Source organism: Chanodichthys erythropterus, chromosome 12 (assembly GCF_024489055.1).
Source record: "Chanodichthys erythropterus isolate Z2021 chromosome 12, ASM2448905v1, whole genome shotgun sequence".
NCBI lineage: Eukaryota > Metazoa > Chordata > Actinopteri > Cypriniformes > Xenocyprididae > Chanodichthys > Chanodichthys erythropterus.
The window spans coordinates 23,731,293-23,795,176 of NC_090232.1; the positions used below are offsets into that span (position 1 = coordinate 23,731,293).

Genomic DNA, 63,884 nt, shown 5'->3' on the forward strand with positions numbered 1-63,884 from the left:
TTCTAAGCTCTTTGCTGTAATGCTGCATTCACACGGGGCGTCTGCTTAATGCTTCTCATTTACTTTGAATGGGCGATGCACTGGCGTAGGAACCGGGGGGGACGGGGGGGACGTGTCCCCCTCAATATTGGAAAATGCTGCATGTGTCCCACCCAAAAATTAGCCTATACACCGCAGGAACAAAAACTGTACATTTTGAACTTTTATTTTGAATACGCGACGAAGAAGATATTCGGTTTTGTCAGTCAAACCCAGAGTGATTTCATTCATGTTTGAATAATCACCATTCGCCAATCACCAGCTTCATATTCTTCACTTTTCACCTATAGTCGGACTCGGAGCATCTGATTGGTAGAGAGAAGTCAACATTACACTACGAACATTCAAATACGTTATTGGTGCGCACCAGCTTTGAACGACTCGACTTTGTATGAGGTAAATTAGTCTCAGTCAAGCGGTTTAAATTAACAAGCTTTTTAAAACTGAATTATGGATACGAGGCATGACATTATAAACTTTTTAATAGAAAAGTAAAATGTTATTGATATAGATAATAATGATAGTTCTAGTTCCAAGTGCCTATATCCAAAGCCGTATGTGACTGTTGTGTTTTTGTATTTTTTTGGGGTTACAAATCAAATATTTGCCTTGTAAAGTGCCCCTTTCCTTTCTGCCCGCAATTGCAGGGGGGCTTGTACACTTTTATGTTTCCCAATTTCAATATTTGTGTAATAATAAATAGATAAATTAAACAGATGAACAGATGATAAACAGATGATTTTGTTTATTTATTTTGCTGTTATTTCATATATGTCGTACCACGTGACGTCACCATACTGTATGTTACTATTATGGTGGCGAGATGGACGTTGATTCATAATGGCCAAAATGTCCCCCCCAATGTCAAAGTGGTTCCTACGCCCCTGGGGCGATGTCATGCTTTGCAGAACTGAATTGTGGGTTCCGTTGCGTCAGTTCACTTGAGGCAAAAGTTGAAGATTTTTTCGCGCCAACGCAGGCGTCAGCCAATCAGATCACCTTATGCAAACACTCTATAGCAGTCGCTAACTAATTGCGTTGTAGCGTCTGGATAGATCCGCCGTAGTCAAACGCTTTTAGCAGGCTTGACTGTGTTGTAAATATCACCGGCTCCGGACGTCCCAGAAGAGCAGACACTTTGACACGTTTGTTACTCTGTCAGAAATTGAACAGAGGGCTCCATTTCCTAGGTCTTGGGACATCAAAGGGCCCCTCATGTGGACTAAGTGCCAGATCACATTCCAACACACACCACACACACACAAACATGCTTAGAGATTGTATGTACAGCTATTCTTAAAATATGACTGTGCCAAAGTGTACCCGTCACGTATGTCAAGTGCATGTATGCTTCCTAGTGTTTAGACTTAGTTTAAATTACTGTATTTGTGCTAGTGTTCATTTTAATGATGGAATTTTGTCTGTAAACCATAACTTCTTCTACAAGCTTTTCTTATATGTCAAGTTAAGATTCTTTTTAAAGCTATTTCCACGTCTCATTCACCTATGTATATCACATGGCTGTCAAATGCATTGTTCTATTTGTTTAATGGCACTGTGAAGAAAGTACTACCCAAACTGATACTCATAAATTATGCAAATTCAGCCAGGGGACAAAACAAAGAAACTTTGCCCGCCAAATAGTGCTACGCATCTATTGGCCGTTCCAATTCAGGAGGTGTGTTAGCTTGGTTTTCCATAAAAGCAACAACACACAATTTTTCCTTTGTCTCCCGATTGTCTCTCCCGATAATTCATTGTAATTAATTCACAATATGTTTAATTCCCCCTTGGGTCTGTATGTGCATCATAATTAATCATAAAGCTTTATGATTTATTATATTCATATATCTAACCCATAAATTGATTAATAATTGTACAGATCGCTACAGCGTTCATGCAACACCGGAAAGTAATGTGATTGGCTGTTTTCAAAGACACACCCTCCATCAGACACGCCTTCCATAAGACACGCCCTCCATCAAACGTTAACGTTGACGCCCCATGTGAATGCAGCATAATGGCTGCGACAGCACCAGCGTCTGAACCAAACTAGTAGGACAACTGATGCTATGACTTGAATAAGGGGCCAATCTGGCGAAAAGTAAGTTTATTTAATTACAAATAATTTGTAATGGATTACGAAGCTGCACTGAAACTGTAATTTTGACCTTCAACCGTTTGGAGGCCATTGAAGTCCACTATAAGCAGAATAATAGTGGACTAATCCGTTAACGTCACTAGTAGAAAGGCAGCGCGATATAAACAAACCCAGACTAGAACTGAACACAGCGTGATGGCAGCTTCACATTCTCTATATCTACCTCCTCAATGGCAGTCAAGTCTTTCATTTCAGTAGAAAAATTGCTCCTCTTCATAACATAAGGTTCACGTCCAAAATATGTTGATTTTCTGTTTATACCTTTCTAAACCAGCACAGTACAGACTTTTCCCAATCTCTTCCATTCTAATTTTCACTGCTTGCCCTCCACAATAATTTTGCGCGTCACCAGAACCATGTGATTGCAAACAACCTATTCTTCATAGGAATGTGGGTGGAGACTGCATGAAGGAGGGGCTTTTTGAGTAAACACAGAACTCTAGACACCTGCACTCAGGTAAGATGGTTATCCCTCTTTCTTTCTGTCTCTCATTTAAAATAATAATAATTTCGATAAAAAAATGATTTTTGCAGTTTCTAATAAGTTACATTAATGATATGTTAAACATCTCTTTATTTTGTAGTACTATTTAGCCTGTTCATTAATGAAATTATATATACTGAATAATTTATTAATTCAAGGAGTTTTTATACTTTGGATTAAGAATATTTAAAGGAACATGATTTAAAGCCTTTTTCAAAATAACACAAAGCAAAACAGACAAGCAAAAGTACAGAATTTACAATAGTTAGCATCTTATTTGCAAATATAATCTATATTGTATTTTTTTTTTTCAAACTATTGATTAATTTAAAGCAACTAGTCCCTTATCAAAATGTGATTTATTTTCATTTATATTATCAAAACAAATGTTTATTTCACATTTCTGGTCACTAATGCTATGCAAGAGCTTTAGTAGGTTAGCAACCTGAGCTCTCATTCATCTTTAATGTGAATGAATACGATAGGACCCAAGTGACCACACACATGGAGGATTTGGATTTTTAGGTCTCTTTTGTCCCTGAATTGCACTGGTCAATAGTCAGGAAAATGTGTTCCTAAGTGTTTTGTGTCTTTTTGTAGTTGTTGATTGATGATGTGATCTGATTCAGAGTATGTCACTATGATTATTTCACTTGTTTATATAATATATTTATTCTACATGAATAAAACAAGATAAAACATAGAATTGTATTTAGTTCAGTGAATAAATTAGCTGATATTACCATTCATTTAATCACTGGGATCAAATGTTTCCAGGAGTGTTTTTTGCCAAAATGCCCCTGTAAACTGATACTGTTCACCTTTCATTGCAGAAAGAGTACTTTTTGCCAGACAGGGTAAATGCACCAGGTTGATGATGCGTGAGATTCCACAACCATTTAGATAAATATATGTATGTAAATATATGTAAATTACATCTGCATGTCATATATTGCACAGACACTAAAGAATCCATAAACACACAGAGTGTTACCATTTCTGTGGTATCAGTTGTCAAACTCAGGAGACTAAAGGCTTTTGTGAGACTGCCCTAGTTCTCAGTTACCCCCAGTGGCTATCAGTGGAATGTGTGTGACTCAACAGAAAGCTAGTGTTCTTCTAAAAAGAAACTACAGAGGACTGTATTACAAAGTGATGACCTCTCCAGCAGAGAACGGAGCAACCAAGGCATACAATATTGTTATTAGAGGATTACATAAATTAAAAAAGAAAAAAAAGGTATCTGGTATGTGTGTGGTATTTTGTCACAAGAGTTTAACATTGCACTTGCATTGTTTTTTGTTCCTTCTCCAACAGGTATTTTCAGTGAAGCTGAAGTGTACACAGCCTTCTGCTTTAGAATGATGCTGCTTGGTTCACACTTCCACAGGAGACCCTTTCCAGCAACTGTATCTAAACCAGTGCCCAGCAACCATGTGCAGCTTACCAGTTCAATCTTTGAAAAACATGAGGTCTCCTCCAAGTCTCTCAGCTCCTTTCCTAGCTGGATAACACAAGCACTATTTGACCTATTGCAGAGTGAGCAGGAACTCCAACAGCTAAGGGAATGGCAAACTGCAGAAGTGGACAAAGTTAACCAATGTTTGGATTCTGCTATGCTTGGAGCTCAGAGAGAAGAACGCTACTTGCTGGAGAGAGTGGAGCAAATACATAGGGATATCCAGCAACATATACAACAGATAAAAAGAGAGAATTCAGCTGCAGCTCGGGTAGGACAGTCCCTAGTAGACAGGCAGCTGAGAAAGGTGTTCCAACTAAGAGAACAGATCCACATGTGGGGTAGATGCCCCGATGGTCCCAACAAAAGTCAGTTACTGAGGGGTGTTCAGGAGCTGATACAACCATGGGAGATCTCCCTCTCTCTAAAAAACGTACATTTCCAGCTTTGCCCACAGCCGAGTATCATACCTTTTGGAGAGGTTGTTGTGCAAGAGAATAACCTGAGTTTTCCAGTTAGTGTGTGTGGACCACAGGGCCACAAGTGTGCTATCCATTCTGGAGAGTTGGCACATGAGAACCATGTGGCTGTGTCTGAACAACTGCATACTCCATGTAATGGAGCTGTGGGTGGAATAGACAAAGAGTCATCCAGGACAAATACTGGAAGCTCTCGCATTGTCAGGAAGATTCGTTTATCAACAAGTGAGGAGAATGCATTGGGGGAAAATGTAAAATTGCCAAGCCCAAAAGCACGAAAGCTTTTGCCTCACAAACTGGATAATTCTGAGTCATCTCAGGATGAGGACTTGGAATCGCCTGGTTCTGACATCCATGGAGATGACCTGTTTTTAGCTATCCATCCAGTGTCAAACCGAGGAGAGTCAGAGAACAAATGGCCAGTATCTGGACAAAATGGAGACAGAAAACAGCCTCTCTCCAAAGGAAATCAAAAGACTCTGCTCACAGTTTCTAGTAGTGAACTTTCTTGTCCCCCTGAAGAGAACAGACCCAAACATGAAGGAAGTCAAGGATTCCAAGGAGAAATATTGCATTATGCTAATGATAATATGCAACCTAAGTCTGATTTCAGAGGTGCTAAATTAAGCTATCACAGCAACTTTGATTTTAAGGAACAAGCACAGTTAGGTAAATGCCCAGGTGAACTAAGACAACTGCCCTCTCCAGCAGATAGCACTGATTCCAGTTACACATTCATTGTCAGGCCAGCAAGCAGCCATTGTGATTCAATGAATCGAGAAAAAAGACGATCTACCTCTACAGCTGACCTTTCTACCAGGGGTCTTCCTTTGATTAACAGAAAAGGGGAGAATCTAAAGAGGAAGATGAACCGTTGCCTGTCAGAAGGTCCTCCCTGTACTATTTCAGAACAAGGTCATAAAGTTTCTGAGACCTGGGAATCAAAAGACCATTCAACAGCAGGCTGCTCTGAGGTTTCTGGTGGAATTTCCAGATTTTTTTCTATGTCTGCTATAGAGGGAAAAGCTATGCAGCAAAACAGATGTGAAAGAAGCGGAGAGAGATCAAACATTGGGCTATTTATGGTTGAGGAGGAGCGGAGTACTTTAAAAGTTGGACATCTGGTCAAAAAAATTGGCAAGCAAGGATCAGGACGCACTGACTTCACCTTACCCAGTGGACTTCATGCTACTCCTCAAGGACAACTGTTTGTGGTGGACTGTGGAAATGTCCGTGTGCAGATAACTGATCTACAGAGAAATGTTGTGCAACAAATCTCTCCTCCAGCATGTGAGGGCACCTCCAGACATTGCCGAAACTTCTTTGATGTCGCTGGTAATAGTAAGGGTTTAATAGCCCTTACTTGTGCTGCTGAACGTGTACTCCTAGTGTTTAGCCGTCATGGCCGCCTTTTGCAGACCTTTGGAGGTTCAGGATCAGCAGGTTCTCAGCAAGATCTGGAAGCTCCAAGAGGGGTCACTGTGACACAGCAAGATGAGTTTTTGGTGGCAGATATCCGTCGTGGTACCTTAACAGCCTTAAAGTTGGATCCTAAGACAGGAGCTAAGATGGAGCGCACAGTTGTTTCAGGATTCCATAGACCTTACCTGGTGGCAACTTGCTTGGCATCTGGTTTGATGGCTGTCTCTGAGAGGGGCAATGAATCTGGACGGGCACCTTGTATAAAGGTGCTAGAACCTGGGTGGAACACCATTCGTATCTTGGGTATCTGCTCTGGCATGGGTCCTGTCCTTTCGTGTCCTTGGGGCATTTGTATTGATGCAGATGGAGATGTCCTGGTTGCAGACTGGGGAAAGCAGCATTGTATTGTACTTTATCCTGCAGTAGGTGTTGGTCAGTCTATTGTGAGTCAAGGTTTGAGCAGCCCTAGAGGCCTTACTGTGCTGCCTGATGGCCACCTTGTAGTATCAGACAGCATGAACCACTGCATTAAGATTTATCGCTACAAATGAGGTTTACATGTTGTCAGTAACCTTCAAACATCAGTTCCTTATAAAATGAAATACATTACGTTTGTTTGACACCTGCTTGATTATTATATTCTACTTAATACATTTAAAGACTTAAGTAGTAAGAATGTTAAATCCTATATAGAAAATCACTCAGAGATGTCAAGATATCCAAAAATAATTAATTGTATCTAGTATAGATCTGATGTAAGGATATATGATCATTTAAAATATTTTAAACCAATTTGTTTTAAATGACAATCTTATTGTTGTTTTATCTCTATAATAACTGTTATTAAGTTTTCATCTGGTTTGAAAAAGGTGTGGGTTTCTAGATTTAGATCTATTTGTTTGATTTTTGAATTGAGTGAAAAAAATATTTTTATAACAAAGGCTATACGTTTGATTATTTTAAAGATGTTGTACATAACTTTTATCTATATCTCCATTTAGTTACATTTAGGTTTTATTATTTTTTTGTCTTTGTCTTGATTTGCTTTAGCTTAGTAGTGAATTAATCTGTTAGGTTTAAATAAACAGTTCAAAACCATTGTGATCAATCTTCATTTGTTGTTAGGTCATGCTGACTTCACTTATATCAGTTTTACACTTTTACAAAAGTGTTCTGAACAACATATTAGTGTTGTATTAGTAAAAAAAAAAAAACTGTAAAAAGTCTGGCAGCAGAGTTTCTAGATGGATTCCGTTAATTTACAGCAAATAACCATTTCATAAAAAGTATATGCAAAAATGTAAAAATACAGAGCAGACTTTACAGTCAAAATTAATTAAATCACAGTATATTACTGTTAATAATCATTTATTAAACCGTGAACTGATACATTATTACTGTATTAGTCATTGTACATAACACATTGTATGTCAAGTTACTTGAATTATAGGAAATACAAGCTTAGTATATCATTTAGAACAAGCAAAAATATCTACATTAAAGGAAAATTGCTGTATACCTTTATAATGTAACATTACTGTTATTATTTTATACATATACAATTACCTTTTATCCAAAGTGACTAAATTAGGAGTTCAGTGGAAGCAAATACGAGATTGACTGGCTGGGGCATAACATACTCTTTTGTGTATTTACGCACAGTAGGGGTGTCAAAATTAATCAAAATTAATTAAATAATGTACTGACGCATTTCTGACGTCAGCACCGCGTGCTTAGTCGCAGTATACAATGGCAGAGGGAGGCGAAACGCCTGAGCGTGCAATAAAAAAATGCTCCAACCACTTTAAAAGCCGACATTTGGGCACATTTCGGCTTTTATCAACAACACGGTAAGCCCGACCTTGACAAGACACACGCTGTGTGCAAATCATGTCACGCAAAAATAAAATATGCAGGGGGTAATACCACCAACATGAGAAACCACGTCAGTCGTTTTCACCCCGAGCTGCAAACGCCTGTCAGTGCCATTGTGGATCCAGCTCAGCCAAAAAAAAAAGGAAAATTTACAAATTCCCACATGCTGAGCAGTTTGTGATGTTTCAGGAAGTTCCAGTGCCCAGTGCTGTTTTTTGTTTTCTTTTATTTTGTGTATCAAAAAACACTGCTGAAGTGCAGATTTAGTTTTTTGTATATTGATTATATTCAAGTAGGTTTGGCCTCTTGTTTATTTTGGTTTGTAATTTAATTTCATGTTTATACATTTGTCAATATTTAAATGTTTTACAAGAAAGTACACTGCACTATATAAGTATTTAAGTACACTCCCTGCATTATGCACTTTTAGTACTTACATTTGTGTGTTCTAATCTAATGCTGCTGTTGTGCCCAGACTTGAGTTTTATTTGATGTTTGATACATTCAAGAAGCGTGTTTCAGGTAAAATTAAAGGTTCAGTTCATATATCTGACTGCTTTTATTTATTGACAAAATTGTATACATGTGAAGCAAAATTGAATAATAAGGATGCAGTGCATCATCAATGCATCGTGATGCATCGAGATAATCGAATCGAACTGAAACGATGACTTGATAATCGTAATCGAACCGAACCGTGAGACCAGTGTAGGTTCACACCTCTAACGCATAGACCCAGGTTCTCCAAATGAAACAATAGAGTGCGTTTGTGGCCGTTGAGCACATCCTTTGAATGGGCTAAAACTAGCCAATCATCCAAATAATTGAGTATGCGTATTCCGTTCGCTCTCAGGGGGGAAAACGCTGCATCCACACATTTTGAAAACGTGCGAGGAGCCAGAGCTAATCTGAACGGTAGAACTGTGTACTGATATGCTGTGCCTTCGAACACAAATCTCAGAAAGCGCCTGTGACGAGGGGCGATCTGAATATGAAAATATGCGTCTTTCAGGTCTACTGAAATAAACCAATATTCGGGCCGAATTTGCGCGAGGATCTGTTTCAATGTCGTCATTTTGAAAGGGTGCTTGAATAAAGCCCGGTTGATGGGTCTCAGGTCCAATATCGGACGGAGGCCACCGCCTTTCTTTGGAACGACAAAATAGCGGCTGTAGAACCCACTCTCCCTCTCGCTTGGCGGGACCACTTCTATCGCGTGCTTTGCGAGGAGATTGAGAAATTCTTGCCTCAGCACTGACTCGTTGTGAGCCGGCACTGTCGACATAACCACGCCATTGAAACGGGGCGGTCTGCGCCGAAACTGCAAGGTGTAGCCATTCTCTATTACTCTCCGCACCCAATCCGAAATACCCGGAACAGCCCGCCAAGCGCTCGCAAATTGGCACAGAGGACGGGGCACCCCACCTTCTGTATTCAGGACAACGTCGCTGTATACTGGGGTAGCGTGCTGACAGCTCTCTTGACAAATGGGCGCGTTGAGAGGCGGCGTGTCGTGTATGTGAGAATTGACATGGATGTTCCGCTGTGGTGGAGGACCTACATTAGGAGCGCGAGCGTCGCCGATTACACGGGAGAGCTGCGAGCCCGATTTTATTTGCAGCAATTCGCCTGAGCATAGAGTGCGAGAAGCTGCTGCTGCTAGAGGAGGAGAAAAAAGCTCTTTTTGTGAAGTTGTAACATTCTTTATTACATTCACAACAGAAACATTATTGTAGTCGCCTGCAACCGCCAAGGGGACTTCTCGAGAACACCTCGGACGCTTTGCAGCGGGTCCTTCGCTCAGCGTCCTCCTCCTCTGCACTCTCCCGTCAGGAACGAGGCTTCTGTTCCGATGAACTAGGAGCAATCCCGGGGCAGCCGCCTTTCTTAAAGCCGTGACGCGACTTTGGCGGTCTCTGCCAGGGTGTTCTGGTACGTGCAGAAGGCTCCGGGTCTGGCGGCGAAGGGACGGGAGCAGAGGAAGCTCGCTTCGGCGGCCTGTTTGAAGCCGAAGAAGATCTACTGCGCGCTGGAGGCGGCGCGGGCGCCCGGCGCAGAAGGAAATGACTCATCGCCCTGGAACGCTTCTGTGCTTCAGGGAAGCGCTCTGCAATCGCTTCCATGGCGTCCCCAAAAAGGCCGGAGGGAGATAAAGGACCGTTGAGCAGCGCCTTCCTATCTGCATCTTATAACTCTGTAAGTTAGTTAACTCTGTAAGAGTCAGCCACAAATGACGGTAGTGCACAACCATAAAGCCCATGCTTCGTCCGATCGCCTGGGCCGTTTTCTTCGTTGCCTTCAGGGAAAAAAAAAGTCGCAGCACGCAGATCTTTAAACGCCTTGGGGTCCGCCTCCCCCTCGTCCAGGGATTTCAGGAGCTGAGCCTGGGAAAACCTGTGTGAAGTGCTGAAACTGCTTCACCTGAGGCGGCGTATGCCTTATCAGCGATATGCGCGGTCACATGGCATGGTCTTGACGGCAACATAGCATCTGCCTTCAGGGAAGCTGACAAGGGGCAGAGGTGCGCCGCGATAGATTCCTCGACTGGCGGAATGCGTGTATAACCAGGGCTTCAGCGCCATCAACTTTGTGAATATTTCCGAGCCGCTGGCGTGGGAGCGAGCCGAGTGGGGCGCGGCCTAGGTGCTAGCGACCTCCTCGTGCAGGTCTGGAAAGAAAGGGGCTCGCTTCCTTGGAGCGGCGGCTCGGCGGCCCAAGTGAAGGAACCATGACTACTTTGCGTCTTCTCCACAGCGGTCTCGTAGTAATGTCCAAGTTATTAATTGTTGAAGTGAAAAGGAAGATGCTGAGCTTATGCCGCCAGGACGGCGCATTATATAGTGGCGGGTACCGCCCCCCTTTCACCGTCTTGGCTGGCATTGACCAGTGAGAGTTGCAACTTCACTGGCATTGTGGATGCAATCTCCTGTGGATTTCGGGAGAAATAGAAGAAAAGGGAGTCCCCAAAGCGTCAGCTTCTGACGCCATGTCGGGAGACCGTTCTCGAAAGGGAACGCATCGCCGTTTCACTTGGTCTAACGTTACACTATCATATTAAACTGCATTTGAGTGTTAAAGTTGTAGACCGCTATCTATTAGTCTGTTGACCGTAAGCAAGATCAACAGTATGATATTCTAACATTCTATCGTGTTGAGCCATCTATGGTGTTGAGCTACATTACATTAATTCGTCTCGTGTACTTTTGCTCACCTGTCTATTAATGTGCTTGAGCGGCATCTGTTTAGTCGCAAAGTCGAGTTAGTCGCAAAGCTGTTGCATTTCGTAAACGCCATGCTGATGTTGATCCTCGCTCCTATTCTTATTCCAAGTGTGCTTGCCATGTTCCATGGTGTTGGCCGAAACAGCGTGCCACTAGACATCACGCAGCTGTCAATACTGAAAGTGTATTGCGCAATATGGCGGAATATGTCCCGCCTTCTAAATTAGAGCCAATCGCCGACTGCTAAAGTCATCACGTCACAGCAGTGGCCGGTTTCTATAGAAAAGGTCAAATGCGCGCCTCAGAAAGGAGGCACGAGACACGCATTTAGGTCTGTGGGCGGTCGACATACGGAAGCTGTAAGCTTTAAAGTTCTCGTTCTCACTTATGAGATTCCCGCTACAAGCTCGCAAATACGTGACGGCTTGTGAAAGTAAACTGTACGTTTTGCTTAATTTTAATAAAGTGATAACCTGAAGAAAGCCTGCAGTATTTTTATTGGAATATAAAAATAAATAAATAATCTTAACATTGACAAAGCATGTAACACTAAGGCTACTGATTTCCATATACACGCGGTGAAATAAAAAGATATAAAATTATATGAAAATAATATCTTTAATAATTTGAAAGAAATCTTAATAGGTTATGACATTTGTTTGTGATGTTATGTTGTATTTATTGTGCATTAGCCACTTATTATATGCTGGGGCGGTCAGTTGAGCTACAACTTTGCAGCATATCTCAATTCTTAAACAATGCGTTCTGTGTCCTTGTGTCCTTCCGAGTTCGTTCTATCAAGGTCCCTGGCAAGACCGGACTGCACGAGAACGCAAGTCTGCAACTCTGCGTTCTTGGAATTGAGAAACGGCCCGAGAGGCGTTTCAAAGATTGCCACCGAGTGAAATGACTGTCTTAAAGGGACTTTGTTACTTTGCAGTACAATAAGAATCCAGGGATAATGCAGAATTGAAGTTATTACGCCATTGACTGGCATTATTTTAAATTTGTGACTTTCTTTGAATTTACAAATCTTGGTAACATTTAGGATATGTATGCACACAATTTACATAAAGTGTTCTATATATATATATATATATATATAAAAATATCAGAGCAAGTGGTTTAATCTTGCATATCATCTCTAAAGCCCAAAAGTTATTTCTCTGTACTTTGTTGGTTGTTAACATGCACGACACAGACAGCAGCAAGCCTGCTGTAAGTTAAAATTGAATGTGTGGATCCCCTATAATGATACACATCAGTTTTCTTCTTCATGTTACGTAAGCCATATGCACTGTGTGTACAAGGACATTGACATAAATCTGCATGTACGTGTCAATCCAGGCAAAAACAGATGCATAGTGAAAGCAATTCGTCTTTAACGTGTGCGCACACAAAATAGCATGTAAACTGACAGGACCTAAAAATGTGCAACTCCATTTTTAAACTATGCTATCCTTGCGTCATGACTTGTGGATGCGCACATTGCGACATATTTTTTGCGCGACATATATTTTGCGTAACATATCATCATGTTGCTTTGCTCGGAATGGCCCCATGACTTTTGCATTACATAGAATATCACACTAATTGCCTATTATTGCTTTGACTTTTAGCATTATAGCTATATTGTTGTTATCAGGCTTACTGTTGACATCTCATAAAATCGCCCATCATTGCTTTATATTATATGGCCTCTCATTGCATTCACATTTGATGGCCATCATAACTTTTAGCTTTACATGGAATATTGTTGCCATAACATTAATGGTTTAATATAATGGCCATCGTGACAGGTCGTTGCCATCGGGCATATCGTTGCCATCGGGCATGTCTTAGCTCTTCATATAATTAAAACCTGTCATGGCCACCAGGTAAGTCTGTTTTATGTAACTCCAAGGTCTTCTCAAATGGCCTATATTGACTTTTCAAGGTACAGGACCTTTGTGGTCTTTCCGTGTAAATCAAATTAACGTAGCCTCACTCCATATCTTTATGAGTCAATGTTATTCATTATGTATGACATTTATTTGTCATAATTTAATACTAGTACGTTGCTAATGCAAACTACTGGTGGTGGTGTTTTTATACGATTTAATATCACTCGTCATTTATACGCTGGCCTATCAGCCTACTTGGCTTTCATGCTTGACCCAATGTTATGGCCTACGTGGCATTCTTGACATCCTTAAAGCTATGGTAGAATGAAAACTTATTATATAATGATTCTTTCTGTTAATGATTCAACATTCATTAACGTCTGTGCATTCATTATCTCTTTCTCTTTGGAAATATTTAGGAACGCATTCGAGAAAACTTCAACTGGTGCGTATTTTCTTCACATTCTCAGTTCTTTTGGGGTAGGCTCCGCCCCTGCCTTCATCTTCAGGCAGGATCAGCAAATGTCTGCTAACCTCCGGATTGTACTATGGACGGGGCCTACACCAAAGAACATTATTATTTATCTTTGATATTTACACTCATACTGTCGAATAAATTGTATTCAAACGTTTCTTTGCTTCCTGAGTCTTTCTGGTAGAAGTGGGAGCGTTTAGCGTAAGTTCTACCCAGAAGACTCTAATGCACGTCATTGCTCATTATCTAACCAATCATTACACGTCACCTGAGTATATAAGTTCTGTTCCCACCCACTATTGTGTTTGCAGATACCATCGGCAGCGTTCACCCCCATCCTGCCCACCACCACCAGGTCGGTCCCTGTCCATACAATGGGGGTAGGCTCCGCCCCGCCTTCATCTTCAGGCAAGATCTGTAAACGTCTGCTACCCTCCGGATTGTACTATGGACGGGGTCTACGCCAAAGAACATTGTCATTTAACTTCGACATTTACTGTTAAATAAATTGTATTCAAACGTTTCTTTGCTTCCTGAGTCTTTCTGGTAGAACTACAGTACATGCAAGAACTAGACATGCCAACAAACAGAGCAGTAATTTTAAAGCTTCCATTTAAACTCAGAGAAAAATGGAGAACAACTTTATGTGATATCATGGAAAGACAGAAATAAAAAGCCAAATTTAGTGATGTTAAAATCATTTCAGATCCAATGTTTGGGTCCATTCAAAATGTAGAGATGAGAACAATTGGTAAACCAAAAGATGTCTACAAATGGAAATCACAATCAGTCCCAGTCAAAGCCTAAGTTGAAAGGACATAGTTTTGCTACCAGTGTCACCAACATTGACAACATTGACGGTTCAAATGTATTTCCACAGCCTGTTTGTTCTGTTCACAAAGCCATTCTTTGGAGCAATGAAAAGAGTTTGAAAAGAAACACAGAGAAAAGGTCAACTTTATAAAGGAAAAAGCTGTCTGTTTTGGTTGCTTACATGTTGGACACAGGAGCAAAGAGTGTAAAAGGCGCTTGACTTGCAAAGTGTGCAACCAAAAACATCCCAGTGTTCTTCACATTCATTTCAAAGAACTCAAAGTTGATAAAGCTGTCAACACAAACAATGAGCAGTATGTAGGAACAACTATCAACAAAACACTTGTATCTGCCCAAACATGTGGTCATATAGGGGCCGGGGGTAGCAGTGGTATATTACCTATCCTTCCAGTCCAAGTAAAGTCTGCAATGGGCAACAAAATTGTTCAGACCTATGCATTTTTGGACACAGGCAGTACCTCTACTTTCTGTTCTGAAAGTTTGATGAGGAAGCTTCACCTGAATGGACGAAAGACAAAAATTTGTTTGCTTACAATGAGTCCCAAAACAACAAGCTATGTGGTAAACAACTTGGAGATTTCAAGTCTTTCTGGTAAAGATTTTTATGAGTTACCAGAAGTTTACACACAGAAACAAATGCCTGTAAATCAAGCTAACATGGTCAATCAGGGAGACCTAGCTAAATGGCCATATCTTGATGGTATTCACATTCCACGCATTCAAGCTGAAGTAGAGTTGTTGATGGGTACCAATGCCTCCAAATTACTTGAGCCATGAGAAGTAGTAAATAGTCAGGGAGATGGTCCCTAAGCCATACGTACCCTATTGGGGTGGGTCGTTAATGGTTCTCTAGGCAGTTATCAATTAACAACATACTGCTAGAGTAAATAGGATCTCTGTTGAAACCTTGGAGTTGCTTTTGGAAAAGCAATACCAGCATGATTTCGATGAGAAGATGTCAGAGGACAAAGAGGAAATGTCCAGAGAGGATGCAAAGTTCATGGAAATCATGGAGAAATCTGTGAGCTTTAATGATGGACATTATAGTGTGAAGCTGCCTTTCAAAAACAAAGATATTGTTTTGTCCAACAATCTTAACATTGCCAAACAGTGTCTTGTTGGGATAAAAAAGTTTGATGTAAAGTTTCAACAAGAATATAAAGACTTTCTCAATTATAAGATTATCCAAGGCTATACTGAGAAAGTGCCAGAACATCAATTGGATAGATGTGACGGTAAGGTTTGGTACATTCCACATCATGGTGTGTACCACCCTCGTAAAGGCAAGTTACGAGTGGTATTTGATTGTGGAGCAGAATACCAAGGCTCATCATTAAACAGTTGTAGTGAACAACAGATGTGATGGCAACAGAGCTTCACAACAGACATTCTTTTGTCCCACTTTGATTAATCAAAAGAATGTGATCGGACCCTCAACGTCAAGTAAACGACTATTGTAATCAGGACTGCCAAAGGTGGAAGACAGGAAAGATGACATCAACGGCCCATTGATGATAGGCTAATCTCATCACGAGTTGCCTTTGTTCACTTAGTTCAAGGTGCGAATGACCATGGACTCCTAGGGCTGCCAAACCGGTTCTGGCTAGAGCACAGCAAGAACAAAGAAATGCTCCGAAAGGAAGACATTTTCTAAACATATTGGCTTGAAATCACCAAAAATGGAAAGGAATACTGTAAGGAACATGTCCTATGTGTCCTTGTACTCATCCAGGAAACTGTGCACACACAGTAGAAACCACACCTGGAATAAAAGCCAATGCAACTACACCCACTGAGACAGAAATTGACAAGTTGAGAGACATTCAACGCAGTCACAACAGAGCTACTGTTAGGGACCTGGACTGGCCAAGCAAACCTGATGTTGCTGAGCGAAGATTTGAGGAAATAGGGAGAAGGTTGAAAGAATTGGATATAGAGGGAGATACCCGTTATGAGCTGCCCGAACCACAAAGTGTGCATTCCAGCCCTTTTGGTTCAATGGCCAGGGACCCCCTGTATGATAATCTAGCACGGGGACGGCGCTACCAGCAGAGTAGCGAACCCGTAATTACTGGCCGCCGAGCCACAGATGCTAGCCCTTATTTCCATGAAGCAGCGTTTGATTCTCCAGCCTGGGGAAGACCTGCTCACCTGTCTTATGAACCTCCAAGCTCAATGTTAGCTAGAGATAGCCAACTGCGTCAACTTAGGGAATTGGCACGAGACATTGAAGTGTTTAACCCTGATTCCCCTGGTAGCAACATAGAGTTATATCTTAAAGATGTTAACTATGCTCTGTCCTACATCCCAGAAGCCACTATGGCGGATAAGCTTCTCCTCCTGAGAAAGACAACCTCACGGTCTGTCCATGGCTTTATGGAACGTCAGAATCCTGCTGTTGCTGAAAACTATTATGAAATGTGTAGGGCTCTGAGAGCTGAATACACAATGTATCAGAATCCATCTGCCTCTCATCTTTCTGCTTTGCAGATCAGACAAAACCGCTATGAAACACCAAGAGAATATTATGAGCGTTTACGTAGAGTATACCACTCCCCTAGGGTGGAGGAAGATGTAATGTTTAAAAGCCTGTTTATAAGTAACCTGCATCCAGCCATCAAGAAACCCCTTTCACTTCTTGTTGATGTTGATCGCATGTCTGCAGCAGAGTTAAGACAGCTTGCCATGAGAGCCTGGGAGAATGAGAAGTTGAGCACAGACAAAAGGGACAGAGAACCAGGTACCCACGTGTTTGAACTTAGAAATGTCAGTGAAGCTCCTCTTGAGTTAGAAGGATCAGAGCTCCCTCAGCCAAGAAGTGAGTTTGCTGGTAGCCGTGGCTACTCTTCTCAGACAAAGCCTAATGACTTCAAACAGGGTGTCAAAGGCCTTAAGCCCTCACGTGACAGAGAATTCAAAAGCAGTAGACATGTACTGCATGGAGAAAGGCTCAGGAAACCTGGGGATAATACCAAATGGTTTAGCCAGCAAAGCAAGGCAAGTGAAAGTGAAAAAGCAGAAAGGGATCAGGTGAACTTAGCAGAAATGCATCGTATGCTAGTTGAGGTTCTGAAGGATCGAGAGTCCACAGAGAAATCCTCCAAGAAAGATAGGGACCCGCCAACAAAAGCATGACTAGACCAGGACTCCTCTCCACCTCCATTCAGCGTGTACCTCATTGGATGGGGGGAAGAGCCGGAAGGTAGGGGGGAAACCTTTCAGCAGGCTGTTAAACCTCAGTCAGCAGAAGCACCCCAAGAAAACTGGCCTCCCACACAGGTGCTGGTGAAAAGAGATGCATTCTTATGTACTCTGGAACCGTGCAATACAGATGTGTATTGTCCACAGGTGGTAGGTAACATCCAGGTTAAAGACATGGATGTCAAGGATACTGTTGTTGTTTTTCTGTCAGAGAAGTCAGCCATTAACAAACAGTTGTACCAACTACTGCTCAAGCCACCTGGCATGACTCCTCTGATAGAAAAGAAACAGAAATTGTGGCTTACCAGTGGCCTTCTGGCATTCCCATTTAAGAGTGTTGGAATCTGCTCTGTCTCTCTCAAACTAGGTCGTAAGCAATTCACCCATTGCATGCTTGAGGTACCTGACCCGGAGCCCTCAGTATGCATCGGCTCTGATGTATTAGTAAGGTTAGATGCCCAGTTAGACACTGTCCACCAGATGTTGTTGTCCCATGCAGACATTGGTTTAAATGTGCTGTCCGGTGATGCTAGTCAGATGATGTCTAATCAAACCATTCCCCAAGCTTGTCAGTTGGTGAACAAATTTGATGTAGTGGTACCCGCACAGACAGCCGGTGTCTCAGTCAAATTGGTCTTCATAAAGGGCCAAGATCTGCAAAATGCTAAACTCGCAATTTCCCAGCCCTCTGTCCAACTCCGTGATATAGGTCTCTCAGTTAGGGGCAACACCCAACTTGAGATTAATAACTGCGCATCATATCTGTTTGTACATAATCTCACAAGATATGATATTCCCATTCCCACTTACCCTCCTTTAGGGTACTTGATCAACAGATCTTTTCATGACTTTGAATTAACAGTTCCGGTCATAGGAGAGCTCCCAGATCTGCCAAGAAAAGGGGACATCTGTGAACAGGGGACATCTTACCAATTAAGATGATTGCCATCATACCACATCCATCTTGGGATGGGGGGGGGGCAGTGTGTAGACTTCAGGAGTGAGAGTGAAATGATGGTGTATGCTGTGGTGGCTCAAGAGCCACACACTGCACCAAATTGTGAACTATCTCATGTACAAATGGCCACTGCATTGATACTAGAATGTTTGCTTTCTAGAGAAGTCCTGCTTTGGACAGCTTGGTAGAGAACAGGATCCCTCCGTACTTAGTACCCGTGGAACTGGTGGAGAGAATCTTGAGACAGGCTACAATGGGAACCACCCAAATGCAACAAGCACACTTGGCCTATGATTTGGGTAGCGCCATGTCAATCCATGTAGACCCAGAAGCTGGTGAAACTGGTTTCCGGTTAAACCTTCTAATTTTTGATGTTAGGAACATACAACATGTAGGCCATTCCCCTAATTATTTCCATCACTACACACAACATAGACTAATCAGCAGCATGCCCTTGCTAACACTGCTATGCAGTCCTTTAGAATTCCCCACTGTGTAGATTAGCTCCTCTTTTGATTCTTTATTTTAGAGTAGTCTTTAGATTTCAGTTTCTTTTACCTGATATAATTATTGTCAGTCCTACCATAGGTGGATTAGAGCTACCTTTATAGTTATCAAGTCCTATAGTAGCAATTACAAAGTTTTACCGAAATGCCAATGGTCAAAGGATTAGGTGTGGTATGTTGTTTCGCTAATTGTTCCACTTTAGTACACCTGACGGATCAACGACTTTGGCCTCGACCCGCCAGGGTAGGGGGGAATGTAGTGAACAACAGACGTGATGGCACCAGAGCTTCACAACAGACATTCTTTTGTCCCACTTTGATTAATCAAAATAATGTGATCGGACCCTCAACGTCAAGTAAACGACTATTGTAATCAGGACTGCCAAAGGTGGAAGACAGGAAAGATGACATCAACGGCCCATTGATGATAGGCTAATCTCATCACGAGTTGCCTTTGTTCACTTAGTTCAAGGTGCGAATGACCATGGACTCCTAGGGCTGCCAAACCGGTTCTGGCTAGAGCACAGCAAGAACAAAGAAATGCTCCGAAAGGAAGACATTTTCTAAACATATTGGCTTGAAATCACCAAAAATGGAAAGGAATACTGTAAGGAACATGTCCTATGTGTCCTTGTACTCATCCAGGAAACTGTGCACACACAGTAGAAACCACACCTGGAATAAAAGCCAATGCAACTACACCCACTGAGACAGAAGTGTGATACCTCAACCAATTCACATCAAGTTTGGACTCTACGAGTTCAGAACACTGCCACAATGACTTTGAGAAAGGTTTGAAAAAGAAATAAAGCATTTCCAAGGTCCTAAAGACATTGTCTTATTTAACTGTGTATTTTGGAACAATACAACAAGTTTCACAGGATGTAAGGTGGGCGTGTTAAAGGATGCACACCTGGAATGCTGTGACCCAATCACATCACCACATCAGGAAAGGTGGGATTAGTAATCCCCTCCCCAATGAGAAGGAATAAAAGTTTTCCCAAGTGAACAGACCCTTGTTCTGAGTTTCTGACCTGACGAGGGAAGAACAACAGCACGACCAAGGTGAGACTCTTGCGAGTAAACCTTTCACCGCACGGATCAAGCAGCCAAAGTGCTTCTGCAGAGGACTTTGACTCCTGACCTGCATAACCCAAGTACCTCCAACCTACAGAAGATCCTACGGACTGACCACCATCTGACCTACAGTTCTCTGGATTACACAAAGACCTCCAGCACTCAGAGCAGCTCTGCAGCTGTTGGAAAGCAATCCAGTCTCCCACTGCACACGGAAGGATACCAGTGGACAACGTTTCCCATTCCCGGACTGATCACCCGACCAAATGAAACAAATATAAGCTAACCAAACCTTTTCCAAAAGCCTTGGCATTAGGTTGTTGCTAAATGAGATAGCTATTTGTGTAGAGACTGTTTGTCTAGGGTCAGCGTACACAGATAGATACATTAGACACGTTATCTGTATTCAGAGTAAATGCTTATTTACTTATTGTCAATACAAGCATCCAAAAAGACCAAATTGACTCCCTCATAGACTGCTAATTACCCATTCATTGCTTCGTCCAATCTGTTGCTCATCTACTTGGCATTCAGTTTTGTTAACATCCATTTGTGTTGTAGTTTGTAGTTTCTGTTTGATTATTGATTCAATTTTCTTAGTAGTTTACTAATTTTTCCTTAGTAGTTTAGTCATTTTCCTTCGTAGTATTTAGTGAGTGTGATATTTTACTCTTGTATATCTTTTTGTTAATAAATTAATTTTATTGCAAACTGTCATTCTTGTGTTGATAATCAGAGGCTCTACAAGCTCGCCCGAATCTCACTAAATCCTTCAGATTGGTCAGATGATAAACTTCCTCCATTTTATAAAATATTAATTCAGTTAACAATCTTTCATGATTGTTCTTTATTGTCAAGGTGAGATTCCTGACTGGTGCCCCGAAATATTGGAAGGAATCATCTGACTCAATATTGATATTAATACAAAATATTAATATTAATATTTAAGACCAAAAATCACTACATTTGTGGTGCCCTCCTGTGAGACTAATCCAAAATCACTACACAGTCAAATTCTACAAGGCCCAAACCTCACAAGCTCTTTAATTGGCGTTCTTCTGAGGTTCAGACAAGAGCATGTTGCTTTCATGACTGACATCAGAGCAATGTTTTGCCAGGTCAGAGTGGCAGAGGAAGACAAAGACTTTCTTTGTTTCCTATGGTGGCCAGGCGGAGATGTTACACAAGATGTTGTTGTCTTCAGAATGACTGTTCATTTATTTGGAGAAGTTTCATCCCCGAGTTGTGCATGTTTCACTCTGAGGAGAACTGCAAAAGACAATCAGCACTGCTTTAATGAAGAGGTAATTGACACTGTGCATACAAACTTCTATATGGATGATTGCCTAAAAAGCTTACCTACAGAGTATGAGGCTATTCAAATGGTCAAAGACCTGACCACTCTCTGTTACAAAGGAGGCTTCCATCTAACTCAGTGGGTCAGTAACAGCCGTGAGGTCTTGCAGTCCATTGCAGAACAAGACAGATCCAAGAACCTTAATGAACTCAACTTGGATCGAGACCAACTACCCATGGAAAGGGCCTTAGGACTTCAATGGTGCGTACAGACTGACACCTTCAATTTCAAAACTGTTTGCAAAGAAAGAATGCCAACTAGATGTGGCATATTGTCAGTGATTAGTTCAGTGTATGATCCTTTAGGATATCTTGCACCACTGAAACTTCCAGTCAAACTTATCCTCCAGGAGTTGTACAGAACAAACCATAACTGGGATGATGAGATTTCCAAAGTTCTTGAACAAAGGTGGGTTAAATGGATTGCTGACTTGGATCAGTTAAGCACTTTCAATGTTGACAGATGTCTAAAACCATGTGATTTTGGTAAAATGGTTAGTGCCCAACTACACCATTTTTCAGATGCCAGTGGAAGTGGATATGGATCTGTGACCTACTTGAGGTTACAGAATTGTAACAGTGTTGTTCACATTTCCTTTCTGCTTGGCAAAGCCAGAGTGGCACCTCTAAAACCAGTTACCATTCCTCGTTTAGAGTTGACTGCTGCAGTCCTAGCCATTCGCATTGACAAAATGCTCAGAGAACAACTTCAGCTTCAACTGGAAAATTCTTGTTTTTGGACTGATAGTACATCTGTCCTGTAGTACATATGGACTGAAAACGAGATTCCGTGCCTTCGTTGCAAATAGAATTTCTGCAATCAGAGAAGCTTCAGATGTGACAGTGGAGGTGTGATGCATCCAGGGTAATGACTGTACAGCAGCTCATAACCAACAAAAGATGGTTAAATGGACCAGAGTTCTGAAGTGGTCAAATGAAAACATTGAGTCAAACATTGTTGATGATGATCCAGAACTGAAGAAAGAGCTCTCAACAAATGTTCTAAGTGTTGAGGACACCAACAATGCAACCCATAAGCTGATCAATTACTTTTCTGATTGGAAAAGACTCAAGACAGTTGCATGGACCTTGAAAGTAAAGAAAGTTCTACTTGAATTAAGTCGCCAAAGAAAACAATTGATCACTTTAAATGATTCCAATGACCTAAAACAGAGGTTGCAACAAACCAAAACAAACAATAGTAAGACCAGTAACAAAGCTTTGCCTTTTATTGGAAATGTGAAAAAAGGTTCACATGCAAAAAGTGTGCTCTTATTTAAAAAAAAAATGGCTTGATGGCTCCTTGCATTATTAACAACTAGGGGCCGGTATGTTGGAGCCATTTCATTGTAATTTGTGTTTGTGACACTAGACCAGGGGTGGGAAAACTCGCTCCTGGAGGGCCACTGTCCTGCAGAGCTTAGCTGCAACCCTGACAAAATTCACCTGTGTGTAATCCTGAAGACCTTGATTAGCTGGTTCAGGTGTGTTTGATTAGGGTTGGAGCAAAACACTGCAGGAACAGTGGCCCTCCAGTACCAAGTTTTCCCAGCCCTGCACTAGACACTAGAGGGCATATGAGTATTTTGAGTACATTTAAGCCAACCGCTGATGAGTTACAGGTGCGCAATGGAAGGTCAAACAAACTTTTTGACTGTGCTTGTGCCTCTTAACAGTTTGTTTGAGTTTATAAGGCCCGCCCAATCTGTCTAACAGCGGTTTCCCACAGGACGGAAGGTTTCTTGCACGTTCCGTCTTTTCAGCGTGGCAAAGTAGTTTAATTCCAAATAATCTTTTATCTGACTCCATGTTATTATGACCTCGATTTTAGTTCAGAATGTCAAATGATTATTGATCATTTGTATAATAATTTGGCTTTACATTTGAATATTCTATTTAACTCTTTCTATTTGGTACTCAGTGTCGCATTGTCCTCGTACTGGCCATTCATTAATATGCGGGCCCACGATCACAAACTCGGCAGTCTTGGTAACTAGACAGAGGTAATTGACTATACTAATAGAGTGCCGCTCTCATGCTTGCTTTCTCTAAAAGTATTTGGTTTAGTCCACCATAGATCTGTATACACTTGAATTAAAGTAACATTAACTCTAGTCAGAGGTCACAACCACTACTACAGATAAGCCGGCCAATATTACTTCTCTTATAGCAGCTTTGGTTTGGTTATGCCATAGTTTCCGCATGTACACTTAGCTAGAGTAACATTACAATAAACAGAGGTAAGGCTCAACTTATTTAGGTTGGTCGATCAACATTTTGTTGTCCTAAACAGAAATTCCATTTTAGTCTTTACCGTCAAAGTACACTTGAACTAATGCCAAGCATTAGTCGGAGCTCTAAAATCACAGTTGGTGTGCCCTATGCTCCACTCAACTGGACTTTAGTCCGTTACTAACCTGACGCAGATTTGCGGTAACAATGGATACATTGTAATCTACTGAAGTCAATAATTTCAGAGTAAGTCAGAATACAATCAAATGTGACAATTTATTATTCAGGTAAATGTATCATGCCAATTACATAATCAATTCAAAGGTGATCAATACAAAACATCAAATGCTCAGAAATAGAGTAAGATGCATACCTAACATGAAAAAAAAAACATTGCTGAGTGTCCTGGACACTCAGCAATGAACTTACAATCAGAATTTGCATTGACTAGGGTCACAGACCTCAGGGGTTCTCACCTTGCTGTGGAACAGAAGGTAATTTGGATGAAAGACCCTGGGAAAGGGACACACCCATGGTTGCAACCAAAGTATCCCTAAACTCTTAAAACCTTTAATACCTTTTGTTTACTTTCATGTAGACGAGACCATTGTACCAGTTGCACTGAGACATTTCAAATGATACCAAACATGACTGTTAATTCATTTGCATTGACAAAACATTATAATTTGTATATAATAGTTTTAAGTGAACTGAGTGATGGGAAGAATGTGTAAAGGGAAGGAAGTGTGGGAGAAGGAGCAAATGCAAAGGAAGGACAAGATGGAAAGAAGCTTTCCCGCAACTTCACGCTGTGGGGTGTGGAGACAAATGGCTGTATGCATTTGTGCTGTCCATATCTCCGGAGATCAAAGTATCTGAGGATCTGTTGATCTTACAGTGTAGAATATTTGTTTAAACATAACTTTGATTCTTCATTAATAAAGTTTTTATTTTTTCCTTTACTTTAATTTTGTTATTTGCAATGCCAAATGGACAGTAAATGGATTGGCATAACCACATTTTTCCAATGGTATGGACAATGATTTGATTTATTCAAGATAAAGCACGCGTCAGAAACAGACTTTTAAATTCCATATGCATCCCTACAGCTGATATGTGACAAGGTGTGCCGCAAACAAGCTAAAAAACCCAGAACCAAGTTTTTATAATCTACCGAACCGTAAAAGCCAGCCTTTAAGGAGAAAAAGTGGATACAGGCAGGGTGCGATTTGTAGGGGGGATGGTGGGGATTTCCCCCCTTCTGGTCTATGTATCCCTGCCTCTACTGAATTATTTTTATCCCCGGTTGCATTCCTCCAAACCAGAGTAAGGCACCGGTTTGGCCATGGGACTGGCGTACAGAAGCAGTGAAGGAGTGATGGCGGTGTTTGCGGAAGTGATGGCTGGTGAAGTCGGCGTGGGTGCTGGGTGCACGGTGAGTGTTCGGTGAGTGTTAACACAAGCAGATGTATCGTTGAACACGGGTAAGTGAAATAGACATTGATGAGGTGACTGTGAGATGAATGAGTAATGATACTGTCCTTTGTGAATTGCAGGTGGTTATCCGTGGAAGATCGCTGGAGCAGTGGAGGGCTGGAAGACTGGAGACAACTCACACACGATGGATACACACAAGGTAACTAGGAAGCACTGGAGACAGGTAAATAACAACAGGAGTCCTTGAGGTAAGCATTCAGAAAGAGTCCTTAGTTGTGAACGAGACCGAACAGTGAGTGAGTGTGTGTGAGTGTCTTTTATGTGCGGGCTGATGTTGAGGTGATTGCGTGCAGGTGTGACTAATCAGTACTCAGGAGAGGGAGTGCGCTGTGATTGGCTGATGTTGGAGCCTGGTGTTTCTGTGACAATTACTTTATTATAGCTTAAATAAAGCACAATAAAAAACTACGAGCAATGACTGTCATTGTTCTGTTGTAAGTTAAGTCATGAAATTACTACACATGCGATTAAAGGTGCCCTAGAATAAAAAATTGAATTTATCTTGGCATAGTTAAATAACAAGAGTTCAGTACATGGAAATGACATACAGTGAATCTCAAACTCCATGGTTTCCTCCTTCTTATATAAATCTCATTTGTTTAAAAGACCTCCGAATAACAGGCGAATCTCAACATAACACAGACTGTTACGTAACAGTCGGGGTGTACGCCCCCAATATTTGCATATGCCAGCCCATGATCAAGGCATTACACAAGGGCAGCTAGTATTACACAAGGGCAACCTGGATCACAGCTGAATCATCAGACTAGGTAAGCAAGCAAGGAAAACAGTGAAAAATGGCAGATGGAGCAATAATAACTGACATGATCTATGATAACATGATATTTTTAGTGATATTTGTAAATCGTCTTTCTAAATGTTTCGTTAGCATGTTGCTAATGTACTGTTAAATGTGGTTAAAGTTACCATTGTTTCTTACTGTATTCACGGAGGCAAGAGCCGTCGTTATTTTCATTATTAAACACTTGCAGTCTGTATAATTCACAACTTCATTCTTTATAAATCTCTCCAACAGTGTAGCATTAGCCGTTAGCCACGGATCACAGCCTCAAATTCATTCAGAATCAAATGTAAACATCCAAATAAATACAATACTCACATAATCCGATGTATGCATGCAGTATGCATGACGAACATTTTGTAAAGATCCATTTTGAGGGTTATATTAGCTGTGTAAACTTTGTTTGTATTTGCGCATGTATTTGTTGACATGGTTTTAAAGCTATTGTTATCCAATTTGTTGGCCTTGAAATGTCTTCAAAATGCACATATGTACCAGGGAAATCTAAATTTTCTCAGGGGAGCATGCCCCCAAACCCCCCTAAAAAACTAAATTTTCTGACCTTGGTAATTAGGAAACCCTGAGTACGGCCCGGCTTATATTCTATCTAATGAAATCTGTAAACCTGCATTTGTCCAAATGTGCACACTTTTGGACTAAAAGTTTGTATGTATATGCACTGTGACCAAAAATAAATGAGACCAAATGCGATTGAATTTAAAGGTTTGTGTCTCGTTATTCTATTAATAACTACCAATTGATTTTGCATTTCTATCAGAAATTAAGAATTATTAGTGTCAGCTTAGATATTTGCACCACTATCTACAATATCTAATACTTCAAATCTCAAGGTTAAATCAGAAGATTTTTTGTAAAAATATTTCTGAAACAGCTGCCAAAAAAGTATATATCTCCACTGTGGTTTTTAAAAAAAAAAAAAAAAAAAAAAAAAAAACTTTTCAAAGTAAACATTATGTTCACACAGTAAACATTTAGTCACTGATATGTCAAATATCCAAATGTCAGTTTTATATATTATATTTCTTGTCACTGATTACGTTCCCCTCCAGTGGACGTAGTTCTCAGTGTAATATAACATGTCACGCTCTGTCTCAATTGCCTGTATCCACTTTTGTGTCCTTAAACACTTGTTTTTTGGGTCGACAGCTTATAAAAACTTTGAGTTTTTGGTTCTGGGTTTTTTAGCATGTTTGCTGTACACCTTGTCACATATCAGCTTTTAGACATTGTTCTGTTTTTTGTTATAAGTCAGAAATGACAAGGAGGCAGACTCACGCAATACAAAGTCAATGGAGACGGTGTGGATATTGTTGAAAAGTCGTTATTTTTATTTATTTATTGTTTTATTTTATTACCAAGTTATAATGTGACAATATTTACATTACAAACACATATACTAAAAGCTAACAATAAATAGGTACAAATCTAGAACAATAACTCATGTGCGTGTGCGTGTGTGTACGTGTATCTGGGTGTTAAGGTGAGGACATGTGAATCAAATATTAATCAGAGAGTAAAATATATAACAGACATATAACAGATATTGTAACGCTTCGGGACTCATGGTAAGATCCATATGCAAGCTTTATTAAATGTGAGCGTGGTCGTACAGGCAGGGGTCAGATTACAGCAAACAGGTACAGCAAGGAACAGGCGGAATTGTAGTCAGGGTACAGGCAGTAGGTCGAGGCAGGCAGATATCACTCACAGAACAGCAGACAAGGCAAAGGTCAAGACAGGCGGCACAGGATCGTAGACGGGAAACAGACAGGCAGACAAGATAAACGCTTGGAATTGTACACAGAGACAACAAGACTTCGCGGTGAGGTGGTGTGTGTAGGAGTCTTTTATAGTCCAGGTAATGTGTGGCAGCTGGGTGTGGTGATTAGTGTGGAGTGATTGTGAAGTGAGTGCAGGTGATAAGCAATGGAGGATCATGGGAAATGTCGTCCGGGATGTGACAGGAACAGACGTGATCGTGACAGATATAACCAGTGTCACAATAAAACAGTAGGGACATCAAATACTATTGACAACAATAATGATAATAGTAATTAAGAAATATTTTGTTTCGTTTTTTGGCGCACAAAAAGTATTCTCGCCGCTTTATAATAAGGTAGAACCACTGTACTCACATGAAATGTTTTAAATATGTTTTTAGTACCCTTCTAAGGGTGAGTAATAAATTACATAATTTTCATTTTTGCGTGAACTAACCTTTTAATCTCATGATCCACATGCGTAGTCTGAAATAAATTAAAATCTCTCATTCGCCCTTCCATGACTGTTCCCCATAGGACTAACGGAAAAATAGTTTGCAGCAAATTTGAATCCGCGTCGTGCATGCACATGCACACGCACACGAGTGCTGTGCACTCGATTTGGAGAAATAAATTGTCCATGAATAATAGATGTGGTTAGAAAATTTAGGGGAGAATATGTCAATGCCAAATAATGATAAAAAATTAGAAAATGATTTTCTTTTTTAATAAATCTGCAAAAATGTCAACAAGTCTGTGTTTTTCTGTCAATATGAGGTGCTGTGTGTACATTAATAAGGGGAAAAAAATGAACTTAAACGATTTTAGCAAATGGCTGCAATATAACAAAGAGTGAAAAATTTAAGTGGGTCTGAATACTTTCCGTACCCACTGTATTTGCAAGTTAAGGTTAAAAGATTAGTAAAATAAACAATGCATAATTTATAGTAGGTCTATGCATGTAGGCCTACTGTATGTACAAATATTATTATTTAACGTTAAAAAAAATGCACTTTAAGACACTATCTTAAATGATAAGAAAAACATGTTGAATGACTGCTGATAGTTATACATTGGTTTCCTTTTTTCTATTTTTACAGAAAAAAAAAATCTGTAAAATATTAATCAACATTTTATGTAAAATTACACATTATTCTGTAAGATTACAGAATTTTCCACTTAAAACCCCCCCACAAATTTAGTGTAGGGGAGAGCGGGGTAAGTTGTCACACTTTTCACACTGTCTAACATTTACTGAGCACCATACATCACAATGGTATAAATGTCATACTGTTACAGTAGTACACTATCAAAGACGAGGAAGGCAGGATAAGTAACAATAACGTAGTTTAATCTCATAGAGGAGTCAAGATACATAGAAATACATGTAACATCAAACAATACCGGACGCTGGACTAAACACAGGGAGGAACTTAAATACACAAACTAATGACAAACAGCTGAGGATGTAATCTGTGTCCATGGTGAATGATGAGTGGCGGGAACAAAACAAAGGATCACGTGACAGTCAAAGACAACCTAGACGAGACCGTAGATGTAACACATACCACATGAAAGAAAGAAGTCTTGGGCACATATGTTGTATTCATTACATACATTTTCAGTTGTAGACTGTTGAATAGAGAATGTGCACTTGTGACAGTTTGCCCCATTGGTGGGTAAGTTGTCATACTAGATTGTCTAAAAATAAGAACACAACTACTTAATTGTTATTATTGATTTTAATTTTTAAATTCAAACCAGAACAATCATGCCTAGAGAATTTGGAAAAACAATTATTTCAATCCAAACAATACATATTTCAATCAAAACACATTAAGTGGCAAGACCACTTTACTTTGAACTTTAAACTCAAACTTTCTCTGATAACTGACTTAACATCTCATAACTGACTTAACATGATGAACCTCTTTTTTGAGCATGTTCTATGTGTTTATTTGTACTGGGGCAAGTTGTCACATGTGACGACTTGCCTCAAACTGACATGTGTGCTAATGTTGGCTAAATCTCATGGTTCGCTCAACATAGCACTTCAGCTAAAGTATCAAAAGACACGTTATTGTCTCCTCTATGTTGTGCAAAATAATACATTTTAACATTCATACCTAACAAAGTTGTATTGCATAAAATTTAAAGTGCATTTTTTTTACTTTTTAAGCTAAAAAAGAAGAAAATTGTGATAACCTCAGATTAGAGCGTGACCCCATGTGACCAGGAAGTTGACTATGGAAGAAGAAGTCACACAAAGTGGCTATTTGATTTTTGAGATAGAGCCTCTAGTTTTGGAGTTATGAAGAGTGTAACAACTTATACAAGCAATTCCCTGTAAATTTAATAGTGGAGATTTAAATTACAGCAAATATAGCAAATTGTAAAACAACAGGTAGCCTGTTTCATTGTATAATGACAAAATGGGGAAAAAAACTTGTTTTGGCTAAACTTGTGAGGACCAAATGTCCTTACTTATATTGTGAAATACTTTCACAACCTACCAGTGTGGACATTGACTGGTCCTCACTAGTTTAAAATCAACCAAAATATGTTTTTATTCAAATCTAGTGGTTTCTGTGATGTTTCTGTGATGGGTAGGTTTAGGAGTGGGTTGGGTTAGGTAATAGAAAATATAATTGACCTGATATAAAATCATTGTAAGTCTATGCAATGTCCTCACTAAGAAAGCAAAACAAACCTGTGTGTGTGTGTGTGTGTGTGTGTGTACTTGTTTTTGTGAAATATCAGGACACAAATGTGTATAATGACATGGGTATGACATAGGTATTACAAAAAGAGGTGAAATATGAGGACATTCAGCATGTCCCCACTTTTCAAAAGGCTTATAAATCATACAGAATGAGTTTTTGTGACAAAGTAAAAGTGTGCACAGTTTCCTGTGAGGGTTAGGTTTAGGGATAGGGGTAGTGTAGGGGGATAGAAAATACGGTTTGTACAGTATAAAAACCATTACGCCTATGGAATGTCCCCACATTTCACAAAAACAAGTATGTGTGTGTGTGTGTGTGTGTGTTGAAGTCTAAAGAATTGAAAAACAAAAAACAAAGATATAAAAGGGGGGAAAAAAATGTTTATATGGGACAGAGGTTTCCAAAGAACTGTCTATTGTCAGACAAGGGTCAAGTTTCTTATTCAAAAGCCCGATTTTCAGATTATATTGGATAATAATTTGGGCTGCTGCAAAGACTGCATTTACTGTAAGCTGCTTTGTCTTGGGGGACACATGCCATGTTTGTATTTATTTTATTACTTAATAGGGTTAATGATTGATTATCTAAAATGGGGATTTTGTAATAATGGAATCTTCTCCCCTGTTTTGGCCAGCTCTGTCAGTAAATTTCGTCATGTTTACCAAAAAATTACAGCTCACACTCCAACATTCATTGCATCCACCCACTGAAAGCACCACTATAAAGGCCTACTGCAGTCCCTGCTTCAGTGCCTTTGACTTCAGTGCCTTTTCAGCTAGCCTGGATAAAGTGAACAGCTCATTATGGCAGTGGTGTTTCTTTCTCTGTATGTATGCTTGGCTCTAGCTTTGAGCAACGCAGCTCCAGTGTGAGTATCTGATACAATATCACATTCTATCTAGAAAAGACTGCAAATAGTTTTCTAAAGATTCTCAAATGCATTGGTACAAACATAACAAGTATTACCTTAATCACAGCACTCTTGTACTGTATCCTTAGGGTTTTAAATCTTTTTCAAAACTTGTTTATGCGTTATTTATAGCCTTTAGAAAACATTTTATCCATGCTCTTACATACAGTACAACGCTTAGCTTTCTGTGGTATAAATCTGATTATGAAAAACTATTTTAGTTCATATTTGACCAGTATATTTTCATAAACCTCTGTTTGCTTGTAAGTTTAAAATTTGGCCTATCATTGTTTGTGATGCATAAATCTGATTATGAAAAACTATTTTAGTTCATATGTGACCAGTCTATTTCCATGAACCTCTGTTTGCTTATAAGTTTAAATTTGGTCTAGAACACTACAAAGAACAATCAATAACACAGATACTGACTGATTAAAGTTCACATCAGCATTTTTATTTATGTTGCTGCCTTCACTTCAGAGCCCAGTGCACAAATACCTTAAAGGGTTAGTTCACCCAAAAATGAAAATTCTGTCATTTATTATTTACCCTCATGTCATTTCACACCCGTAAGACCTTCGTTAATCTTTGGAACACAAATTAATATATTTTTGTTTAAATCCGATAGCTCCGTAAGGCCTCCATAGGGAGCAATGTCACTTCCTCTCTCAAGATCAATAAAGGTACTAAAAACATATTTAAATCAGTTCATGTGAGTACAGTGGCTCAATATTAATATTATAAAGCGACGAGAATACTTTTGGTGCAGCAAAAAAACAAAATAACAACTTATTTAGTGATGGCCGATTTCAAAACACTGCTTCATGAAGATTCGGAGCATAAATGAATCAGTGTAACGAATCATGAATCGGATCGCGGGTCAAACCGCCAAACTGCTGAAATCACGTGACTTTGGCGCTCCGAACTGCAGATTCGACACACAGATTCACAATGCTCCAATGCTTTCTGAAGCATTGTTTTGAAATCAGCCATCACTAAATAAGTTGTTATTTTGTTTTTTTGCTGCACCAAAAGTATTCTCGTCGCTTTATAATATTAATATTGGGCCACTGTACTCACATGAACTGATTTAAAGATGTTTTTAGTACCTTTATGGATCTTGAGAGAGGAAGTGACATTGCTCCCTATGGAGGCCTCGCGGAGCCATCGGATTTAAACAAAAATATATTAATTTGTTTTCTGAAGATTAACGAAGGTCTTACGGGTGTGAAACGACATGAGGGTTAATAATAAATGACAGAATTTTCATTTTTGGGTGAACTAACCCTTTAAAGGATTGAAGCAAAATATACTCCACACAGCTCTGGGGGGTTAAAGGCCTTCTGAAGCGAAGCAATGCATTTGTGTATTATAAAGTAAAATATCTAGCTTCTGACAGACAACCTTCCATATTCAAAAGTGTAATGCCTCTCACAGTTCAACACACTTACGCTACGTCCTACGCCTTCCATATTCAACTTACGAAGAAAGCTTAACTGACACAACGTCAGTTATGCTTTCTTCCTAAGTTGAATACGGAAGGCGGTCTGGCAGAAGCTAGATATTTTACTTTATAACTTGTTAAATATGGATATTTTTCTTACACAAATGAATCGCTTCACTTCATAAGGCCTTTATTAAACCCCTGGAGCTGTGTGGAATACGTTTTGCTTTGAGTATAAAGCTCAAGAAAGTGCATCCATCCATTGTTCACTTCCATTATAAACCTTAGATCAGCATTTCTCAAAGTCCGGACTCCGGTCCGGATCCGGACCCGGAGGGAATTCAATCCGGACCCACCTCCATTTCATATTTCAACAGCAGTAATTGTGTGTAAGGGATTAAAAATCTGGATTTCCTACTTTGATAAACACATGTCAAAATCTTTTGTTTAGTGTTTTATGTCTTTTTGGAGATGGTCCGAAATTAAAGTGAAGGCGAGATATTTAAAGTTTTCCTCCATGATTCAGTTGCCATGACATCCAGTGAGCATATACTTTTGATGTAACTGGACGCAGCGTTTGAATGGGTGTGAAGCAGTGGTTCTCAACCTGCGGCCCGTCACAAATGTAAATGCGGCCCGCGATATGCCAACCACAATAATAATAATAATAATAATAATAATAATAATAATAATAAAAAATAGCATACAATTTATTTTTGTTTTAAAATTTAAATTAAAGTGAATTAAATAAATATAAATTAGCTATAATGCTTTATTTGTCATATAAAATAATTTTGGTGAGCATTCATTATTTTCAGACATCAGGCAATGTAGGCTAATGATGCAATCACTCAGTTAACAAAACAAACACAAGTGCGCGCTTAGGAAGAATTCAAACAGTAGCCATTAATTTTGTAAATTTAAGCCTCAAAATGGTCAAATTTGTTATTAAAGGAGAAAAGCTAAATGTGGAAGATAAAATGAAGGAACACATGCGAACAAGAAGAGTCGCAGCAACAGCAGCAAAGGTAAGAAGAATGGAAGAATCAGTTTGCTGTTAGGCCAAATGAGCAAGATGGGCAGCCTTCCTGTTTGCTCTGTAGTAAAGTACTTGACAAGCAAAACCTACAATTTCAAAAGACTGAACTGTGAATTCGATGTGTTTGTTTGATGTATTTTAAATCTGTAAAAATAACCGCATCATCGCACCCGCGGCTGGAATGAGCCCAACTCTGCGCGTGCTCGCGGATCCGATGCTGCGCGAGGGATTGCGACATGACAGAATACTTGATATCGTCAGAGATTGTAATTAGCCTACAGTGCGCTCAGTGTTGTTTGTAAAAAGAGCTGAGTAACATTTGCTTATTAAGGCGTTTATGTGATTGTTTGGTGACTATTGCGATGCTGTTGAAGAGAATACAGTCATACAGAATTAAATAGCAACTTAAAGTGATGTATATACAGTTTGTGTGTTCATTGAGCATTACTGATTATTATTGTAAAGCTAATGTCAGTAAGTTAGTTTTTAATTGTTATCTATTGTGTGCAACATCTTGGTATAATAATAGTATTATCTGCTAATACCATAACATTAAATCTGATTAGTTTGCATTGGTGACGTCATATGTAAATTATATGCGGACCGTGAGACTTGCACTTGGACCATTGTGCGGCCCACTGGGGAAAAAAGTTTGAGAACCACTGCCTTAGATGCATCAGGATATTTATTAATAGGCTATAACTCTGAAAGAAGAAAGTCAGATACACCTAGAATGGCTTGAGGGTGAGAAAAGCTTGAGGTAATTTTCATTTGAAAGTGAACTAATCCTTTAATATTTGATCAGTAGACAGCAATTTGCAAAAGCATGCAATTTAGCTTGTCCTTGCTTAATCCATGTTTGTTTTATGGGTAATGTCATATAACCTATAGTTTTAGCTTAAAAGTTTAAAGCATTTTAATTGTTTTCTTTATTTCAGCCACCATGATGCCATGATAAAAGGTAAGCCTGAAAATCTACCACTGCATTTTTTCAGATTTTCTGACATTGGTGATATTTTGAAAAATTGCTAAATTCTTCTCACCACACTGGAGTTTTTACTATTATATTATTATGCTGATGGTATGTTAAGGGTTAAATGTGTTGTCCATCAATTTATAGACAAACATAACAGCAGTATAATTACTCTTGATCTACTGCATGCTTTAGATGTCATGAATGAAAAAATCACGTAATCATGTAATCATATCATCTTAGATGCCCCTGAGAGACATTCAGATCCTAAAGGAGAGGACCACCATGATGCCAAACTTGACCGGTGTAAAGGCATTGAGTTTGATGCCATCACTCCCGATGAAAAAGGAAACACTTTCTTTTTCAAAGGTCTACTTTGATAATACATATTTTATTATTCCTAACCATATTTTAGAAATGTCCTTACATGACCATTCCAGGTCAAGTTTTTCTTTTCTGCATTCTTGATTCTGATTTTTCAAATTCAGGTGACCATTTATGGAAAGGTTTCTCGGGATCAGCTGAGATCTCAAGCAGTATTTTCAAAGAACTGGATGACTATCATCACCTGGGTCATGTTGATGCAGCCTTCCGCATGCACCATCAAGATGATGCCAATGTCCATGACCACATCTACTTTTTTCTGGTGCTTTTCATGAGTTACATATAGTACCTCAATAGCTGTCTCATGACTGTTTCTGTAAAGAAAGTACCTTTATCAAAACAATTTGAAATCAACTTTAATTTTTTCTTTGCACAGCTAAGAACTTTTCAAATATTTGCTTACACAGTGCAAACCCAAGCCTACAGTTTATAATATAATAACCACAGGCACACAGTTCAATGCTGATGAGTGTTTTTAATTTTCTATTAAGGATGACAAAGTCTTTAGCTTTTACAACTACACCCTTGAGAATGGCTACCCTTTAGAGATACAGCAGGAGTTTCCTGGTATCCCCAGCCACTTAGATGCTGCTGTAGAGTGTCCCAAAGGAGAGTGCATTACTGATTCAGTGCTGTTCTTCAAAGGTTATTGAATCATATATGCTCTACATTCACATCAACAATGACAATTGAATTCTTTAAAGATTGGGTGGCTTTAACAATCTATTAAATAATTAGTATATAATTATGTGTATACCTTAGCATTGTGTGCTCAGAATTTGTTACTTTGCTTATATGTGATTTGCCCATTAATATATAACACAAACATCTTCAGGAAATGAAACTTACAGCTTTGATATCAAGACAAAGACAGTTAAGAAGAAGATGTGGACACACTTGCCAAACTGCACATCTGCCTTTCGCTGGCTAGAGCACTATTACTGTTTCCATGGTTACAACTTCACTAGATTCCATCCTGTTTCTGGGGAGATGACAGGAACATATCCTAAGGATGTTCGAAACTACTTCATGAGGTGTAAAGGATTTGGTGAGCCACTTAGCTCTGTTTTCATGTACATTCTGAGCTTTCCTCTTACTCACAAAGTATATCTCTATTATATGTTCTGCTTTTAAAGATTACATTTTATCTTGAATTTTTGACTCAATGTGTAGTCGAAATTGTTCCTTAGGTCATGGAGGTGGTGCAAGAAGACTACTCTGCAGTGAGGTCAAGCTGAATGCTCTCACCACAGATGATAAAGGGAGATCATATGCATTCCGTGGTAATTCAGCTTTTGTTAAATACAGTATCATTTATCAATTTTTTTTTTCTTATTAATATGCAAAACTTTAAACACTTTAGAACTTCAACTATACTATACTTACAGATGCAATGTACTTGCGTTTGGACACACACAGAGATGGCAGTCACCATTTCCCTATTTCAAGGTTATGGAAGGAAATTTCTGGTGGAGTGGATGCTGTTTTTACTTATGGTGATAATATGTACATCATACAGGTAAAATCAATACGCAAAAGAATCTAATGATTAAATAGTTTTTTTTCACAATTTCAAAGAGGCAGTGTTCAGCATGTGGTGACAGATTTTTTTTGTTTTTGTTTTATGTGAATAGGGTGATCAAGTCTATATCTACAAGTCAGCAGCCCATTATACTCTCATAGAGGGCTACCCTAAACCTTTGAAGGAAGAACTAGGCATCAGTGGTCCTGTGGATGCAGCATTTTTGTGTCCAAAACAGCACACTGTACAATTTGTACAAGGTAGGAACAATATGTGATTTTCCTCAGATCATTTATCAGCATTTATATATACAGTACATAGATGTTGTGAAGACAAAATGAGCGAAGAATGTAATACTAATAAGCATTTAAAGGTAATGTCCCCTTCACTTCCTACAGTGATTTCTATCTACAGCTTTACTGTGTCATGCAATAATTCTGTAACATTCTCAGAGATGAGAGAGAGGATCCAAATGCAGGAATGTACTTTAATAATCAAATAACAAAACTACAGTAATCAGGAAACAAGGAAACCACGTAAACAGAACAGAGTACCTCTAAACAATTATGAATGGACAAGACCAGACAATGAACACAGGACACAATGGTTTATATCCACCTTATTTTTCAACATGGAAGTAAGGTGTTTTCTGTGAATGTGCAAGATTTCCAATTTATTAGCCGCTATAGGGAAATAACGAGCAGAATATTAAAGTGCAGTAAACTGTAAAACTTTGTGGTACAAACCAGCGTATTTATAATTAAGACAATACATTAAAATAATATGGTAAGTGTGGCAAGCAGGATGAGGTGATTGATAATGAGCTTCACCTGCACTCCACACTGGTCTCGTATCTCACGGAGGATAAAAGAAGATGTGACGACAGTGAAGGATGAGAGGGGATCATGCCTGGGATTTACTTTTATGTTTGTGCGACAGTCGTCTGTGAGGGGCTGCCGCTTTACATTCGTTTTGTGTTTGTTTATTTTGATATTAAAGTGTTTGAACGTTCGACGGTTCCCGCTTCCTTCTTCCTTATCAACATACCTTCTTACATTGGTGCCAAACCCTGGGAGGAAGGATAAATGCGCTGTCAAAAAGCCCTCGCTGCTGTGGGGAATCCGTGGTGCCATCGAGCTTGACTGAGCAGAGTCTGCCGCCATGGACGCTTGAGGCGGTGGGCTGGAGTGAGTTGCCAGGGGGACGGACAAACTCAATGCCGGCCGCCTGGGTTGTGGAGGGGCGGCTGCCATCCATGAGGGAGCGGAGGAGGATGTAGAGAGCAGTCTTGTGGGGTGTAGAGCGCAGTCTTGTGTACCCCCCGGCCTGCAAGGGGTGATAGGGTATGTGACAAGCAGGACGAGGCAGAGGGCTGTGAGAACGGTGCGAGGCCGGTGGCGTGATTGATAATGACGGTCTTGTATCTCACAGAGGAGCTTCTGAAGTATAAAGAACACAATCCACGTTGCATTGGCCGAAGTTCCTCCATGTGATACGAGACCGATGTGGCGTGCAGGTGAAGCTCATTATCAATCATGACACCAGCCTCGCTCCATTCTCACGGCCCTCAGCCTCATCCTGCTTGCAACAGTAAGAAATACCAGTTTGCAGTATCAAGCAGCATAAAGAGCTGTTTTGTAAAACTAAAAAAGTAACCGGAAACCAGACATGTTCATTTTACAAATGGCGGTGTGTGTTCTTACCTGAATAAAAAAGGTGGATACACAAAGGGTAATAGACTAACAAGACACACCTGTAAACAATCAAGAATTAACAAGAGGGGAAACAAGAACAAGAAACAAACTAAAATTCTTAAAACAACAGCAAAGACAGGCAGAACATGACATGTGGATGTGGCGAAGCAAGGGACCACAGAGTCATAGGGGAACAGGGAAACATGGGGGTGCTGGCAGGGCTGAAGTCTATGCATCAGGTCCCCCAAAGCACAACCATAATACATGCCAGAGTGGCTCTGACAGGCCTTGTGTGGTGGTGAATAGGAGATGACAGCAAATATAATTCTTGTGTTGCCATTTGCTCCAATAGCAAAAGATAAAATCCATGACAGCATTTCCATGACTTTCCAAAAGAAGGAAAAATATAGAGAGATTGATTACAGCAGTCAGAAGAGAGGATGTGAAACTTGTCACCACTTCCTCAGCCGTTGTATTAGAAACTCTCATGCGGCAGTTTTAATTTATTCTTTATAATCTACTGACAAGGTAATATAACACAAAATATAGCCTTATAAATGTATATTCATTTAAAAAATGAAAATATGAAAAACTTCACTAGATTTGCAATGTTGATAACTGTGGAAACACTTCATCACAGTCTATGAAAGAGTCTAGCTGATTCCAGCTGTCCCAGCATGCTTTTTCAAAAGAGTTACCGCTCATCTGCCCTGGCTGTCAGAGCCCTGAATGCCACCTCACTGCTCACAGCATATCAAATTAAACATATTAACCTAAACTCATGGAGGATTAACGGAGGATTAATGGAGGAAAAACTCATTTCCATACATTACTGGCAACACATGTCCCAGGAATAATGAATGTGGGGGTGGATCTCATTTCCAGAGGGAATCCTCTTTACGGAGAATAGACTCTCCTTCTTTAGGGTGGTGAGTGAGTTGTGGGAGAGGTTCAGCCTAGCTGCATTTGAACAGGGTTTCAAAGCCACTGATTCTGCCGTAGGGTCTGTCTCTGGTCCTAAATGCACTATCTCAGTCCCCTTTTGAGCCTATAGATAGTATTGCTTTAAAGCTCCTTTCGCTAAAGGCTGCTTTATTACTGGCTCTTTCGACCGCAAAGCGGGTTATTGAACTTCATGCTTTGTTGGTTCATAACTCCTGTATGCAGTTTGCTATGGATTACTCGAGAGTAACTCTCAAAACTAATCCAGCGTTTGTGCCTAAAGTAAGCAAATCAGCTCTCCCCTGGAAACGGACGGATTTATTGGCCTTCCATCCGCCGAGTGAGCAGCTTCATGGCCCTGTCTGTGCATTGCGTCACTATGTGGACAGAACAAAATCACTAAGGAAGAGTAATCAGTTATTTGTTTCAACAATTATCTGTTTCATGGGCTTATTCTCATAAGGGTAAATCTAGTTCACGTCAGCGTTGGTCCCAGTGGTTAGTGGAAGCTATTATATTAGGTTATAATGCATGGGACTCGGTCCTCCGGAGGGGCTGAGGGCTCATTCTACCAGGAATATGGCTACCTCATGAACACTATTTAGGGGTGTGTCAGTTCAGGACATATGTGCGGCACCAAGTTGGGATTCGCCTCACACTTCTTCAATTTTATAGACTTATTGTCACAGAGTCATCACTGTCTCATTCCATCCAAAGTGTGTAAAAAAAAAAAAAAAAACACTTGTTTCTGAGGTGTTTTTTGTTTTTGTTCACATAGGTTCCCCTTCTATTTAGAGAATAGTTACGGACTTCGTGTTTGTTACATACATCACTGAGTTGGTTGACATGTCTGCTTCAGACAGCATGTCTGCAATACAGGAGTTTATTATATCCCATAGTGAGATACCGAACAAATGTTTGAAAGAGAACTTTAGGTTACTTACATAACCCCATTTCTCTGATAACAGAAGTGAGGCATCTCACCACATTTCCCTCCTTGCAGCGGCACAGAGAAGAGATATGATAAGAATGAACTGGTGACCGCTAGCAGCTATATATATTAGGGAGGGGGGACTCCCACATCACTGTCATGATTGGTCTGTCAGCTGACAGAAGTGGTGTAATCCGTGCTTTCAGGATTGGTCACACCTGAGGCGTTTCCCATAGTGTGATACTTCACTTCTGTTATCAGAGAACTGGGGTTACATAAGTAACCTAAGATCCTGCTCTCTTGTGTCTCTGAGTTTCCAACATGATAATTGCATGATTTTTTTCTCCTCAGGTCATAATATGTATGAAGTTGATCTTGTGGCCACACCCCGAGTCGTTAAAAAGGAGAGACCTATTCCCTTCCCTAAAATTGATGCTGGCTTCTGTGATACTGATGGTGTGAAGGTGTTTATTGGTCCAGAATACTATTCATATGAAACCCCAATGATTCTAGCTCTAAGCAAAATCAGACCTGAACCTCATAAGATCTCTCCAGAAAAATTTGGCTGTGAAGCCTGAGGCTAGGCAAGGCAACAGCTTCTGATGACAAGTCATTTTTATAAGCTAATGATTTTGCTGCATCTATTATTGTACTAATAAAAATGATACTTGTCTTGCATATCTCTTTGAATCTTCATTGTCCACTCAGGGTGTTAGCATGGCCAAAAACAACACAAAATGAAAATTAACCCTCTCATGCATGAATTATGACAACCTCAGTCAGGATTTGCTCTTAGTGCATGTAAAACAACATAGGAAATTTTTATTTTTTTTACACATATTTTTCAAAGAGATTGTCCACTTAAGTGGACAGTATGTGTTTTTGCTTTTAACTGAAGAGATACTGTATTAAACATAATACAGTAATAACAATCACAATAACAATCAATATTGTGTGTATTTAACAAACCAGTGAATAAAATTATATAAAATCATGTAAAATGAATATGTGAAAAAAAACTATCTTGTGAAAACTATAAAATATATACAAAAAATATGAACGCAAAATATTGCAAATGCAATTGAGTTTGTTCCCGTTCAACCGGTAGACAAAGAACTTCATACAAGTTTAACTTCATGGCCCTCATTCATCAAAAGATCGTACGCCAGAAAACTGTGCGAACGCTCATTTCCACGCAAAATTTGGCATTTATCAACATGAGCGTGAGTGGTGGCAAATCTCACGTCAGGTCTCAGCTCGTGTACGAAAGCATTTTAGTCAGCGGGAACTTGCGTGTGCAGCATAGTAAATCTGGTGGAGAACTGTTATGAGAACATCTAGATTATTTTCCTGACCGACAATCACTCACTAACCGATAATTAACCATTAAACAACACTATTAAAATGTCAAATTAAAATTAAATTAGAATAGATGCGTGTCTTAAAATACCACAAATGTTTTTTGTTTGTTTGTTTGTTTTTTTCCCAGGGATTTCGCTTTGTATGCGCAAATGGCTGCATCAACAAAACATTAGGATTCACACATCATGCACCTGCAACACAGGAAAAAAACAGAATAATTTAGGAATTAAAAAAAAAAAAATAGGACTACACGAAATATATTTCACTGAAATAAGAAATAAAGCAAACAATTCAGTCAAGCGTACAAAATCAGCACTTTAGTAGGATACAAAAGTTAAAAAGCCATATATAAAGTTACGAAACGTCACGTTGCCCTCAGCCAAAACGGAGTCAGCAGCAAACATCAGAAGGATTAGCCGAGGTAAAGCTGCTCTCGGCTGGGTTCATGAGCGCTGAGCGTCCGGTGATCGCCTGGATTTCACAACTCCGACAATGTCAGATTAAATTTTTTAAAAAGGCGCTATCTTTATTAATAAACCACAAATTTGAGCTTTAAACCAGCACACAACTCTTAAAACTACATATCATGACATAATAACAGTAATATGTTTAAATTATGTGGGTTTTCTCCTTTACTATTGATGCTTGCTGGTTAGTGCGAGACGCATTCTGGGATACCTGGCTGTCTCAAGTCTGCACAAGTCACTTCTCAGTGCATCCTCGATAAAAGGGGTGGATCAAGAACACATCCGGGGATTTGAACTTTACTTGGCTAGATGCGAACTTTGAATAGAGTGCCCCAGGGATGACGCGTTTTTGTAGGCAAAACCCGGAAGCGAGTTAGCATTTTAGGACTTCCGGTTCCAACGCCGTAAAGTCTATGGGTTTTTTGAATGGGTTTTTGCTAAATCACCTGAAATAAGGTCTGTGGTTAACAAAGCCTCTAAATACTTTCACGTTTTGATCTATGACATAAAACACACCTGTTATAACCCACTTGTGATTTTTTTTTAACTTTTACTGTGTCTTAAAATCGGCGGTTGCTAACAAATTGCTAAAAGGGACTACTTCCTTTGGCGGGGACTTTAGACGTCATCATGACAAACAGGACATTTGGACAGTATTTATACACAGCGCAGATCATAATCAGCGAGCATGTTTTTAAATAGAGTTGTTTTCTAAATAAAGTTTGAGGACGCTTGGTGGTGACGACGTTGATCCGCGACCATGGTGTGCTGTAGTCCGTTTATAGCCTACTGTTAGCCTTTTATATCTGACGACTTTATTTAGGCTTTAAAATCTATAAATGTTGTGTTAACTTGTAAAGATTATCTTTATAGACAAAACGTGTAAGTGTCATAACCCTTTGTTAAACACAGAGCTTATTTTCTGTGATTTTCCAAAAGTCTATGGGGAAAATGAATAGGCTTTCGATCGAGGGAACCCGTGCGCCGCTAACTTCCGGGTTGGCCTACAAAAACGCGTCATCCCTGGGGCACTTTATTGGAACAGTACTTGGGCAGCGACTGATGACGTCATGGATCATGTATTGAAAGCTGCATTCACGTCACCTCGTATTTAACCGGAATCTTGAAATGACAACACGTGACGTTACATTCGGAGCTCTTCATGTCCTTTTGGTCCTTGGACTGGGAATTATGCATTTCCATGGCACCACTATCAATGTCTAATAAATCAATCTACAGCGGTCAGGTGGTACAGCGGCCACGTGGTACATCTGGGAGCTTTCAGAAAACTCACATCTTACAAGCTGTAATTACGAGCTCTACGAGGACGTGAACGCTTTTTACAAGCTAGAATCTTGTAACTACAGGAATTACGAGGCCACGCCTCGTATACATTACGCAATTGCTTCATACTTCACAGATTTGTACAAAATAATCAGTTCACACAGAGACCAGGGTCTTCTTTGGTATTCACTAGGTTTATCACAAGAGCATGTTTTCTACTATTTTCAAGTAGCTATATATATTTAGAATAAATGACTACACCGAGGAGAGGGACATTTTCATTAATAATTTGTTTATTTTTCACAAACCAGTAAATCGTTTTAATTCTTTTGGTGTTATTGGAATACTTCTTTCATGCAGTGGACAATTTCAAGATTTTGGTCTATTTTTTCTTCCATGTCTTTTACTCTAATAGAAGAAAAAATACACATTTAGATGGTGTTTGTTTTAAGCCTACCCTCCGTCTGTTTGCATTTGTAGATTTCTTCTAAATTAACCAAAACAAGCTAAACTGTATATTTAAATGCATCGCGTTTTTTCCCCTGAAATGTTAGAAGACATAATATTGTATAACAAATGCCTGCAGAGGGCGCCAAAAGCCTTGTGATTGTTGTTGTTACACAGCATGATCAAATCCTTGTTTTTGGCCAACCAGCAAAATTAAAAATATAATATAATAATAATAATAATAATCAGCCACTTCTTTATGATAGAAATGCTACAGCCACTGCAATTTCTTCAACATGAATATGTGGACATCTAAGCATGCACACTCAGAGCGAGGGTTTAAACTTTTATTTATGTATTCTCCTGTGTAAGTGTAGATTTAAGAATGACTGCAATGCTGTATTATTATTTTTAAATGGTTTTAATGAATCGTGCATCCTTTGAAAACTGTCTAATAATGGATTCATGGATCCGCGTTCGTGGAATGCGCCTCTTCCTGTATCCCTACAGATATCGTTACCATGGTTAAAAAAAACGCAATAGCACATTAAAATAATTGAAATTATAATATGACATAAATTGCATTAGTATCAAATCAGGCAGATGCGTTGCTGGTGGTCAAAATATTAACGCTGCGTTAAACGTATGTCAAACTTAAATAGCCAAAAATTTCATGTTTGTGAACATACCTGAAAGAGACGCACGGGATTCATCTAGGGCTTTTTTCTTTTTCGCTTCTCATCGCCAGACAGCTGTTGTCTTTTCCCGGGAATAGTTGTCACAAAAGCTGTGTCCCAATTCAGGGGCCGCGCACTTCGAAGTGCATGAAAGGGGTGGGGTTTTGGAGAGGAGGGTTGCCAGGTCTGCACAACAAAGCCATCCCAAAAGTAGTGTATCAGAGCACAAGTGTAAGTATCCCAATCCCAGACGTGGAAACAATGAGCCGAACATCCTTACATGGCTAGCGGCTGTGTGACAGCAGCTGACAGTTGATGTTTGTGTGTGCATTTTAAAGTTTTATGACTTTCTATTGGGTTTTGACATGCTTCACGACGGGACACTGGACCAAAATATGTATGGTTAAACTTTATATCGTCTGCAACTAGTTAACCTTGTTTGTTTGTTTGTTTGTTTTTTTATGTTAAATGAAACGTTAACTGTGAAAATACATTAATATTTATACATTTACTCTGTATTTAAGCTGTATTTAAGTATACATTTAAAAGTATAGCTCTTTAGGATTTTATTCAACTGCACTCCATCTCAGAGACAAATATTGTAGGCCTATTTATGAAAAACTGAGGTTTTGGACATCACGGATATTACAGTTTGATTTAGATACTGGTGAACACGGGGCATATCTTACATTTTTGTGAATTCACACCTGAACTCCTGTAGTCACCGGCGCGCAATGAATTGTGGGTTAGTGTAGACCGCGAAGTGTCTTGAGATGGGAGCTTCATTCCACTGGGAAACGGAGAGGGTGCACTTGAAGTCGCTCTCCAATTACGTCAGCCCTCCTCGCGCCGGGGTGAATCGCACTTCAAAGTCCGCTTTCCCCCCACTTTTCTTAAGAACAGAATAGTGCGTAAAATGGGTAAAAAAAATGTGTCGATATGAATATTATTTAAATGTCACTTTGCCAATGAAACAGCCTAATTTACAGCTTATTTTTGTGATGTAAGTTAAAAATTAAATGCATACGTTGTACATTATATTTGTAATGTAATTTATTTGTAAATGAGCAGGAGTAATTTCTGTTCTACCATTTTTTACGCATGTTCACGTGTGTAAATAAAATATTTTTTCTGTTCATTTTATTTCTTTTATGCAACTTATAATTTTACATGAAACATTAAACATATACAATATATACAATCATTTTTTCATCATGTAAATTAAATGTTTTTACATTAAAATACATTGTTCTATAGCTACATAAAGTACCTTTTACAACTATTTACAACAGAAAAAAGGTTTAACATCAGAAAAACAACATAACATTTTCAATTAACAGTACATAAAACAGAACAAAGCATATTTATGTACACGTTCATTCAGCTGAGCAGGGAGACGCTGGTGGAGCTGCTGGACCTGGATGGGCTTCAGAGACTTGCAGGACAGCAGGTTTGCAGGGCTGATTCAATCAACGGCTGCCATAATATTTGAACATACAAACAGATCTATGTACCATTCAGATTTTGTCTTGATTGTCATAGCTTTAAAATTCTTGCCTTTTACAAATAGTCATGCATAGCAGGTAAATTTTAAGATATGTCAGTGTAAGTTTCTTTTAGTTAAAACAACTGAAACATGAATTTTACTCTGGGACTAAACATTTTTAATGTTTCTTTCATAAAGTGTTATATAGTGTATTTTCACCAATATGCAATATGTAAATAAAACTAACATTACATAATTTAACCACCAACATATTTTGGTCCAGTGTCCAAAATAGCGTGTCAAAACCCAATAGAAAGTCATAAAACTTTAAAATGCACACACAAACGTCAACTGTCAGCTGTCTGTCACACAGCCGCTAGCCATGTAAAGACGCTCGGCTCATTGTTGCCAAGTCTGGGATTGGGATACTTTTACACTTGTGCTGTGATTACACTACTTTTGGGATGGTTTTGTTGCACAGACTTCCCTCCTCTCTAAAACCCCACCCCTGCACTTCGAAGTGCACGGCCCCTGAATTGGGACACAGCTAAGGCCCTGTCCCAAATGGCACACTCTGGACTTGTGGACTTCCTCAGAGTCCACACTTTGGTGACATCATGTAGTGCAGACGTATAGGGCCCTTGGCGCGAGTCCACGAGGGCACATAAGAGCTATTTTTGGGACAGACTCGATCGTCACGCCGGAAATAACGGTCTGGTTGTTTTTAGACAGGAGCTGCAGGTTCGGGGAATATGCTGCCTATTGTTGTTGTTGTTTTTAACATTTTACCTCTCCATACAGAGCCGAATAAACTGAAAGATCATCTCATCAGTCCCTTTATTAGATAAATATCACAAATAACTTATACAAATATTATAATATTTAGCATTGTGAACAGGTTTCTTTTGTTTTGCAACATATCTCCATGTCAACTACACAGCCTGCTTTTGCTTAATATATACGAGACTGTCCTCCTCAAAAAAACGACACCATAGGTCGTTTGTGCAAGCAGCATATAGACCTTTTTCACACTTCCGGGTTTTTGGCTTCCGGAATGGCCCTCGCCGTGCAAAGGTTTTTCCGGTTGCAGTGATAGATAGCCTTGTTCAGAACCAGCTCGGGAATCAAAGTCGTTTTACGAATTAAATGCCATGAAAATGTTTGAACGTTCTTGGTGAATTATTGGTGAGACTACAGAGCTCTCATTAAGATCTACATTTAATAAATAATTCAAAGTGATGGCGGTTAAACTGGTTAAATTATTCGTGTCTGTTTGGCGCGGCTGTGCATTATCGCGCTCCATGTGCTGTAAAGACAGTGCCTGCTTCTCAACGTGCATATCCATCCTAAATAGTAGTCTATGTGACATTAGTAATATTCAGTACTGTTTAGGTTGGATATGCACATTGGGATGTGCGCTATATAGATTGTTTTTAGTGACGTGCTGGGGAAATGATCAGCTGGCAGCTCCCTTATCACACAAGCCTGATCCTCTGATTCATGAAACAGGACCGCTCGCACCCTGATATTTCTGGATATAAACACTTCAGTCTCTCACTCGTATTTTCCTGTCGTCATCATCATAAAGTGTGTATTATGCACAGTGTTGTGCTGTTGCAACATTAATGCAAAGACTGATAGTTGTAAAGTGTGGTGTTGGAAATTAATTATGTCTTAGTTTAATCATTTTAATCGATCATGATTAATTATAACATAATGCTTGAATGTGGGATGTGATGCCATATGAGATTACATGCTATATATTTTTAAAACATATTAAACGACAATATTATGTATCTCGACTTTATATCCCCTAGCCTATTGTGATTTTTTTATTATTATTATTAATTAATTATATAAATAATGTTCGTCGTAAGTGATACGATCGGGGAAATTGCTGAATGAGTAGCTGTGTAGCCTTTACTGTATGACAGCTGGTGATAAATCCACCTGCCGGTAAATACGAGCAACGGTCTGAGTGGCCGTATAAGCTACAAACCAGTAGAAAATAATTTATTTGTAGATTATACAACAGCAGGTTGGAAAACAGAAAAGGTAAGAAGCGATATTTGAGAAAAAGCATATCAATCTAATAGCCGTAGACGCACAGCGGAACTAACTTTACCCGTCGTCACGTGATTTCCGATTCTTGTGAAAAAGGTCTATTACGACCTACATTTACGTTTTAAAATTAAGCGCCCTCTACGAGAAGGAGGTCTCTGCGGAACAGAAAGGGGCGGTTCCCAACTTTGGGGTGTTGTCACACGGGAATAGGTGTTTTTCAACCTCTTTACCTGATTTGCTCAAATCGAGTGGGATATTTCCGGAAAAACAATAAGAGATATGTATTGTATATGAATGTAAGTGTATTATTTAAGTTGTTTAACGTTTCTTTTGTGTGAATATGCTTGCTAGCTCGTTGTAAAAAGCTCCAAGCAATCTTCCACTCACTTCTAGCGATAACTATTATTAGCTAACATTCGCTATTCTATTTGATGTATCTGTTAGTCACTTGATTTGTTTTAGTTTTGCGAGGTTGTGGCTACAGTGTCTGTGGTCAATAAAATGATTATAAAGTTTAAAGTCTTCAGAGTCATCATTTCAGGTTAACACATTTTTTTTTTTTTTAAGTTTACACAAGGTCAGTAAGTAGTCTTATGAATGCATATAAAGCTTATACTCATACAATATACGCTGAGACAGTCATGTGTTTCTGTGTGGTTGATAGCCTATAAGAAACAATTAGGCTACACTTAAAATTAAAGTTAATTCTATATCACAACCCAGCAAACACAATAACGTTGTAAAAACGTTTTTTTCACGTTGTGAAAAGGTCGTGATAACGTTTTAATCGGACGTATTTAATACGACAGATGTCGGGTTTTTTTTACGTTATAAATACGTTTTTTCACAACATTGCAGAAAAGTCTTTATAACGTTTTTATCACGTCTGAATGTCTCCTTGCAACGTTTTAAAAACGTACTTGACACGTCCAAACTAGTACTTCATATGCTGCCATCAAAATGTTTTTTTTAGTGTTATCTTTCCAGATAAAATGACTAAAACCATATAAAACAAATATATAAAACATAAATGTATGGTAAGATAAATACATTAAGTGGTGTATTTTATATTTCTTTATAATTCATCATAAGCTATTATGTCAGTTTACAACATTTCTGTAAATCTGAATATTCAACAGAACTTTTTTTACATTGCACTACCTTACCTGTAGAGCAGACCTCTGGTTGTTGTCCATTGTATAAGCCTACATTAACATATATGTAGGCCTAATAATTTATACTACACACAAATTTTGTCACTCATATTTATTCACAAAATGTAAAAAAGTAACATGATATGGAAAAAAAGGTAAATATGTAAATAAATAAAACACATGAAAATTATGCCATTACTGGCGAATTTAAATATGGGGTCATTAACAAATTCCAAGAAATTTCAGAGGACAGATGTTTTTACAGAAGAAAAAAACATTTAATTTGTAAATTGTAAAGTATTTCATTTTAAATAGATACAAATTATTTTATTGCGATTATAATAATTATATTTTAATCACTTGTTTGCAGTAAAACTAATGCTTATATTTTAAGGATTTTTTTCAACACAAATTACAAATATATAGGCATCGGAACTTAAATAATATATATTAAATAAGAAGTTTATTGTTCAATAAATACCTGATTTTGAGAAACTATGTTAGCGATTTCTCGATTTTTCAGCGCTTTCATTGCAGGTTACATTGTTATGCCAGTAGGTGGCAGCTAGGAGCTGTCTTAATGACATAGTAAACCCAAAAATGAAAATTATGTCAATATTATTACTCACCCTTGTGCTGTTCTACAATATTAAGACCCAATACTAATATTAGTAGGCCCGCTGTACTGTTTTAAACGTTTTAGTAACTCTCTGGGCACTGAAAGTGTAAATTAAAGGATTAGTTCACTTTCTGAATGACAATGTCCTGATAATTTAGTCACCCCATGTCATCCAAGATGTTCATGTCTTTCTTTCTTCAGTCGAAAAGAAATGAAGGTTTTTGATGAAAACATTCCAGGATTATTCTCCTTATAGTGGTCTTCAATGGATCCCAGATGGTTGAAAGTCAAAATTACAGTTTCAGTGCAGCTTAAAAGGGCTTTAAATGATACCAGACAAGGAATAAGAATCTTATCTAGTGAAACGATCAGTCATTTTCGAAAAAAAAAAAAAAAAAAAACTGTATATGATTTATAAACACAAATGATCGCCTTGCGAGTGCTCCTGTGTTGTGTATGCTTCAAAAAGCTTACTCTGTATGTCCTACGCCTTCCCTATTCAACTTACGGAACGAACCCGGCACCAGTTCAGTTTTTTTCCGTACGTAGAATAGGGAAGGCATTGGATATACAGCATTAGAAGAATACGGAACATGAAAGCACTCGCAATGAAAGCACTTAAAAAAACGGCTGATCGTTTTGCTTGATAAGACCCTTATTCCTTGTCTGGTATCACTGAAAGCCTTTTAAGTTGCACTGAAACTGTAATTTTGACCTTCAATCGTCTGGAGTCCACTGAAGTCCATAGGAGAATAATCCTGGAATGTTTTCATCAAAAACCTTAATTTCTTTTTGACCAAAGAAAGAAAGACATGAACATCTTGGATGACATGGGGTGAGTAAATTATCAGGACATTGTCATTCAAAAAGTGAACTAATCCTTTAACTTGCTGGCAATGGAGGCCTCACTGAGCCATCAGATTTCAGCAAAAATATCTTAATTTGTGTTCCGAAGATCAACGAAGGTCTAACGGGTGTAGACTGACACAAGGGTTAGTAATTAATGATATTATTTTCATTTTTGGTTGAACTAACCCTTTAATTGCTGATCCAAACAGTTATAATGCCGAATTCTGTAACCCACTAAATTATGTGACCCTAGTAGGTTATAAGGTGTAGGTTATGGAAATTTATCATGGTTTTACCATGATTAAAAGCAAAAAATATAGTCATTGTAGTAATTCCATGGTTACCACAAATGAACCATGGTTCTGCTAGAAAAACAGTTTTAACTATGGTATTTGTGTGATTATACAAATGGTAATCAATACGTCAAAAAAACAACAACAACAAAAAAAAAAAACAACAACAAGATTTTACTATAGTAAAACCATGGTTAATTATCAAAAGGGTAGGATTAGGGTTAGGTTTAGTCAGATTAGGTCAATGCAGTGCCTATAGTCATATGATTTGGTAGGTCACAGAATTCGACACAACACCAGAAAGAAAGAATGTTATAAACATTTGTCTGCATGCACCCAATTCTGAAGCGAATAATAATATGCTAGTATACAGCAATCCATATGAGAAGTCTGGTGTTGAAGGTGGATCTGGAACTGACTTCTGTCCAGGTTGTCACAGCATCTCGTCTTCACAAACTGCCCTGAAATGCAATTCACACACCAACAATGATTGTTATTAATATAATGTGAGGCTCTTACATTCACAATGCTCAGTACTTTTTTTATTATCATCTGTCTCATTTTGAATTATGTTGGACCTTACTGTAGGTTGCTAACTCTATACCAAGTGTCCTCAATGCAGAGTTAAACAAGATGGCCATAGAGGACTCAAAAAATATTTGATGAATTTTTTGAATACTTGATAAACTTTTGATCAAACTTTAACATGGAAGAATCTAGGAACATAAACAAGTTGTCACAGGGCCAACAAAATGTAGTATTCAATGTCAGGTTTATTAAAAAAAAAAAAAATAGAATAGAGGTGAAATGCAGAAATGAGAAAGAATAATATACAGAACATATATATGTGTGTATATATATGTGTATATATATATATACATATATGTGTATATATATATATATATACATATATATTTATATATAGGCTATGTGTGTTTGTCTGTGTGTGTGTGTGTGTGTGTGTGTGTGTGTGTGTGTGTGTGTGTGTGTGTGTGTGTGTGTGTGTGTGTGTGTGTGTGTGTGTGTGTGTAAAAAAAAGTCTTAAGATGCCAGCATTTACATTTGTAGCTTTACTTATTTAGTATTCCTCATACAATGTCACTTAATTATGTTTGGACGCAATAAATATAAATTATTCATATATCTGACGCTCCTGAAATCACAGTGCAATTTTAATCAATATTTATTTACCATGAAATATCAAAACATGTTTGAAATAACGTTAGTTTCACCCCATTTTCACGCTCCATATAAGTGACGTCACCGATTAACAGTACACCGCATACTTTTAAGTTATATTTTCTAATCATCCATTGACAAATTGCCAGAAAATCATTTACAAAACTATCAAAACCTCTAATCTACACATAAAATGTGATTAAAAGCCCAAACTTTCATAAATAAGAGTTTATGTCAAGTTAGTCTACCTCTTAAAGTTAGCCTAACGGTTGAGATTCTAACGATCTTTTTCCAAAGACAACAAACCTTTTCTATGAAGAAAATATTCAACAGAAGCTTGTCAATTACATGTATGAACGTGTCAAGAACAGTTGTATGTATTATTTGTGTAATTTTAGGCACTAAACTTACCTGAAAGCAGTGAAAATAACAGTGACAGACGGTCGTGCTCTTGCTTGACACTTGTCAGTTGGTTGAGTTGCCGCCTGGTTGCCGCCCCGTTTCCATGGTGACTCCAATCCGATTGCTCACGGGACTCGAAATGTTAAATGCGCACGCCAATTAAACATGTCAAAAGTTAAGCAGCTATCGTTTACATTACAGCGTTAAAACAATAGACTACTGATGGAGTCAAGGGCGTAGATTTGGTTTCAACATTGGGGGGGTTGAGCGTTGGTATGCTGCCTGTTTTTTTGTGTTTTTTTTAATTAAAAAAAAAAAATCTGTTTTATGTGTAGCGTTATTGGATAATTTATTTCTTCTCTATCTATCATCTATCTATCTATCTATCTATCTATCTATCTATCTATCTATCTATCTATCTATCTATCATAACTTTATGGAATATAACTATTCATCAAATTCTAACATAACGGAGTGATTCTAAAAATAAATAATGTTATATATTGAAACCGCCAGTAGGTGGCAGCGATTCGACGTTTTAATGAGTGAGCTACTTAAATCGTTCATTCAGCCAATTCATTCAAAAATCAGATTAATTAAGGAAGAAAACAAACACCGATTTGAATACTTTTGTCACTGATAAGACGCTATTGAAAAATGAAGTAACAAAATAGATGGCTGTTTTAGTAATTGGTTACAGTTACACTGATAGTTATGGCTAAATTGCAATGGATTAGCTAGCTAAAATATATGTGGAGTGTACTTAACTATTACAATGTTTTCATACCTCCTTCTCAGTACATGCTTTATTCTTTTTAACGTCCCTCTTTGAACAGAAGTTTAATATAGTCGACTGGGCAGCGGTTCTCTTCTTTTTTTGGTGCTACCCGCTCTCATTCATTCAAACAGTAGAGCGCCACTGGCGTTTTTTGGTGAAAATGCGATGCGCATTGGCTGGGCGTTACCACTCGGGACAATGGAGGGGGGGCTATTTTTTTTACTAATTTATTATGACAAACACATATTCGATTATAAACAAAATTATTGTTACAAAATAAATGAATTATACATATTTTAGTATAGATCTACTGTGATTTTCATGTTGAAATATTGGGGGGGTTGTAACTGATGGATTTGAATATGGGGGGGGGGGGTTAATATAATATAATATAATATAATATAGCTTTAGAATACTTAAGTTTTCTTTTCTTTTCTTTTTTTCTTTTGACTAAAGAAAACATATGTTTTATATACCAGAAATGATCAACGTGGTGTACAAATAAAAGTAGGCTATAGGCTATTGCACAACAAATAATAATAAAAAAACAGAATGTATGTGTTTTGGCCCTAGCATAGTCTTTGTTTTGACATGGTTGTATTTTGGTACTGTCATGACGTTTTTTAAACGTCGTATTCCAACGTGCAGATTACGTTATTTTAACACCTGAATAAAACGTCTCCCAAAAGTTGCAATTTGGTATAGTTTCGTTTTCGTAGTAGACAAACGTGATATTAACGTTTTTTTGACTACTTAAAGAAAACATACCAGCTTGGTATTTTCACAACGTTTTTAAAACGTTTTATTTTGGTTACATTATTTTTTTATTTTAAAAAACGTTTTTAAAACGTTTTTAAAACGTTGTACTACAACATTACCTAATTGCAACCAAAATACAACGTTGTGAAAAGTTGTAAAAACGTTTTGTGTTTGCTGGGAAGCACTGTCTAGCCTATGTATTCTCTCTGCTTGTCTGTTAGTGCAGTGGTTATATCATTATAATATTATATATATAATATTATATATTAAATATATAGCTTTTATGACGAAGGTTTACACTATGCACGTGAAATTTGGCATGCGAGAGATTAAATAAAATAGGCTGTTGATCGCGTGCAACCGGTTGTGTTCTTCTGCGTTATATTCATATTGAAGAGCATCAATCATTAAACAAGACTAGTAGCACAAGAAGGCGATCTAGCCTTAAGAAACTATTTGAGGTGAAAAAATACCGTAGTAATTTATAGTAAATACTATAGTGTTTTGAACCATACTTGAATTAATTTGTTGTGGTAATTATAGGCTATAGGCTATTGCTGTGGTAATATAACAATATAGTAATATAAACAAATTACGTTACCCAATACTGTGCTAAGTTTTCTTTAAACTATATATTACAATACACGCAGTTTACTGTAGTAAAAACTAAAGTACTACAGCCTATGCTGCTGTAGCATTCATTAACAATAAAGTGTTGTAAATACTATAATATACAGTAGGCTATACTACAATTTACTGTTTCAAAAACACTATATACTATCAATTACTATAGTATTTTTACACCCCATGCATGTCCAACCAAATGACGCCGATCAGATAAGTTCAGACAAATGACTACTTGTAAAATATATAGCCATTGTGACAAAATTACATCCCGTGTCATTATAATTCGTAAGCTAGTTTATGCAAAATAATAATAATAAAATAAATAAATAACTAGCACTAAAAAAAAAGGAGTAGGCTAATAAAACTTGCATAAATCATATATTTCGCCCTCTCGAGCTATAAGCTACAGGTCCTGTAAAATAGTTCATACTCTTCAAAATAAATGAATGTATTATAGTAAAATGTTTCCATATATCTAGGCAGGCACTCGGGAAAAACGCATAGTTTCCCTTTTACGGAAGTCAAGCATGCAGCAATATTTTATTTATTTTTCATTATCTCGATAATTGTTTCTCGGGATCTAAACATTAAAAAAGTAGTTGTGTTCATAAGAAAACAAGAAAAAATTAAATAAAATAATAATGAATGGCCTTTCAAGCTTCCGTACTTTAAAAAAAAACGCATATCCCGGCTTCCGTACTTTTTTGGTTGGATCGTTATAAACACCTCTCTCAGTTAGAAAACACCCCAAAATTGGGAGACGCCCCTCTTTTGTTCCGCAGAGACCTATACTTGCCCTCTACTGGTCCTATAAATAATGACAGCCTCGTTTGTTGGGTGTGTCGTCATCAAATGACCTTTGACTGTCGTTTGCAACAAAAATCTATGATAAAAATGCGATCGATGAGAGGAAGGAGTGACCTAACATTGCATTGAACATCCTAGTCTAGGTGAGTGTATTTTTTATAAGTTATCGTTCGTATGCATGCAACTCATGTGGAGTGCAGTTCGACGTTTTACTGTGGTATTTGTAGTTAAAACACAGTAACCGCAACACTTTTACCACAGTAACTGCAGTTTTAATGTGGTATTTATAGGTGAAACGCAGTAACCACAACACTTACCATGGTTTTACCACAGTAACTGCAGTTTTGATGTGGTATTTGTAGTTAAAACGCAGTAACCGCAACGCTTACCATGGTTTTACCTCAGTAACTGCAGTTTTATAATGGTATTTGTAGTTAAAATGCAGTAACCGCAACTCTTACCATGGTTTTACCACAGTAACTGCGGTTTTAATGTGGTATTTGTAGTTAAAACACAGTAACCGCAACACTTACCATGGTTTTACCACATTAACTGCAGTTTTAATGTGGTATTTGTAGTTAAAACGCAGTAACCGCAACACTTACTTTTACCACAGTAACTGCAGTTTTAATGTGGTATTTGTAGTTAAAACACAGCAACCGCAACTCTTACCAAGGTTTTACAACAGTAACTGCGGTTTTAATGTGGTATTTGTAGTTAAAACACAGTAACCGCAACACTTACCATGGTTTTACCACATTAACTGCAGTTTTAATGTTGTATTTGTAGTTAAAACGCAATAACCGCAACATTTACTTTTACCACAGTAACTGCAGTTTTAATGTGGTATTTGTAGTTAAAACACAGTAACCGCAACACTTTTACCACAGTAACTGCAGTTTTAATGTGGTATTTGTAGTTAAAACACAGTAACCGCAACACTTACCATGGTTTTACCACAGTAACTGCGGTTTTAATGTGGTATTTGTAGTTAAAACACAGTAACTGCAACACTTACCATGGTTTTACCTCAGTAACTGCGGTTTTAATGTGGTATTTGTAGTTAAAACACAGTAACCGCAACACTTAGCATGGTTTTACCACAGTAGCTGCAGTTTTAATGTGGTATTTGTAGTTAAAACAGAGTAACTGCAACTCTTACCATGGTTTTACCTCAGTATTTTAATGTGGTATTTGTGGTTAAAACACAGTAACCACAACTCTTGCCATGCTTACAATATCTTTTTGTATTGTAGTTGTAATTCAGTATTTTTTTTCTGTTTTGCAGTTACTTCAGATGACATACTCCATCTCCCACAACCTTTAATTCAACAGCTCTTTTAAGAAGCCATCTCTCAAAAGCCTACTTACTGTCCGTTTATCTCTCTCTCTAATTCAACTTCAAATTAGCTTAATTGGCATGACTTGTACAGTACTGCCTTTAAATGAGCAATAAACAAAATTATGATTATATAATACAATAAAAATAAGAATAAATAAATACATTATTTTTTAATACACCAGAAGTAACAATAATATTAAGACAATGTATAAAAAAAAAAAACCTGTACATGCATTCAGACAGGTTAAGAATATTCTCACTTCTCTCAGCTTTTCCTTGCCTATTTTTCTGACCTGTAATCCGTAATTCATTTACACATATTTTTGCTCTCTTTCTTTCTTCTTCATCATGGCATATTTTTAAAACTCAGAATTAAATTTTGACCATTTGTCAGGAAGCTGCTTGCATTAACAGGGAACTTGCACTCAAATCTCCCAATGCTGATCTTGATGAAGCTGCCAGGGAGGCTGAACAAGTCCTTCAAAGGTTCAACACTTCACAGGTATTGAACACAGTAATTTCTTGTGTTGCTAACTAATTTCCTTAACGTCCTTCCTCTCAGATATTTCGGTCACAGATCATTTTTAACACACTGTCTCAACATGTATGTATTTCTCTTTGTTTCAGCTGAAAATGAAGAACAAAGGAAGGAGAGGGATGGATTTGGCCATCTTGTGTGTTTACGGAGAAGACAAAAAAAGCTGCAAAGGAAAACATTTCCAATGGTATGTCTGTGTTGGTCTTTCTGCAGTTATATTTCACACAGCATTTGATGTTTCTTAAACTTTGTTTTACATACCACAAGGCCCTATCAGCTAGTAATAATTCTTACAATTTACCAAGTCAGCAAATTCATATGATATTGTAAAATCGTACTTGTACAAAACTCGTACTCAAAATACCTTCCTCTCATTCCATTAATCTTACACAAAAATACTTCCTTTCTCTGCCTATTTCTCTTCATCTTTCAGTCCTTTACTCCCTCACTCACTTACACTTTCTTTTTTTTGTCTGTTTGAAGGAAGAAAGAGTTTGCATGATGTCTTTGTCAGACTTAATCTGATGTATACAGATGAACTCCGGAGACTGCTAGAGTTGCCAGGGAACTCGAGGCTACTGAAACTGAAACGGCTACTAGTGAGGCTCAGCAAGTTCTTGCCATGATCAGCCCTCCTCAGGCAAGATTTGTAGAAAATTGTAATCAATATTTATTCATCAAATCCTCTGACCTGAATCTTTTGACTTAATTAACTTAATTATAACTTGTCTTAATGTATAAGTTTAAACAACAATAGTAATTAAATGTGGGGTCAATAGACATTTTCTTGTTTTACAGCTGAAATGTAAGATCAAAAATGTAAAGAAAATCAGTCGCAGCAAGCCAGGCATACCAGTCCTGTTGGGTATGAGGAATGAACATCAGAAAAAAACAAAAATGAAAAAGATGCACATTTCCATTGGTATGTCTCTATTCAAGCAATGCAGTTAAATGTAGTACAGCATTTGATATTGATCTTTCGAAGGACTATTCGAGTTAGCAGTCATCATTTTCACATCTTTTTATCGCTCCTAGAATGAGCAAATCAGCTGTGCGATCATTTTTGGAATTTGGGCAGGAAATTACAGAATATGGTGAGTTCTGACACCTGTTTTCACCAAAACTATTTTTCTGGAGTTAATATTGACTTATTGTTTTGTCTGATTGTTTGAAGGAGGATGAAGTCAGTTGATTAAGAAATTGGCATGTTGTATTTGTAATAAAGAGTTTTCAACACATTACTGATTTGTTTTGACTGTTTGTATTATGTTCTCATTTTCTTCTTGTAGAGGTAGAGAAGCTGGCAGCTGGCACTGAAAACACTCAATGTTGAGGTCAGACCTTACAGAAGTGGTCAGAGAAGAAGGTTGGAGTCCAGAGATGATGGAGTCTTTGTTGACGGGAGTATTCTGATGGTTTCAGGCTGCAGTGCTGCACTTGAGGGCCACAGTTATCTGCTGTGAAGACTCCTTTTTCCAAACAGCTCTACTGTGACAACTCAGATGCTATGGCCCATAAAAGTAAACATCACAACCGTGTGAACTGAGAGATAACCAATGGTACGTCCAGTGCAACAATTATCAGTAATTTTATATATTGTTTATTAATTTACCACCTCCTAAATACATGTTTTCTTGTGCTAGGACTTCTGGTTGAGAAAAAGCTACATGCATCAGTGGTGCTGATGAACTATTTGAGCTGCTTCAAATTCACATCGCCAGGGACCACACATAGCCCATCCACACTGATGCAGTGCTGAAGAAGGCTCATCAGTGTCTTTTCTTCCTCAGACAGATGAGGAAGTTCAGTGTAAGCCCCAAAACCCTCAAATCATTTAACACATGCACTGTGGAGAACATCCTGACTGGCAGCATCCCTGCCTGGTGTAGGAACAGCACTGCCCTCAACTGCAGAGCTCTGCAGAGAGTGTTACGACCTGCACAGAACATTGTTGGAGGTGAGCTTCCCTCCCTCCAGGGCATCTACACCAGGTGGTGTGTGAGGAAAGCATGGATCATCAGAGACTCCAGCCACTCGAGCCGTGGACTGCTCTCACAGTGACCATCAGGCAGACATTCTCCCTGAACCCGCACCAGCAGACTGCGAGACAAGTTCTTTCCACAGGCAATCGATTGTACTGAACTCGTACCAGTAACACCACACAGCAGCACACCCCACCACACCAACCTCATATGCACTGCACTTTATCAGTTACACTGACTGGACTCACCCTGACATTCTGTTTGCACTAATTCATACTGTACTGCACTGCAAAGGTAAATGTATAACATGATTATTTTGTTTATTATTGTTTTCATTTCGTACTCTGTGTATAGTATAATATAGTACCATGTATTGTTCTCTACCTGTATCGTTAATAGTTTATGTGTTGTGTATATATTCCATACTGTCATGCTGCAGAGTTTGCACTAAAGAATTTCATCACCTGCACACTTGCTTTCATGTCATGTTGACAAAGTGATTTGAATTGGTCACGTCTTTTGTTCATTTATACTGTACAGTGCTGGATAATAATTTGTAAATTGTTAGAGACATGGAAGAAGATGATTATGGTAGGGACATGGATAAGCAAGCAAAAGGACGAAAACCAGGAAAGATTTGATAAGGAAACTGGATGTGATTCTGTGGTGCTCAAGACATTGCATGCATTTGTGTGTTGTGAACTGATTAATATAATATGATCTTACGTAACTCATTTTTATTTCTCTTCAATATCATTTGTCTTTATGTGCTACTTTAGCTGTACTCATGCTGTATTTGCCAGTAAAGTGTTGTATATGGTGATAATAAAATATGGTGAATATTCTGTATTAAGAATGGTGTTTGGTTTGATTTAATAAAAAATACATAATTACCATAATTATTTTAATTGAGACATGAACATTTAGTCATAATGACATATGGGACAACAGTTTGCTAGAATGTTACCATTGCATATGCTTAGTGGCATAGATGCTGTGTCAAATACAGTAAATATGTTAAATTTCAGATACATGAAGGCAAGACTGAAAGGTGTATTACAAGAGACTGCATGGGCTATATTGCTTCAGCCACTTCGGGCAACCTACCAGTGAAAGATCAACATGGATCATACTATAAGCAAGATGAGCATGCACATTTCTGATGGCCAGCACTTCAGGAGGACAAAGATGAGAAGATTTTGAGAAAGAGATTTACAAATGTCTTATTTTATATTATGATTCTTTGCACACATGAATTTGACCTACATACATGCATGAATGTTTTACACATACCTTGTCTTACTGAATGGCACATGGCCTTTTGCAACAGTACAATGTAGTGTTACAATGTATTGGTGTCTTTGTTTACTGTCAACACTATTATTTTTCTTGATCTCCATTTGAATAAATGGAGAAGCCCATTCCAATTGGGCATTAATGTTGATTTTGGGGGTCTATTCTTGTTCTGTTAACTATGACTGGATGAACTTGCAACAACCTGCATAATGGCAAATTGTTGAAAAGACAATATAATGTATAATGTGACTCAACACACTTTGTTGTCCATGATGAGAATACACCTGTGTATGTTTTACTGCCCTTCCACCCTCAGGGGCCCAGTAGAGTCCCTTGGAAGAGCAAGAAAATGCAAATTTCAGATGGCTGCAAATCAAAGTTTGATTATAGTATCACAGAGAAAATTGGTGTGACAATTACTTGTGCTATGTTTACTAAATAATGTTGGACACAGCTTTCAAATATATATGAAAAGGAGGTATAAAGGCGTTTTAAAAAGTGCTCATAATAAAATACCATATTTCAGTCTGCCTTTCAATTATGTCATAGAGGTTTGCACAATGAACATGATTAGATATCCCTTTGTTAATTAAAGAAAGTATTTTTTTTCTATTTCATTATTAAACGTTTTAAACTACATTACCCATAAGCCCCTGTCATTCTATCGATTGAACGCCAAAAACATGGCGCTGTTATTTGTAGTTCAGTAAAGATATACTAGGGTTAGGGTTAGGATATCGGTAAAGAGGTAATTTCTCACAACACATCAACACCGCTTTGTTAACTTAATGTATTACTAACGTAATAATAACAGCAAAAAGAACTTTGCAACATTAAACGTTTTTTAATATGGGTTAAAAGATTGTCCAACCACAACGAATCCTGCGGATGCCAAGGGAAGGTCAGAGCCAATGACAATCCATTTGAATAGAAGCGTCACACTTACTTGTCCATATATGGTCATTCCTGACAGGATCTTCCAGGTTCAACAGTTACACATTTATTTGCCCCCATTAAATATGAAACTAAAATTACAGATTACATTGTGGGGTTAACCTGATGCAGAAATAGATTTGTTGATTACAGTGAAAAAAATAAAATGTCCCCAAGCAAGGGCCTAATGGTTTCCATTTTATGCATGGTGTACACTCATATTAGTTATTTTAACATTAGTTATTTTAATTATTTTATTAGTTATTTTAACATTTAAGCTAAATTTCTTGACCAAAAATAAGCAGCTACTATTGAAATGAAGTGCTTCTGTAACATTTACAGTGTAGTTATATTGTATTAAAGACAGGCTATACATTTAATCATTTCTGTTTCCTGGAAATGGTCCCTACCACCTTGACATTCTTAGCTGTACCAAAAGACATAATGAATGCACACATTTTGTAGTAATTTCCAAATTTTATTGAGATGTCAAACTGTTTAAAGACAAACATAAGTGCCCAGAACTGCATCCTCTGTCACCCAGGTATACTTCTCCAGTCTGTGCCACTATGAAGAAAAGAAAAAACAACAACAACAACAACAACAACACATTATAAAAATGCATCTGCATAGAGGTTATCAATTATAGTGAACTTAAAAAAAAAAAAAAGACTGATTTATTAAGTATTATGCTACTCAGAAATATGCAACTCAACCCCGTTTAAAACATTGGCTAATATTAAACAAATAAAAAAAAGAGAATTTGTTTATGGAAAATGTTATAATAAATAAATGCGATATGTAATTTTGATTGATTGGCATACCAGATGAATAGTAAAAACTGAACAATAAACTAATATATATATATATATACACACACACACACTCACGTAATACGCAATTCAATAACAATAAGTTGACATAATTAAGGAAATAATATTAAAAAAAAAGAGAAAAATATGATTGTTTTTACATTACCATTTTTATTATTTACCGTCTTCCTCTGTGTTGGCATGTGGAATACAGTGGGAGGGATGGTGGCAGTGACAGGACGGCTGACAGTAGAGATGTGTTCACTGTAGAGGAGAAATTAATACAAGTAGACATGCTTGTATTTAAGAGTGGAAGTTGGAAGTAAGAGTGTAGAAGGGCTGAGAGCAGATGTGCCACATGAGAGGGAGAGAGATATGGAAGGGTTGGCTCTTCATTCACAAGCTGATGAAGAAGGAATCTGTGAGAAATCCTGCAAGACAGGAAGAAAGAGAAATGAATTAAAATCACAAGATGAACAATAAAAACATTGACAGACAATCAGAATCTACAAGACTTTAAAAGAGCTTGAGCATTCAAAGTGAGACAACATAACTACAGCGTATATAATAATAAACAGAACTTTTTCGTCTGTTTGTGTGGAAGCTAAAATAGTTATCATTATAGTTATTGAGGAAGTAACCATTATACTGTTTGAATGAGAAGAGATGGCGCCAATTTGTAAAGGTTAATAAAGAATACTTGATACTTACCAGTATCAAGTACATGTCAGTACGAGACTTACAATATCATATGAATTTGCTGACTTGGTAAATTGTAAGAATTATTACTAGCTGATAGGGCCTTGTGGTATGTAAAACAAAGTTTAAGAAACATCAAATGCTGTGTGAAATATAACTGCAGAAAGACCCACACAGACATACCATTGGAAATGTTTTCCTTTGCAGCTTTTTTTGTCTTCTCCGTAACAAGATGGCCAAATCCATCCCTCTCCTTCCTTTGGTCTTCATTTTCAGCTGAAACAAAGAGAAATACATACATGTTGAGACAGTGTGTTAAAAATGATCTGTGACCGAAATATCTGAGAGGAAGGACGTTAAGGAAATTAGTTAGCAACACAAGAAATTACTGTGTTCAATACCTGTGAAGTGTTGAACCTTTGAAGGACTTGTTCAGCCTCCCTGGCAGCTTCATCAAGATCAGCATTGGGAGATTTGAGTGCAAGTTCCCTGTTAATGCAAGCAGCTTCCTGACAAATGGTCAAAATTTAATTCTGAGTTTTAAAAATATGCCATGATGAAGAAGAAAGAAAGAGAGCAAAAATATGTGTAAATGAATTACGGATTACAGGTCAGAAAAATAGGCAAGGAAAAGCTGAGAGAAGTGAGAATATTCTTAACCTGTCTGAATGCATGTACAGGTTTTTTTTTTTTATACATTGTCTTAATATTATTGTTACTTCTG

The 63,884-nt window shown here is 38.3% G+C and overlaps 1 protein-coding gene and 2 long non-coding RNA genes across 4 annotated transcripts; all 3 read left to right on the forward strand.

Moving 5' to 3' along the window:
• Positions 1 to 31,200: 31,200 nt before the first annotated feature.
• LOC137032279 (hemopexin-like) lies at positions 31,201 to 40,982 on the forward strand. 2 transcript variants are annotated; one of them, XM_067403993.1, is made up of 10 exons: positions 31,201 to 31,333; positions 34,797 to 34,819; positions 35,075 to 35,200; positions 35,320 to 35,477; positions 35,707 to 35,860; positions 36,051 to 36,263; positions 36,406 to 36,498; positions 36,604 to 36,734; positions 36,850 to 36,997; positions 40,656 to 40,982. In XM_067403993.1, exons 1-10 carry the CDS (start codon positions 31,269 to 31,271, stop codon positions 40,880 to 40,882), a joined length of 1,338 nt encoding a protein of 445 aa, XP_067260094.1. In that variant the 5' UTR covers positions 31,201 to 31,268; the 3' UTR covers positions 40,883 to 40,982. The 2 variants fall into 2 exon arrangements, with proteins under 2 accessions (XP_067260094.1, XP_067260095.1); XM_067403994.1 differs by having other exon boundaries at positions 37,737 to 40,716.
• A 14,612-nt stretch (positions 40,983 to 55,594) lies between these two features.
• On the forward strand, positions 55,595 to 58,065 carry LOC137032549 (uncharacterized). Its single transcript, XR_010896703.1, has 4 exons — positions 55,595 to 55,701; positions 56,847 to 57,402; positions 57,528 to 57,625; positions 57,922 to 58,065. It is a non-coding gene; the product is annotated as an uncharacterized lncRNA (long non-coding RNA).
• Positions 58,066 to 58,141: 76 nt separating this feature from the next.
• Positions 58,142 to 60,237, forward strand: LOC137032548 (uncharacterized). Its single transcript, XR_010896702.1, has 4 exons — positions 58,142 to 58,360; positions 58,474 to 58,532; positions 58,728 to 58,997; positions 59,082 to 60,237. It is a non-coding gene; the product is annotated as an uncharacterized lncRNA (long non-coding RNA).
• The last annotated feature ends 3,647 nt before the right edge of the window (positions 60,238 to 63,884 follow it).

What these genes read in the sequence shown, in the direction of transcription:
- LOC137032279 (XM_067403993.1), top strand. Translation starts at nt 31,269, where the DNA reads ATGGCAGTGGTGTTTCTTTCTCTGTATGTATGCTTGGCTCTAGCTTTG. An exon ending in ACCACATCTACTTTTTTCTG is followed by an intron (nt 35,478 to 35,706) that starts GTGCTTTTCATG and finishes TTTTCTATTAAG; the next exon opens with GATGACAAAGTCTTTAGCTT. An exon ending in TTCAGTGCTGTTCTTCAAAG is followed by an intron (nt 35,861 to 36,050) that starts GTTATTGAATCA and finishes AAACATCTTCAG; the next exon opens with GAAATGAAACTTACAGCTTT.